The sequence below is a fragment of the Schistocerca gregaria genome, chromosome 2, assembly GCF_023897955.1.
Source record: "Schistocerca gregaria isolate iqSchGreg1 chromosome 2, iqSchGreg1.2, whole genome shotgun sequence".
Classification (NCBI taxonomy): Eukaryota; Metazoa; Arthropoda; class Insecta; order Orthoptera; family Acrididae; genus Schistocerca; species Schistocerca gregaria.
The window spans coordinates 99,832,234-99,899,817 of NC_064921.1; the positions used below are offsets into that span (position 1 = coordinate 99,832,234).

At 40.4% G+C, this 67,584-nt stretch overlaps 1 protein-coding gene across 3 annotated transcripts; it reads right to left on the bottom strand.

The window, feature by feature from the left end:
* Positions 1-26,119: 26,119 nt before the first annotated feature.
* On the bottom strand, positions 26,120-57,493 carry LOC126336424 (oocyte zinc finger protein XlCOF15-like). Of its 3 annotated transcripts, none has more exons than XM_050000117.1 (3): positions 57,366-57,493; positions 52,289-52,338; positions 26,120-27,264 (listed from the first exon to the last, which is right to left on the bottom strand). In XM_050000117.1, the coding sequence occupies exons 1-3, from the start codon at positions 57,420-57,422 to the stop codon at positions 26,490-26,492; spliced, it is 882 nt and encodes a 293-aa protein (XP_049856074.1). In that variant the 5' UTR covers positions 57,423-57,493; the 3' UTR covers positions 26,120-26,489. The 3 variants fall into 3 exon arrangements, with proteins under 3 accessions (XP_049856074.1, XP_049856073.1, XP_049856075.1); XM_050000116.1 differs by having other exon boundaries at positions 26,120-27,270; XM_050000118.1 differs by lacking the exon at positions 52,289-52,338 and having other exon boundaries at positions 26,120-27,270.
* Between the last annotated feature and the right edge of the window lie 10,091 nt (positions 57,494-67,584).

The following is a 67,584-nucleotide window of genomic DNA, read 5'->3' on the forward strand; positions in this document are numbered from 1 at the left end:
AATTGATGAAATGTATGATGAGATAAAAGAAATTATTCAGGTAGTGAAGGGAGATGAAAATTTAATAGTCATGGGTGACTGGAATTTGTCAGTAGGAAAAGGGAGAGAAGGAAACATAGTAGGTGATTATGGATTGGGGCTAAGAAATGAAAGAGGAAGCCATCTGGCAGAATTTTGCACAGAGCATAACTTAATCATAGCTAACACTTGGTTCAAGAATCATAAAAGAAGGTTGTATACATGGAAGAATCCTGGAGATACTAAAAGGTATCAGATAGGTGATATAATGGTAAGACAGATATTTAGGAATCAGGTTTTAAATTGTAGGACATTTCCAGGGGCAGATGTGGACTCTGACCACAATCTATTGGTTATGACCTGTAGGTTAAAACTGAAGAAACTGCAAAAATGCGAGAAATTAAGGAGATGGGACCTGGATAAACTGAAAGAACCAGAGGTTGTACAGAGTTTCAGAGAGAGCATAAGGGAACAATTGACAGGAATAGGGGAAAGAAATACAGTAGAAGAAGAATGGGTAGCTTTGAGGGATGTAGTAGTGAAGGCAGCAGAGGATAAAGTAGGTACACAGACGAGGGCTGCTAGAAATCCTTGGGTAACAGAAGAAATATTGAATTTAATTGATGAAAGGAGAAAATATAAAAATGCAGTAAATGAAGCAGGCAAAAAGGAATACAAACGTCTCAAAAATGAGATCGACAGGAAGTGCAAAATGGCTAAACAGGGATGGCTAGAGGACAAATGTAAGGATGTAGAAGCTTATCTCACTAGGGGTAAGATAGATACTGCCTACAGGAAAATTAAAGAGACCTTTGGAGAGAAGAGAACCACGTGTATGAATATCAAGAGCTCAGATGGCAGCCCAGTTCTAAGCAAAGAAGGGAAGGCAGAAAGGTGGAAGGAGTATATAGAAGGCTTATACAAGGGCGATGTACTTGAGGACAATATTATGGAAATAGAAGAGGATGTAGATGAAGACGAAATGGGTGATGTGATACTGCGTGAAGAGTTTGACAGAGCACTGAAAGACCCGAGTCGAAACAAGGCGCCCGGAGTAGACAACATTCCATTAGAACTACTAATGGCCTTGGGAGAGCCAGTCATGAGCCAATCCCAAAGAAAGCAGGTGCTGACAGATGTGAAAATTACTGAACTATCAGTTTAATAAGTCACAGCTGCAAAATACTAATGCCAATTCTTTACAGACGAATGGAAAAACTGGTAGACATGGACCTCGGGGAGGATCAGTTTGGATTCCGTAGAAATGTTGTAACACGTGAGGCAATACTGACCTTACGACTTACCTTAGAAGAAAGATTAAGAAAAGCAAACCTACGTTTCTAGCATTTGTAGACTTGGAGAAAGCTTTTGACAATGTTGACTGGAATACTCTCTTTCAAATTCTGAAAGTGGCAGGGGTAAAATACAGGGAGCGAAAGGCTATTTACAATTTGTACAGAAACCAGATGGCAGTTATTAGAGTCGAGGGGAATGAAAGGGAAGCACAGGTTGGGAAAGGAGTGAGATAGGGTTGTAGCCTCTCCCCGATGTTATTCAATCTGTATATTGAGCAAGCAGTAAAGGAAACAAAAGAAAAATTTGGAGTACGTATTAAAATTCATGGAGAAGAAGTAAAAACTTTGAGGTTCGCCGATGACATTGTAATTCTGTCAGAGACGGCAAAAGTCTTGGAAGAGCAGTTGAACGGAATGGACAGTGTCTTGAAAGGAGGATATAAGATGAACAACAACAAAAGAAAAACGAGGATAATGGAATGTAGTCAAATTAAATCAGGTGATGCTGAGTTAATTAGATTAGGAAATGAGACACTTAAAGTAGTAAATGAGTTTTGCTATTTAGGAAGTAAAATAACTGATGATTGTCGAAGTAGAGAGGATATAAAATGTAGACTGGCAATGGCCAGGAAAGCATTTCTGAAGAAGAGAAATTTGTTAACATCGAATATTAATTTATGTATCAGGAAGTCGTTTCTGAAAGTATTTGTATGGAGTGTAGCCATGTATGGAAGTGAAACATGGATGATAGCTAGTTTGGACAAGAAGAGAATAGAAGCTTTCGAAATGTGGTGCTACTGAAGAATGCTGAAGATAAGGCGGATAGATCACGTAACTAATGAGGAGGTATTGAATAGGATTGGGGAGAAGAGAAGTTTGTGGCACAACTTGACTAGAAGAAGGGATCAGTTAGTAAGACATGTTTTGAGGCATCAAGGGATCACAAGTTTAGCATTGGAGGGCAGTGTGGATGGTAAAAATCGTAGAGGGAGACCATGAGATGAATACACTGAGCAGATTCAGAAAGATGTAGGTTGCAGTAGGTACTGGGAGATGAAGAAGCTTGCACAGGATAGAGTAGCATGGAGAGCTGCATCAAACCAGTCTCAGGACTGAAAACAACAACAACGACAACAACAACAACAACAACAACATACATTCAACTAAGTGATAATGATGTTAATTTGTAGACCAATGTGTGTTGAACTAAATGCATTTTATCAGAAAGGCTTAGGAAACTCCACTACTGAATAACTGTAAAAAGTGTAGAGGTTTGCTAATATGAAAAAACGCATGCGGTCTGAAACAAATATGGCCACCATTTCAAAATAATAAACAATACTTTTTTTTAAATATTTTTGTGACTACTAAACATTGGGGAATTCACCCAGCAAATATAGAATTTTTTTGAGAGGGTCAAGCAACCAATTATTTTTTTCTTAGACCATTTGGTATCGATTGACCCATGTAACGTGTTGCTACCATTCGCCAAGATGAGTTCCACCTTCAAAACTGCTACTTGACTGGTCTGCTATACCTGTAGGCAGTCATCAACATCCCTGACCTTCCTTGGTGGAAAGGTTATGCTCTTGTTCATATTCACATTGTGCAGAGCTGCTGAGAGATAACCTGAGCACATACCTTCATAGTCCACAAATGTGCTCTGATAACATGCAGGCATTTTCAAAAAGATTTCGGGCTTGCAGCCGATCATAGTAAACTTCATTGCACGATATTTCCGTTGGACAACTGCCAGTCATCTTCAGGTGAGCCGAACGAGGACTGATGAAGTTCTCCGCTCCATCTTATATAGTGCGCTGATAGCACTGCCACGCACGCGTTGTAGTCACGGAGACATAAGGGCCACACCACCCAGCGACAGCACCCTCGCTGGTGGAACTGCGATACTCAGCTGCAGTTGGTATTGTCACTGGCTGCAGCTATCAAAGTCTTCTGGGGCATCTTTGTCTTGAGCAAATTTCGGATATGATGCGATTCCATGCGTTATTCAATTGGTAAGTGCTGTCATGGTTCTTTAGATTTCCCTCAATGTGTATTTCAACGGATTATTTGACAATGGAGTCCCAAAAAGTTGTTGCTGTGGCCAAAATCGAAATTTTGTCATACTCCACTGAATGTCCATTAGAAATACAATGTTCCGCAACTGCATACTTACTGGGTTGCAGTAGGAGAGTGCAATGTTGATGTTCTGTACAACACTCTTCCACTGTACACATTGTCTCTCCTATACAGGCCATACCGCATTGACACATTATTTTGTAAATTCCCGCCTTCCACAGTAACAAATCATCCTTCACCGATCCCAGCAAACCTGAAATCTTAAAAACCACTTTCACATGAAAATTATTAAGAATCCTCGCTATCTTGAAGGAGATATTTCTAACGACGGGAAGAAAAGCTAGGGACTTGGCTGGCGTGTTCTCCTCTGTATCAACTTTCCAGTTCCTCACTCTAGTTGAGAGGGCCCTGTTAATTTTCTGTTTCGAGTATCCATGTCTCTGAACACCGTCCTCAAATGTGCAAGTTCCTTAGGCAAATTCTTTGCATCTGACACCATATATGCCCTGTGCACAAGGGTTTTAAGTACACTCATGGTCTGTGATGGGTGACTGCAGCTTGAAGAATGCAAATACAAATCAGTTTGAGCGGGATTATGATATACAAATTGTCCCACCATGCTGTCCTTCCGCTTAACCAAAACATCGAGGAATGGAAGACAGCCATCTCTCTCTGGTTCCACAGTAAATTGGATATTCTGGTGGATGGAGTTAAGATGACGAAAAAACTCCATTAACTTTTCTTCTCCATGAGGCCACACTATGAAAGTATCATCAACGTATCTCCAAAAAACAGTTGGTTTACAAACCGCTGATTCAAGTGCTCTCTCCTCAAAATCCTCCATAAAAAGGTTAGCCACCAGAGGAGACAGAGGGCTGCCCATGGCGACACCATCAGACTGTTCATAATATTCCCTTCTGTCTCTGCAACTGCAACGCATGTGCAGCAGTACTATCAGCGCAAGACAGAGCGGAGAACATCTTCGTCAGTCCTCGTTCGGCTCACCTGCAGAAGGCTGGCAATCGTATAGCCAAAATATCGTGCAATGAAGTTTACGACAACCGGCTGCAAGCCAGAAATCTTTTTGAACAGTTGATTTGCTGGGAAAATTTCAAATTTTACAGCATGTAGGCACTTTCCTGGATGGTGACACTCGCTGTACAGGTTATGGCGGCCACTAGCAAGATCTGTCACCCACCTGATACCGTATATATGTGAGTACCAGATGCCACTGGGGCTACATCCTCTGAATATTTCTGAGACAGAGTCGGCACATCACAAGACAACGCGCAGCATTGTCACTGGCCTGGACACTGCCATAGAGAAGAGTAAACAATTGTAAACTTTATAAAGTAATACAATTCTTGCTTCACTAATGTTGTATCATTAGTGCCCAGCATGGTGACCAGCCTGCTCCACACTCCATGCTTCATTATCTTGACAACAGTACAGGTATCTATCCAGGGTCCTCAGGAGCTTGAAATGTCATATCTGAGAATAAAAGCCAGTCACAGAGAACCAGTGCAATTGATCCACCAATAACAGAGGCAAGGAACTGGGAAGACCATGCTTAGCACAGACAGTCAGAAGGAAGGGGGGGGGGGGGGGGTTCCATTAAGATACGAGTGGTTGTCAGGAAGGCTGCACAGCCATAATGTGGGGGTGGCTCAACATGTAAAATAAAATTACGGTCAGTTTGCTATGAGCCTTGATTAGTTAAGTCTGTAAATGGCCTGGAGACAGCTTAATGAATATCTACAGCTTAAAATGATATCAAGAGAGTGACGTTTAATGAAACAGAGGGCTATGTTAATGGCCATCAGATCCTCCTCAAAACACTATATGTTCCTGGCAATGAAGGGTGTTCCCAACTGGCAGGAGAGACACTTTCTAAACAGGATAGACAGAGGTGGTTGCACAGGGCTGCAAATCTCACATGCAGGTGGGTGTCAGGGGGTCAATGCCTCTTGCATGCAGAAAGAATAGGATATGTTGGATGATCAGGAAACCGACAAATGGCAATTGCATAGATAAGCAAGATTTGGTACTGTCGAAACTGATAAGGGAAGATCCCCACTTTGGCAAGAGACAGTCTACGGGACTAGCCTGGAGGCAACGCCAGTCGAATTCCAGAACAATGGACTGTTTAACAATTTCAAAGCTAAAGGTGGTGCTGAGCCATCAATCTGCCAACCAAAATCCAAACGGGATTGGACCAGAACCCAACAGATACAAAGGAGAGTAGCTCAACTGGCACAAAGAGCATGGGCATGGAGCAGAAAGTGTTAAAATTTCACATGCAACTAGTCCATAGTTGATGAACATGAGAGCACCCACGTCAGATTTTTGTCAAAAGGAACCCCAATATTCGGGACTGTGCTACAATATCCAAGTGCTGGGTACCCAGGTAGAGTCAGGAAGGACTGTGGTACAATGACAAAAATGCACAACCTGCATGTCACATGCTTAATGTAGGTAAAAAAAGACTGCAATAAGGTGTTAGGTGTTCAGAAAAAAAGACTGTTAGATCTCTGTTTCCAACCTAACCATAAGGTCAGTTGTGGATCGTCCCTTCCAGAAACCACACAGACAGTGGGACAAAAAGCTCCAACATTTGAAAACCCAGCATAATTGATGGGCAACCACCCTTTCAGCCAGCTTGCAGAGCACATTGGTGAGGCCAATCAGCTTGTAACTGTCGATGGACATTGGATTCTGACCAGTTCAGGCATTGGAATGATAACCACTGCAAAGGAAGACACAGTTGAGCCAAATACAGTTGGAGACTCTGAGGAGATAGGGTCATGGAGTACCAGTCATATGTTGTATCATCTGATTGTGAATGGAATCAGGATCCACGGTTATATTGTTAGGTGAGGCAAGAGCCTGAAGTTATTCACAGTCAGTGAAAGGTTCATTATATAATACAGCATGCCGAAGTGAAGGAGAGGGCAATGCCTTCAATTCATCATGTACGCGTAGAGAAGGCAGTCACGTAGGAAGAATATGTCACTGCCATCACAAGGTGTTCAGCAAGAGCCAACACTTCACTACAGAGAACATCCAGAAGAAAGAGACTGGGTATAATTGTGGATCTTTAGTGGCCCAGAAGATTATGGAGCTTGGACCACACCTTGGATAAAGAGGCATACATTTCCAGGGAGGAGATTCATTCCTTCTTACTGTATTTAATTAGATAACAAGCCTTAGCATGAAGTCGCTTGAAAGTGATAAGGCTGGTTTACAAAAGAAGTCATTTGAAACATTCTTTGGCAAACCTGAACAACTATTGCTGTATCTTTGGTCCATCCTGGTGCTGGCTGCGAAGGGGACCTGTAGGAAGGGGTACTGTAGTTCCACCAGCATGGGTGTTTGTGATGGATACGTCTTGTGCACTCCTGTTAATAATATGATAGAGAGGGGAGGTAACAGCACAGGCATACAACTACCAGCTGGCTCTTCAAAACACCCTGTCTGGTAGCTGGTCTGCCTGGTAGTCACAATGAAATGACAGGATCACATGAAAGCACTCACTGTCACAAACATTGTCAAGTAGTGACCGATGCAGTGAAACCAATGGACTGGGGGAAGAGATCATTAGATTGATAGCTGAGAAGGTATGAAAGGCAGCACTGGAGTGTGTAGGAGCACCATCACTGAGGAGATGCAGATCATCTTTCAGAGAAAAGTGGCACTTCTCATACAAAGTGGTGCACACTGAAATCTACAAATAGAAGAGGAGGACAAACTTATTGGATTAAGGTGGTCAACTAAAGATACGTAAGTGGGCTGCCAAGAGTGTGTGAAACTTCCTGGCAGATTAAAACTGTGTTCCGGACCGAGACTTGAACTCAGGACCTTTGCCATTCATTGGCAAGTGCTCTACTGGTGGAATTAAAGCTGTGAGGATGGGTTGTAAGTCATGCTTGAGTAGCTCAGTGGATCCTGGTACCCATGGCTGTTCCCTTTAATTGTTGGTATGTCTGGTCTTCGAAAGTGAAGAAGTTGTGGGTCAGGACGAAGCTGCCTAAAGTAATGAGGAAAGAGGTTTTAGGTAGGGTGGCAAGTGATCGGCGTGAAAGGTTTCTGGGGGTAACAGATTGGGTAACGATTCCAGGCGTTCGAGAAAGTGGTTGGTGTCTTTGATAAAGGATGGAGGACTGCATGTAATGGGTTGAAGGTGTTGATCTACGTAGGCAGAGATATGTTCTGTGGGGGCTTGGTAAACAGCTACAATGGGGCGCCCGGGACGATTAGGTTTGTGAATTTTAAGAAGAAGATAGAAGGTGGGGATGCGGGGTGTCGGTGGGGTCAGGAGGTTGATGGAGTCAGGTTAAAGGTTTTGTAGGGGGGCTAAGGTTCTGAGGATTCCTTTAAGCTCCACCTGGACATCAGGAATGGAATTACCTTGGCAAACTTTGTATGTAGTGTTGTCTGAAAGCTGACACAGTCCCTCAGCCACATACTCCCAATGATCAAGTACCACGGTCGTGGAACCCTTGTCCGCCGGCAGAATGACGATGGATCGGTAGGCCTTCCGATCACGGATCGCCTGGGCTTCAGCAGTGGTGATGTTGGGAGTAGGATTAAGGTTTTTAAAGAAGGATTGAGAGGCAAGGCTGGAAGTCATAAATTCGTGGAAGGTTTGGAGAGGGTGATTTTGAGGAAGAGGAGGTGGGTCCCGCTGTGACGGAGGACAGAACTGTTCCAGGCAGGGTTCAATTTGGATGGTGTCTTGGGGAATTGGATCATTAGGAGTAGGATTAGGATCATTTTTCTTCGTGGCAAAGTGATATTTCCAACAGAGAGTACAAGTGTAGGACAGTAAATCTTTGACGAGGGCTGTCTGGTTGAATCTGGGAGTGAGGCTGAAGGTGAGGCCTTTGGATAGGACAGAGGTTTCAGATTGGGAGAGAGTTTTGGAGGAAAGGTTAACTACTGAATTAGGGTGAAGAAGTTGTGGGTCAGGATGAAGCTGGCTAAGGTAATGAGGAAAGGGCAAGGGTCCCATGACCGTGGTACTTGATCGTCGGGAGTATGTGGCTGAGGGACTGCGTCAGCTTTCAGACAACATTACACACAAAGTTTGCCAAGGTAATCCCATTCCTGATGTCCAGACGGAGCTTCAAGGAATCCTCAGAACCTTAGGCCACCTACAAAACCTTTCACCTGACTCCATCAACCTCCTGATCCCACCGACACCCCGCATCCCTACCTTCTATCTTCTTTCTAAAGTTCACAAACCAAATCATCCTGGCCGCCCCATTGTAGCTGGTTACCAAGCCCCCACAGAACGTATCTCTGCCTACGTAGATCAACACCTTCAAAACATTACATGCAGTCTCCCATCCTTCATCAAAGACACCAAGCACTTTCTCAAACGCCTGAAATCCTTAACCAATCTGTTACCCCCGGAAACCATCCTTGTAACCATTGATGCCATTTCCTTACACACAAATATTCCACACGTCCAGGACCTCGCTGTGATGAAGCACTTCCTTTCACGCCGATCACCTGCCACCCTACCTAAAACCTCTTTCCTCATTACCTTAGGCAGCTTCATCCTGACCCACAACTTCTTCACTTTCAAAGGCCAGACAGACCAACCTATTTACACCAACCTATTTATGGGTTGCTAAGAAGAAGCCTTCTTGGTTACCCAGACCTGCCAACCCAAAGTTTGGTACAGATTTATTGATGACATCTTCATGATATGGACTCACAGTGAAGAAGAACTCCAGAATTTCCTCTCCAACCTCAACTCCTTTGGTTCCATCAGACTCACCTGGTCCTACTCCAAACCCCATGCCAATTTCCTTGACGTTGATCTCCATCTGTCCAATGGCCAGCTTCACATGTCCGTCCACATCAAACCAACCAACAAACAACAGTACCTCCATTATGACAGGTGCCACCGACTCCGCATCAAACGGTCCCTTCCCTACAGCCTAGGTCTTCATGGCAAACGAATCTGATCCAGTCCAGAATCCCTGAACCATTACACCATCAACCTGAAAACAGCTTTCACATCCCGCAACCACCCTCCCGACCTGGTACAGGAGCAAATAACCAGAGCCACTTCCTCATCCCCTCAAACCCAGATCCTCCCACAGAAGAACCCCAACAGTGTCCCACTTGTGACAGGATACTTCCCGGGACTGGATCAGACTCTGAATGTGGCTCTCCAGCTGGGATACGACTTCCTCAAATCCTGCCCTGAAATGAGATCCATCCTTCATGAAATCCTCCTCTCTCCACCAAGAGTGTCTTTCCGCCGTCCACCAAACCTTCGTAACCTCTTAGTACATCCCTATGAAATCCCCAAACCACCTTCCGTACCCTCTGGCTCCTACCCCTGTAACCACCCCTGGTGTTAAACCTGTCCCAAGCACCCTCCCACCACTACCTACTCCAGTCCTGTAACCTGGAAGGTGTACACGATCAAAGGTAGAGCCACGTGTGAAAGCACCCATGTGATTTACCAACTGACCTGCCTACACTGTGAAGCTTTCTGTGTGGGAATGACCAGCAACAAACTGTCCATTCACATGAATGGACAAAGGCAGACAGTGTTTGTTGGTAATGAGGATCACCATGTGGCTAAAGATGCCTTGGTGCATGGCCAGCACATCCTGGCACAGTGTTACACCGTCCGGGTTATCTGGATACTTCCCACTAACACCAACCTGTCAGAACTCCAGAGATGGGAACTTGCCCTTCAGTATATCCTCTCTTCTCATTACCTGCCAGGCCTCAACCTCCGCTAATTTCAAGTTGCCGCCGCTCATACCTCACCTGTCATTCAACAACATCTTTGCCTTTGTACTTCCTCCTCGACTGCCATATCTGCCCAAACTCTTGGCCTTTAAATATGTCCGCTTGTGTCTGAGTATGTGTGGATGGATATGTGTGTGTATGCGAGTGTATACCTGTCCTTTTTTGTCCCCCCCCCCCCCCCCCCCCCTCCAAGGTAAGTCTTTCCGCTCCCGGGATTGGAATGACTCCTTACCCTCTCCCTTAAAACCCATATCCTTTCGTCTTTCCCTCTCCTTCCCTCTTTCCTGATGAAGCAACCGTTGGTTGTGAAAGCTTGAATTTTGTGTGTATGTTTGTGTGTCTATCAACCTGCCAGCGCTTTCGTTTGGTAAGTCACATCATCTTTGTTTTGAGATATACTTCAATATGTAGCTCAGACAAAGACAGTGATAACAGACACACAGAATTGCACAAACTAATGCCTCCTAAATAAACCAAAAATTCTCAGTTGCAGTTGCATTCTTCGCTTCAAGTATATGACTCAAACGAAAACTGATACCACGCATGCCTCAGGGAAACAAGTAAATTAATTGAAAAAAAAAAAAAATACCATAAATTTCTCCACAATAAACAGAAAGAAAATAACACAAAAAACAGAAATTCCAGCACAAACAATAATTATCAATTAAATAAGCATACAGAAAAAAGTAACCAATATACATCAAAGACCCAATCTCACTTAATTGAATCATTATTACAAATCACAAAAAAAAAACTCCACCACAAGAGTGACTCACCACTAATAATTTGATATATACTAGAACAATTGATTTAATATACATAACCCCACGAACCTTGCTGTTGACCCAAAACTTGTTTCTATCTGATTTTCTTGCTCAGTTTTTATATACAGGGTGGTTATAACGAAAGTCTCACTACTTGAGAGGGCCACCTTGAAAAACTAGTGATTATAGAAGAGTGAAACTTGTGAAAACACTTGTAAGGCTATGAACAACAGAAATAATGAATAAACCATTGAAAGAGACACATTTTAATTTCCACATCAGAGGGTAACATACCACGTTTACATTCCAGTTTACAAACATTGTTCAATATGAACACCTTCTGCTCCGTGACAGCCTGGAGCAGCTCTAGTGATACCATTTCACAGTTGTGAGCAGCACTTTTTGAACAGTGGACCTTGGAATGTTTGGCTGTTGTGACACAATTCATGTGCCACTTGAAGATCGCAAATTGTGTCCAGCATTCTCAGTAGTATAACAGGAAGAGTCTGTGGCGGATACAGAAAAACGTCAAGGAGAGTGTGCTAAAGACATCTGGAGCTACCTTTACTTTTCCCGTAATAAAGAATAATCAAATCACATGCAATACTTAAGAAAGTTTTATTTAAACTGATCATAGACGTATATAAGACAATGCTGTCTTATGATATAAAAAAGTTACAATTGTGGTCCTCTTCCTTAAATGCTGAATTCTATGCAACTACTCTTCCTGGAAAACTGGTTAATTACATCGTCAATGGGATGATCAATGTCAAGGTGAGTGTTCAACAGAGCTAAGCCATTAAGTTGATCTACCTTCACTGTCGACCTCAGCAATTTTGTGCACTGCAATCTTGAAAAATTTCTTTCTACTGTAGCAATAGATGCAAGTAGACAAGCAAACACTCCAGGACAGAGAGACAATGCTTACATAACAGAATCATGATCATTAAGGCCATTTATGCTCATATTGAAGAATCTCTCTCATTACTCTCTTTTTTAATCACAAAGGGTGATTCTTCTTCAGATAATGGTAGTTCAGTTAAACACTGATTCAGTTTATGTGCCAGATCATTGCCATCATGTTTCAGTAGTTTGTGAGGGCAAAAGTATTTTGAATTTTAAACACTAAATATTTTCTTCAACAAAATGTTCTCTCGTCAGTAGTAACATGATACAGTATTGGAATAAAAACAGATCTTTACCAATATGTCATAGCATCATCATTATGATCGTAGATTTCCCCCTCTCTTTGTTTGCCTGTAAGACGAGGAACACTCATCTCCACGTCTAACTCTTCAATTACTGCCTTCGCCTCTTCAACAATACGGGCAAAGTGGCTATCAGCATTAGCTCTCATGCTGTTGTACACCTTGAGCATTGAATCTAATTTTGCTTTTGCCATCCTGACGTCCAAGCTAGGGTCTTGTAAGATTTTGCTGACTGGATATGTTATGCTCATGTCACTCACTGTAAACACAATGATAAACTCACAATTAGAGAGAGCTCAAAGGATTATCTTGGCTTCGGCTGCTGTTGTTCTATCCCTCCAACACTATATTTCTTTAAGAACTTTGCAAACTGTTCTGAGGCCAGATGCTAATTGAATAACAGCATCATGTCGCTCAAATCATCTCTTTTGATAATGTTACTGCAGTGAGTGTTTTAGGGGACTCTTCCATGTTGCAAACCACTTGCTAGACACTGGAAAGAATGGTACTACTACTACAATATTACCAAGTATGTTTCTCACACTTGTAACTTTGCAACTGCAAGAGACAGTGAGGTTGAGCTGATGACTTTGACACAGTGCTACTTGGGCATTGATAGCTTTCTTTTTTATTGTAGCCACAGCTCCTTAAAATTCTGACATATTAACTGAGAAGCACCACAGCCTATACCCACACAGTTCTCCAGTGACAGAGAAAGGCTTTCCATTCTCTATGTAATTGTAGTACCCAATGCTTCACCAGTAATGCTACACTTTTGAACTTGACTCTCTTGAGGTTCACTGTCAATGTTTCCAATGCAATCATTGTCTTCATGTATGTCAACGAAACCCAAAAATCTTTCGTGTAATTTGCCATCACAATCAACATAACTTGCAGCTAAACTCAGATGGGCGATGTCCATAGTCTCATTGACGATTATGCTATAATAACGAGAATCTTTGATTTCCTGCACTATTCTCATAACATCACTGTTCCACAGCATGAAATAAGTTTGTTACACATTGTTTTATTTAAGTAAGTGGTGTTCGCTTTAGTGGTCTTTATTTTTTATGTTTGTTTATGAACATAACGCTCCATCTTGTCATCGCTGTCTTGAAGAAAATGACCAGCCTGTTAGTAAATGTTATCTGCGGTTGTTTCAGTAACCAACGTGAACGACCATCTTTGTGTGCAGTATGACATTAACTGGTCAAAAACGACAGGTGAAATTGGACCTTAATGTATTTCCTTTATGAGCCTAATATTAATCTGATGAGGGAGCATGTGTTTTTGACTGTAATGTCACGAGAAATAATAAATGTAGAAAACTTTTCCATTATGTGGAATTATGCAAAGATTCTTCATGATACCGGCTGTATGGACATTAGGCTATGGTCTGATTCATGTTTCTGTGTCTCACTAAATCAGTATATTATCAAAATTAAACAAGCCCAGCTACCAATGAAGTATTTATAGTCTCTGAGGCTGCCTCCAGCACTGAATGACGAAACATTAGGCACAGAGAGATGATGCAGGTTACAACTTAATGCTTATATAATTAAAAGCACAAAGAAATTAAATATTAGTTATAAAAGGCTGCAAAGATTGTTGACATCATCAAAGTAGACAACGAAAGTTGTTTCCTGTTAGTGGGTAGATGGTTGCTTGGCACTGAAACCTTTTGCAAATGTGTGACCAATATACTAAAATTTAAGTCAAGTCTGGAATCCATTAATTTGGCCTAAACATATTCAGACTTGACAGCCATGCCAGGCTCCATCATGAAAAAAGGCTGAGGGTACTAGGATTGTATGTATTTCTTCATAGCCCTGCTCTAGACTTCATATAAAGGATCAGCTACAAATATTAGCACATTTCTCAGGCATTTGTGTGAAACATTTCTTGCATTACATTACTGTATTCATCTTTTCACTCATTTCTTTCATCTTTGTAAATGATTTATACATGTGAAATGTGCGAAGTTGCACCACAGTTAGCTGAATAAATTAAACTGTAGGTCTTTCTGTAACTAATTGGCTCTGTCATTCCAAAAGGTCAGAGAAAGGCAGGGGCATACCTGGTACCCAATACTGTCATGCCAGCTACAGCAGTGTGGTGCTCAAACCAACCACTGAGTTCAGGACTTCCTTGACTTTACATTCACAGAGGATCCTATGAGTGACCATTACCCTGTAGTGAAAAGAGTGTATCAGATGTGATTCGAGGCTCATGGGAGGATGATTTAGTAATGTAAGAAGTATTATGAATGTCATCGAATGTGACTCAAATATGAGGTTGTATTTAAAGTTGTGAGAAGCATTTGGTGTGGACAGAGGAAGCACATAGGAGATTCTCGGATGTGGGTGAGTTGCTCAGGAGACTTGCAAGTTGAATATTACATATTTAAAGGGCTTCAGATAGACAAAGGTAATTCTCATCCCATAAAAGCAAGTAGTTCAAATGAGTTTATGATAGGCTGTGGGCATGGGAGGCAAATGGTTGGAAATGGCGTATCCTGGTATAGCTTGGAATTTGCATCTAATTATGAAACATGTTGTACATAGGAATGTGGAAAGCCAGGCAGCCATATAACTAGGGTAACTGGCAGCCAATACAAACTGACTTTATCCCTCTACCCTGCCTAAATCATCCAAATTTTGGCTTAGTCCTCATCCCACCTCCCCTCTACCCATCCTAGTTAGTTTGCTAAATCACAGTTTGTCAATAAACCAAAGCAAACTGTACATTCTCTTTGTTAATCATTGAGCAGTTTAGCACTAGTAATTTTAAGACTAATTCTTTACCTTTTTTGAGAAAATTTCAACAGATTTCTAATTTCAAATCAACCAAACCCTATAAACTTTTTAACATGTTACAAAAATGTAATGACAAATGGTTAAGTAATCCAGAATAATTGAAGATAATGGTGTGACTAATTCAAAGAATTAATTAGTTACCAAGATCTCATACATGTAACCCTAAAATGAAGGAAAGAAAACACAGTAAAATTCAGTTTTTAAAATCAGTCTTCCTAAGAAAAACACAACACCCTGAAAAATCAAACTTTTACACAAAATCCTTCCTGTGATATAGTAACTGTGTGTTTTTAGTGTAAAAGCTTGTGAAATCTTGCTGAATTTTATCTATGTTTGTACACTACTAAGCAAAAAAAACTTGCAACTAGAATCAAAATGAAACTCATTTTGTTTATGCGACACACACACACACACACACACACACACACACACACACACACACACACACACACACAGAGAGAGAGAGAGAGAGAGAGAGAGAGAGACTGCACTTTTTCCACAGCAAATTGAATTACACTTGTTTTAACAAGAATAAAATAAAAATTATTCACACTTTAACTATTTTTCCATTTACAGATGAGTGGCCTGATTTTAAAAAAGTGCTTTCATGCATTCCCTGGTCCAAATTGCTCTTTCAGTCAGAATACTTTTTTTCCTCCTCTTTTTGACACTAAGCATAAACATACCATTCAGACTACTTTGTCAGATCTCAAAGAAACTCTGAAACGCAAAAGTACAATATTACATTTGCTAATAGATAAGTCATAGCTAGTGATAATGACAGCAACTGTCATCACAGCTTTGATGGCTCCCTGTAAGTTCTATAAGACATGTTTGTCACTGTATTTAACAATGAATTGCAAGAATTCTTCTGATCTTTATAGTTTTGTGAAATCACGCAGTCCAAAATTTCTGGTTACAACTGTTCACTATTCACACAACAGCTGTAAATGTTGCCATATCTGCAGGTCCTGGTCAGCATTGTAGCACAACCCTTTTAACACTTGGCGTAATGGCTCATCTAGCAGCTATAAACAAGGAACAAATGTATCGATTCTGGGAAAAAATAAGTATGGTGGAACTGTTGCCCAACAGTCCAGACCATACTGGCTAATTCCCTATTGTATATATCTGACCCTACCCACTTTGATGTCCTCTAAATCCTGTCCTACTTCTTAGCATACCCCACTGCCCTTTTCTTTTGCCTTTCCATTTTTTTTTTTCATCCATCTCAATACTGCATCCCCTCACAGAAATGGCAACCAGGGCACATGTCAGCTGCTTTGTACATGCAGTACGAATATTAGTTTGGAGGGCAAATTTTATAGTATGTTTGTAGCTACAGGCTTGGACTGTGTTTTAGCTGAAAGTGATTTTGTCAGTTTAAGTGGATATTTCTTCAATACGTTACATCCACGAGTAACTGCAATAAGTGAGAAAATGTATGAGTTTTATTACAGGGTTATTTGCATATGTATTTATTATTGCTGGCATTATGGCTAATTTAAGTATTTTACTAATAATGGATGAACTTTTACATGGTGTTTAGAATATTTTAAAGATGTTATAATTGAAAGAAATTGTAATATTTTTTCTTTGCACAAAGACTTCAACCTTACAGAATTGAGACAAGATTTTGAGAAATTGATTTATTATTATTGTCCATATTAACTTTAATGAATCAGTTTTGCAGTAGTGATGCCATAGTTTGCAACCATACTGCAGACAGTTTAAAAAGAAAAGTTTTTTTTTTCTTCTGCAGGCAACTACAAACATAATAGCAGTTGCCTGGATGTAAGATAAAGGTGGAGGATCTTGATAACTGATGATTGGAGTTTTTTAGTTGGTGTATACGAGGAAAGCAAGTTGATACTCAGTGTTGAATAGCTGCAGAATCAATGGAATTTTTGAGTGTATATTTGTGTATGAGACCCAGGAGCTCAGGTCATAGCAGTCTCTACTAGGTAGAATGATTTAAAGTTAATATTCCGGGATGACGATTCTGGTGGTCTACAGGAATAAGAATGGTGATGGGCTACATACAGGACAATAATCCATTCGATAAAGGTGTTTAGGGCTGTTGGTATTGTTGTTATAAGTATGTTTTGTTGTGGTTATAATAATAGTCTGTTTGTGCTTGTGCATATTACTGTACCCTACGAACTTTCCAGACACGAATGACTGCACATTAATGCTACACCAAAGTAAACCATTGGTTGTAGCGCATTATCAAACAATTTACTAATTAACACATAATAAATAACCAAATGTCTAATGCCGAAGATCCATGTTCTATTCTCTACAGTGTGAGAGATTTTTTTGTTGGCAGCAGACGTGATATGGTGTGCCATCAGCCTTGTAAGGCCAGTGGAGAATCTCCTTTAATCACAAATAGTTGCTCCAAGGTTCAAGAAGTTGTCAACTCCCATGAGAGCAATATGCTAACAACCCAATTCTCCATACTGTATCCACACACAATGGTAGACATTAGACTGTCCGCTGTGGCTGATCCATGGAGTATATATAAAAACAAAGATGATGTGACTTACCAAACAAAAGCACTGGCCGGTCGATAGACACACAAACAAACACAAACATACACACAAAATTCTAGCTTTCGCAACCAACGGTTGCTTCTTCAGGAAAGAGGGAAGGAGAGGGAAAGACGAAAGGATATGGGCCTTAAAACCCACGTGGAATGTTTCCCTCTATTATATATTTTACATACCATTTTGCCTCTTCCTGTTCTGATCAAGTGCTTCACTTAGTAAGTCTTATACAGTGTGAAATTTAATCAATTTTAGCATCACAGTCATGTAAGATATATGTGGGGAGGAGTGACATTTTACTTGACTTCTTGGAATGAGTCATTGGGGATTTTTAATAGCAAGTCTCTCTGCAATGCCCAGTTCCTATCTTATGACATCTGCAACGTTAATGGACAAAATCTTCATGATGCTATTACACTTCCCAAGTGAATCTATTACTAATACAAGCTCTTCTTGAATATTCCTATATTGATGCTGACAATGGTCCAAAACCAACAAATACTACGATAGAACTGGCAAATGAGTTTTCATTCATTGACTATTTATATATTCTTCAGATCCTTCCAACGAATATCTGCAATGCATTTGCCTTTCTTAGAACTACTTTTATACTGCTCCACCTTAAATAACTCTATACACAAAGATTATATGCATATTCTAGGAAGATTTTGAAAATTTGTTCAAAAAATCTCACTGCTCTTAAGAATGAGACATTACTGATATTGATCATTCATTGTCTTACTTAAAGATGATGTAAATAAAATAGAAAGAAACTTCCACATGAGAAAAATATATCAAAAACAAAGATTCCAAGACTTACCAAGCGGGAAAGCGCCTTTCGTCTTTCCCTCTCCTTCCCTCTTTCCTGAAGAATCAACCATCGGTTGCGAAAGCTAGTAATTCTGTGTGTGTGTTTGTGTGTTTTGTTCATTGTGCCTGTCTGCCGGCACTTTCCCGCTTGGTAAGTCTTGGAATCTTTGTTTTTAATATATTGTCTTACTTAATTAGACTAAAAACATCGTATTGTTATTGTTGTGGTCTTCAGTCAGAAGACCGGTTTGCTGCAGCTCTCCATGCTACTTTATCCTGTGAGAGCCTCTTCATCTTCAAATAACTACTGCAACCTACATCCTTCTTAATCTATTTACTGTATTCTTCTCTTGGTCTCCCTCTTCGATTTTTACCTCCCCACACACTTCCCTCCAAAACTAGACTGGTGATCCCTTCATGTCTCCTGTCAACTGATTCCTTCTTTTGGACAAGTTGTGCCACAAATTTCTTGTCTCTTCAATTCTGGTCAGTACCTACTCATTAGTTATGTGATATATCCATCTAACTTTCAGCATTCTTCTGTAGCACTAGTTTCAAAAGCTTTTATTCTCTCTTTGTCTACACTGTTTACTGTCCATGCTTCACTTCTATACATGGCTACACTCCATACACACATCTTCAGAAAAGACTCCCTAACACTTAAATCTAGATCTGAAGTTAACAAATTCCTTTTCTTCAGAAATACTTTCCTTGCCATTGCCAGTCTACATTTTACAATCTCTCTACTCTAGCCATCATCAGTAACTTTGCTGTCTAAATAACAATACTCATCTACTACTTTAGGTGTCTCATTGCCTAATCTAATTCTCTCAGCATCACCTGATTTAATTCAACTACATTCCATTTTCCTAGTTTTGCTTAATCTTATATCCTCCTTTCCAGATACTATCCAGGCCCTTAAACTGCCATTCCAAGTTCTATTTTTGACAGAATTACAAAGTCACTGGCAAACTTCAAATTTTTCATTTCTTCTCCCTGAATTTCAATTGCTACTCCTAATTTTTCTTTAGTTTCCTTTAGGGATGGTTACTGAAACAGACTGAATAACACTGGGGATAGGCTACAACCACGTCTCACTCCCTTTTTAACCACTGCTCTCCTTTCCTGTTCTTCAAAGCTTAACTACCATCTGGTTTCTGTAAAAGTTGTAAATAGCCTTTCACTCCTTGTATTTTACCCTTGCTACTGTCAGAATTTCAGACAGTATCCCGTCAACATTGTCAAAATCTTTCTCTAAGTTCACAAATGCGACAAACATAGGTCTGCCTTTCCTTAACCAATCTTCTAGGGTAAGCCATAGGGTCACCATTGCCTGACATGTTCCTACATTTCTCCAGAATCCAAACTGATCTTCCCCATTGTCTACTTCTACCAGTTTTTCCATTCTTCTATAAAGAATTTGTATTAGTATTTTGCAACCGTGACTTATTAATCTGATAGTTTAGTAATTTTCACAACTGTCAGCACCTTCTTTCCTTGGTATTATACTATTCTTGAAGTCTGAGGGTATTTTGCCTGTCTCACACATATTGCTCTCCAGATGGAAGACTTTTGTCAGGCTGGCTCTCCCAAGGCTATCAGTAGTTCTAATGGAATGTTATCTACATCCGGCACCTTGTTTTGACTTAGGTCTTTTGGTGTTCTGTTGAATTTTCCACACAGAATTGTAGCTCCCATCTCACCTTTATCTATGTCTTCTTTCATTTCCATAATATTGCCCTCAAGTACATCACCCTCGTACAGACCCTCTACATACTCCTTCCACCTTTCTGCTGTCCCTTCTTTGCTTAGGACTGGTGTTCCATCTGAGCTCTTGATACTCAGACAGGAGGTTCTCTTTTTCTCCAAAGGTCTCTCTAATTTCCCTGTAGCATCTACCTTACCTCTAGTGATATCTACGCTTCTACATCCTTACATTTGTCCTCTAGCCATTCCTGCTTAGCGATTTTGTGCTTCCTGTCAATCTCATTTCTGAGACATTTGTATTCCCTTTCACCTTTTAGACACTATCAGTTTCAAAATTTAAGAAGTTATTTACACTGAAATGAAAATACAGGTGCAGAGAACGAAAAGAAAGGTTAAGTAAAGGCAGGTCACATAAGAATTCACCAGACTGGAATATCAAACAGATCAAGATATCTTATATATGCTCTTCTTTTAATCAAAGGAGATGACAGCGGCTATGTAGATAAGGCCACTGACTTTCCCAGTTCCTAGCATTGTTTAGTGTGGGCTGTTGCTGGACTCACTACTGACTTCGTAGCCAGAATCAGTAATCCTTTTCCACATTAAATTGTAAGTACACTACATGCACCATTTCAGTCTCAGAAATTTGGGTTTACATTGGTTAAGGTGACAGGTTTTTTAATGGTGGTAGCAAAAAATACGGCAAATGCTGAAAGCTCAGTATGATAAAATTTCCTCAGCTTTCCACAGGGGCACTGCTTGTCACCTAAAGCTCCTCACTTTTTTTCATCTCAGTGTAAACATGGCAATGCCTATTCTACATTGGAAGACAATGTCATCTACAAACTTATGAGATATACACAGGACTCCTCTGTTACCATGTATTATGGATTCTCTTCCATCACCACAACTTTACCTCCACAAGAAATGGTTGTATCCTCATGTATTTGGCATTTGAAGCAGCCCATAGAGTTTGATGTAAAGTGGCTAAATTTCACACACAAGTAACATGTTAAAATGTTATCATATAAATTCAGTAACACACAGGTTACAAATACATAATTCCATAGGGCCAATGGAGGACTAGGTCTACTAATGAATAAGAAAACGAAAATGCAGGTAATCTATTATGAATAGCATGGAAATGTATTATTGTAGCCACAACAGACACGAAGCCAACAGTCACCACAATAGTGAAAGTTTTAAGCCTGCTAGCCTTGCAGATGAAGAGATTGAAAGAACATATGATGAGATAAAAGACATCATTTAGGTAGTTAAGGGAGAGGAAAGACTGGAATTTGGTAGTAAGAAAAGGAAATGAAGGAATCATAGAAAGAGAATAAGGATTGGAAGAAAGGAATAAATGGTGAACACAGCTGGTAATAATGATTAAATTATGCTCTGTGCAGAATTCTAACACCTGGTTTAAGAATCATTAAGAAGGTTGTATACATACAAAGGACCTGGAGTCATTGGAAAATTTTGGATTGATTATCCTGTATAATGGGAGGGGAGATTTCAAACTGTAAGGCTTTCATCGGACAATGCAGACTCTTGGCAGTCATTTGTTGGTTGTAAACTACAGATTAAAATTGCTGAAATTGCAAATAAGTAGGAAATTAATTATATGGGGTCCAAGTAAGTGGGAAAAAGCAGATTATTGAGAGTTTCAGAGAGAGCATTATGCAATGTTTGACAAATTGGGGCAGGGACCACAGTAGGAGAAGAATAAGTAGTCTTGAGAGATGAAATAGTGAAGGTAGCAGATGATCAAATTGGTAAAAAGACAAGGACTAATAAAAATTCTTGGAGAGCACAGGAGCTATTGAATTAAATTCACAAAAGTAATATATATATATAAGCAGCAAATGAAGCATACAAAGGGGAATACAACATCTATAAACTGCAACTGGTGGAAAGCACAAAATGGTAAAGATGGAAGGCCTAGAGGGCAAATACAAGATTGTAAAAGCATTCATAACTAGAGGAAAAATAGATACCACCTATAGGAAAATTCAACAGACCTCTCAAGCACTGAGAAGCATCTGTATGAAAATCAAGCACTGAGACGGCAAGCCAGTACCAAGCAAAGGAAGGAAAGCTGAAGGAACATATAGAGGTGATCCACAAGAGAAAAAGTTTAAGACAATATTATAGAATGAGAAGAGAAACTCTTCCCCCCATGAACCATGGACCCTGCCGTTGGTGGGGAGGCTTGCGTGCCTCAGCGATACAGATGGCCGTACCGTAGGTGCAACCACAACGGAGGGGTATCTGTTGAGAGGCAAGACAAACGTGTGGTTCCTGAAGAGGGGCAGCAACCTTTTCAGTAGTTGCAGGGGCAACAGTCTGGATGATTGACTGATCTGGCCTTGCAACATTAACCAAAACGGCCTTGCTGTGCTGGTACTGCGAACGGCTGAAAGCAAGGGGAAACTACAGCCGTAATTTTTCCCGAGGACATGCAGCTTTACTGTATGATTAAATGATGATGGCATCCTCTTGGGTAAAATATTCCGGAGGTAAAATAGTCCCCCATTCGGATCTCCGGGCGGGGACTACTCAGGAGGATGTCGTTATCAGGAGAAAGAAAACCGGCGTTCTACGGATCGGAGCGTGGAATGTCAGATCGCTTAATCGGGCAGGTAGGTTAGAAAATTTAAAAAGGGAAATGGATAGGTTAAAGTTAGATATAGTGGGAATTAGTGAAGTTCGGTGGCAGGAGGAACAAGACTTCTGGTCAGGTGATTACAGGGTTATAAACACAAAATCAAATAGGGGTAATGCAGGAGTAGGTTTAATAATGAATAGGAAAATAGGAATGCGGGTAAGCTACTACAAACAGCATAGTGAACGCATTATTGTGGCCAAGATAGATACTAAGCCCACACCTACTACAGTAGTACAAGTTTATATGCCAACTAGCTCTGCAGATGACGAAGAAATTGAAGAAATGTACGATGAAATAAAAGAAATTATTCAGATAGTGAAGGGAGACGAAAATTTAATAGTAATGGGTGACTGGAATTCGAGTGTAGGAAAAGGGAGAGAAGGAAACATAGTAGGTGAATATGGATTGGGGCTAAGAAATGAAAGAGGAAGCCGCCTAGTAGAATTTTGTACAGAGCACAACTTAGTCATAGGTAACACTTGGTTTAAGAATCATGAAAGAAGGTTGTATACGTGGAAGAACCCTGGAGGTACTAAAAGGTATCAGATAGATTATATAATGGTAAGACAGAGATTTAGGAACCAGGTTTTAAGTTGTAAGACATTTCCAGGGGCAGATGTGGACTCTGACCACAATCTATTGGTTATGACCTGTAGATTAAAACTGAAGAAACTGCAAAAATGTGGGAAATTAAGGAGATGGGACCTGGATAAACTGAAAGAACCAGAGGTTGTACAGAGTTTCAGGGAGAGCATAAGGGAACAATTGACAGGAATAGGGGAAAGAAATACAGTAGAAGAAGAATGGGTAGCTCTGAGGGATGAAGTAGTGAAGGCAGCAGAGGATAAAGTAGGTAAAAAGACGAGGGCTGCTAGAAATCCTTGGGTAACAGAAGAAATATTGAATTTAATTGATGAAAGGAGAAAATATAAAAATGCAGTAAATGAAGCAGGCAAAAAGGAATACAAACGTCTCAAAAATGAGATCGAGAGGAAGTGCAAAATGGCTAAACAGGGATGGCTAGAGGATAAATGTAAGGATGTAGAGGCTTATCTCACTAGGGGTAAGATAGATACTGCCTACAGGAAAATTAAAGAGACCTTTGGAGAGAAGAGAACCACGTGTATGAATATCAAGAGCTCAGATGGCAACCCAGTTCTAAGCAAAGAAGGGAAGGCAGAAAGGTGGAAGGAGTATATAGAAGGTTTATACAAGGGTGATGTACTTGAGGACAATATTATGGAAATGGAAGAGGATGTAGATGAAGACGAAATGGGTGATACGATATTGCGTGAAGAGTTTGACAGAGCACTGAAAGACCTGAGTCGGAACAAGGCCCCCGGAGTAGACAACATTCCATTAGAACTACTGACGGCCTTGGGAGAGCCAGTCATGACAAAACTCTACCAGCTGGTGAGCAAGATGTATGAGACAGGCCAAATACCCTCAGACTTCAAGAAGAATATAATAATTCCAATCCCAAAGAAAACAGGTGCTGACAGATGTGAAAATTACCGAACTATCAGTTTAATAAGTCACAGCTGCAAAATACTAACGCGAATTCTTTACAGACGAATGGAAAAATTGGTAGATGCGGACCTCGGGGAGGATCAGTTTGGATTCCGTCGAAATGTTGGAACACGTGAGGCAATACTGACCCTACGACTTATCTTAGAAGAAAGATTAAGAAAAGGCAAACCTACGTTTCTAGCATTTGTAGACTTAGAGAAAGCTTTTGACAATGTTGACTGGAATACTCTTTTTCAAATTCTAAAGGTGGCAGGGGTAAAATACAGGGAGCGAAAGGCTATTTACAATTTGTACAGAAACCAGATGGCAGTCATAAGAGTCGAGGGGCATGAAAGGGAAGCAGTGGTTGGGAAAGGAGTGAGACAGGGTTGTAGCCTCTCCCCGATGTTATTCAATCTGTATATTGAGCAAGCAGTAAAGGAAACAAAAGAAAAATTTGGAGTAGGTATTAAAATTCATGGAGACGAAGTAAAAACTTTGAGGTTCGCCGATGACATTGTAATTCTGTCAGAGACGGCAAAGGACTTGGAAGAGCAGTTGAACGGAATGGACAGTGTCTTGAAAGGAGGATATAAGATGAACATCAACAAAAGCAAAACGAGGATAATGGAATGTAGTCAAATTAAATCGGGTGATGCTGAGTTAATTAGATTAGGAAATGAGACACTTAAAGTAGTAAAGGAGTTTTGCTATTTAGGAAGTAAAATAACTGATGATGGTCGAAGTAGAGAGGATATAAAATGTAGACTGGCAATGGCAAGGAAAGCGTTTCTGAAGAAGAGAAATTTGTTAACATCGAATATAGATTTAAGTGTCAGGAAGTCATTTCTGAAAATATTTGTTTGGAGTGTAGCCATGTATGGAAGTGAAACATGGACGATAACTAGTTTGGACAAGAAGAGAATAGAAGCTTTCGAAATGTGGTGCTACAGAAGAATACTGAAGATAAGGTGGATAGATCACGTAACTAATGAGGAGGTATTGAATAGGATTGGGGAGAAGAGAAGTTTGTGGCACAACTTGACTAGAAGAAGGGATCGGTTGGTAGGACATGTTTTGAGGCATCAAGGGATCACAAATTTAGCATTGGAGGGCAGTGTGGAGGGTAAAAATCGTAGAGGGAGACCGAGAGATGAGTACACTAAGCAGATTCAGAAGGATGTAGGTTGTAGTAGGTACTGGGAGATGAAGAAGCTTGCACAGGATAGAGTAGCATGGAGAGCTGCATCAAACCAGTCTCAGGACTGAAGACCACAACAACAACAACAACAACAACAAGAGAAACTACAGTAAGATGAGATGAGAGATATGGTACTGTGAGAATAATTTGACACAGGACTGAAATAACACACTGGAAATGCCTAACTCAATAAATAATTACATGTTCACCAAACAGCGACTGTCACACAGAGCAGTGCATCACATCCTTCTCCTCTCAGTCTTTCGACCAACAAACCAAGCATGTTGGTGAATGGTGAATAAAACAATTACAGAAAGGTATTGAAGTTGTGATGATATTTGCAGTGGCACGTGATGTTCACTAATCCTTCCATCCTCAGATATATGCCAAACCAAGAACACCATACACATTTCTAATAAGGCTTCTAATGACACTGTGTATTTAACATGAAATATTATGGTTCATTTAACACATGAAGACATGTAAGTGGCTTATTGTGTAATACCATGAATAATTTCACTCTTACCATTCTTAACTCAGATGACAATAACCAGTGGGAGTAACTGAAAATGTACAGCCCTTGTAGTAGTGTAACCTTTTTGTCATCCAGGGTGGTCATTGGGCAACAGCATCCAATTTGTGTTAAATAGGTCATGTGGGCCTAGTTAAAATTATTTTAAGAGTTATGTTATTTATGGTCGAACAGAACACATAATGTATTGCATACAAGATCTTTATAGCTGCTTTATTTTCACATTCTAAGGCATTTTTGTTTGCAAATGAAAGTCATTTCAGCAGTTAAATAGGCAGTAAGTTTGATTTGACACTCATGTAATTACAAAACACTCATCTATTTAATTCTCCAAAAATGATAGAGCAAAACGCCAACAATTGTGCAGAGGTAGGCTTCTTCATACTGTTTCTGAATATCTTTCAGTGCCTCTAACACATACAAAAGTGTGTCAATAACAGAATTTCCAACAGGTAACTGCAATATGTATGTATACATAATGAATACCATTTTGAAAAAAATGCAAAGCACATGACATTTCAAGCTACAGGCATCCATCTGTATACATCACTGCTCACTCTAAATATTTTGCTGAAGACCTTGCAACTGAAGGGGCATTCACATAATGGACCCGCAAATGCTTCCTTAGACTACTACCATCTGTGAATGTCTTGCTACATACAGTGCAGCAGAAGGGTCGTTCACCCGTGTGGATACGTAAATGCGTTGTCAGATTGCTTTTCCATTTAAATGTCTTGTTGCATACAGTGCATGTGAAGGGGCATTCAGACGAGTGTATACGCAAGTGCTGGTTCAGAACACTACTACTAAAGAATGTCTTGCAGCATACAGTACATCTGAAGGGTTGTTCACCTGTATGTTTGCGTAAATGATTCTTCAGGTCACTTCTCTGTATGTAAGCTTTGCTACAAACAAAGCAGATGAATGGACGGTCACCTGCATGTATCCTCATGTGTACTTTCAGATAACTGGCTGTACTTAATGTTTTGCTGCACACAGTGCATCTGTGGGAATTTTCACCAGTGTGCACACTCAAATGATTCTTTAGTTTGTCACTCTTTTTGAACGTCTTGGAACAGAATGTGCAGCTGTAGTGGTGATTGCCACTGTGCGAAAGTGAGTGTTCCTTCAGACTGCCCTCACTGTAGTAGTTGATAGAATCACATTCTCCAAACACACAACTAACAGAATTCCTGTTCTCATCTGCATCTGAGACATCCTGCATGGTATTTTGTTGACTGCTGCTGCTACTGAAATGTTTTTCTTCATCTTCAAGGCCACTTGTTGTATGAAAGTCATCATTGCTGCTATCCAGGTGTTGTGGACAACTGTTGCTGAAAAGAAGAGATGCGTATCAAGAAAAATGTCATTATTCTACTGCATTTGAAATATTAAATACTGTACCTGGCTCCAGGTACACAAAACGGACTGAAAAATAAAAAAAAAGTAAGAAAGATTATTTGTGTCTAACATACCATTAACAAGATCATAAGACAGAGAATTCAGCTCAGTTATAAATCCATTGAAAGACTATGGATAATAATGATAGCAGTAAAAGTGGCATCCCTGACTAGCAATTTAAATGATTTTTCTGAAAATTTTACAACTGATTGCATAAATCTTAACTACACTTCAGCATAACTTAAGAATAACTCACTATATGCATTCCACAAAAGCTATATTAAGCTGACACTGGCAAAATATTATCTACGTATAACAACATTATATGACTTAATCACACATGAGGCACTGGAAATCCACTTTTACCATAGCTTTGGTAAGTGAGAAATAAAATTTAAGTACTGTGCTTTGTAAACTTGTTTTTTTCATAAGATTATCGTTTGTTCAGTAAGTACTATAGACTTCTTTCTCAAAGGTTTTGTGACAATGGATGAAGCATTGGTTCATCACTTTCAACTGGAATTCACAGCTCAGTTGAAACACCTCTCTTCACTCAGCCCCCAAGACGTTCAAAGCCAATCGTGTCAGCTGGCATGATGGTGTCACCTTTCTTTTGGGATTCGAGAGATGTTATCCTGGCTGAATACCTTTAGAAGATGAATGGAGCATATTATGCTGCTCAACAGATGCATTTGAGGGAGCCCACCAAAGTGAAATGCATCGGGATGTTGATAAAATGAGTGCTTTTCATCAGGACAAAATATCCCTGCACGCATTTGTCATTACAATGTCTACCAGCATGTCCTGGATTTTAACTGCTTTGGATCCACCTTATTCACTCAATTTGGTCCTCTCTGAGTCTCATCTCTTCCCTAAGCTGAAAGAAAATGTAGCTGTAACCCATTTTCGAGCAGATGTTGACGTCACAGCTGTGATGGACTTTTTTTCCATGTAGTATGAAACATTCTACAAGGAAGGTATAATGAATCTGCAGCACAGGTGGCAAACGTGTATCCTCTCTTAAAGGGGACCACATTAAAAAGTAGTTATACACATCTGGGCTACTGACTACTTTGTTAGTTGGACCAAGAACATCCACCCCTCATATACGGAAACAAAATTAGAGCCAAACGTGTAAATGAAAATGAGAAAATACCATTCATGAAAGCAAAGAGAAAAAAATAAATAATAATACTTCACATTAGAAAATTTCTCAAAAAATAATTAACATTTTATAATACTATTATTAGAATTAGCTTCTGCACAGAGAATAAACTAGGAATGAAGACAGTACACAGAAGAAGCAAAACTAAAAAATACAACCAATCAAGGATATATAAAATTAAATGCAATGACTGTAACATGTTCTACATTCAACAAACAGGACAAAAATTCACCACAAGATACAAAGAACACATAAACAAAAGGGGAAACAACATCTCCAATTTTGATATGCATCTTCCAGAAAACCCAAACTACAGTAGACATAAGCACCTATCTTTCCATTTTTCATAGAGCTACATAAGCATCTCTGAGGAAATACAAATTTATGATGATGTAAATAAAATAGAAAGAAACCATGATGAACAAAACACACACACAAACACACACACACAGAATTACTAGCTTTCGCAACCGATGGTTGCTGCTTCAGGAAGGAGAGGGAAAGACGAAAGGAAGTGGGTTTTAAGGGAGAGGGTAGGAGTGATTCCAATCCCGGGAGCGGAAAGACTTCCCTTAGGGGGAAGTGCTTGTGTCTGTGTATGTGCGGATGGATGTGTGTGTGTGTGTGTGTGTGTGTGTGTGTGTGTGTGTGTGTGTGTGTGTGTGTGTGTGTGTGTGTGTGTACACCTGTTCTTTTTTTCCCCTTAAGGGAAGTCTTTCCGCTCCCGGGATTGGAATGACTCCTACCCTCTCCCTTAAAACCCACATCCTTTCGTCTTTCCCTCTCCTTCCTGAAGAAGCAACCATCGGTTGCGAAAGCTAGTAATTCTGTGTGTGTGTTTGTGTGTTTTGTTCATTGTGCCTGTCTGCCGGCGCTTTCCCGCTTGGTAAGTCTTGGAATCTTTGTTTGAAATACAAATTTACACGTATTTGGTAAAAAATTCAAATCACATTGTAAATATACTGAGAACAACAACACAGTTCTTAAAAGTGACTAATTCAAGACAAAAGAAAATCCTAAATTTTACCTACAACACAAATCGATTATCACCAAAGATATAAAGTTAATACCCCTGACACACAAATCAATAATACACTGCCCAGTCAAATTAATGTGACCACCTGTCAAGAGCCTGAATAACTACCTTCCTTTTGCAGCGCTGACTACTGCGAGATGTGGGGTGAGTGTCAGCAAGGTTCTGGAAGGTACCGACAGGTGTGTTGAGCCCTGACACCTCTAATTATGTGGCCAGTTGCACTAGGGTGCGAACAGCCTGATTGTGTTGATTTCACAGATTCTTGATTTGGTTTAAATCCACGAAGTTTGGTGGCCAGGGGAATACGGTAAACTCATTTTAGTTCTCTTTGAACCACGCACATACACTGCATTCTGTGTGAAATGTTCCATTGTCCTGCTGGTAAGTGCCATAGTGCCAAGGAAAAACAAACTACATGTAGAAGTGGACATGGTCACCAAGGATAGATGCATTCTTGTGTTGATCCACTGTGTCTTCCAGAACGATGAGATCTCCAGTGAATGTTACGGAAACATTCTCATGGACCATAATGCTCCCTCCTCCAGCCTGGACCTCTCCAATGATTGTTGGACATTGTTTTTTATCAGACATTTCACACTGACACAGCATAAAACGTGGTACATTTGAAAATGTGCCACTCAGCAAATGTCCTGTTGTGGTATTTCTGTGCATATTCTAGCATTCATTGCTGATGAATAGCAGTCAGCAAGGATGCATGAACCAGGTACCTGGGGCAGAGGCCCATATGCAGCAACATTTGCTGAACGGTTGTTGAGACACTGTTGGTAGCACCTTTGTTCATCTGGGCAGTCAGTTGCTCAACAGTTGAACATTGCACATCTATTCACTCGTACACATCTCCGCAGCCATAGTTCCTACATGTCATCTATGGCCTGTGATGTACCATAGTTGCCTCGATGCTGGTTTTGAATAGAGCCATTTTCCCATGAATGGTAAACATGGCATGTGAACAGTTTACAAGCACGACCATTTCAGAAATGCTTTCACATTTGGCCCAAAAGCTAATGATTGTGCTCTTTTGGACGGCAGATAAATTGCTCCATTTCCACATTTTGATGATGACTGCACTGTTCTTTGCATCCCCCAACATGCTTCATATACACACTCCTCTGCTAGTGTTGCCACTTGCCATTTCTGAGTGGTTATTGCATGTTGACATTGAACAAAAGCATTGGTCACATTAATGGGACTGGACTGTGTATAACAACCATGCACAAATATAACAAAACAAAAGTAGATCATATTTGTAAAATAACATTTAAAACTTAATTGCATAAGTAAGCAATTGTAATACACCGAAATAGTATACAACCTGTGATAAGGATAAATGTGCTGATAATAGCTTGATTGCATCTAGGTACGAGTTGAGAATGAATCATCACTCAAAACCAGTAGTAGTAAATAAAACCAAGCGTCTTTCGTGGATCATTATTACAATAATAAGCATTTCATACAATCAAACACATGTTGTTGAAGTTTATAGGTACAATTACCATGAATTATTTCTTTTTCTTTGTTCACATGGGAATCCTTAAAATATCATTTACAGAACACTCCATGGCATACAGACTGAAATATACACTGATTTCCCAAGCAGGGAAATATTTATCCGAGGCATCCTGGAAGTGCTTCATCGATATGGTACATTGCTGCTGTCAGTAAAAGCAGAACCTAATTTATTATAAGAGCAACAAACAGAGGGGAGGAACGTGGAGCTTTTATGTGATTAATGTTAGCAGCAATGAAAGTGTGGCAGTCAATTTCATATCTGAAAGCTTCAAATACTATCATCATGGTGCTAATAATCTTTTATATGATTCAAAGGTAATGAAGGCCACATCATTTTTCCCTATAAAAATATCAAAGCTTTCTTAATGAAACAAAAATGGTCTCATAAACTAGTTCTTATTACAAATTTTAGGATATATTTCAATTTTCACGATAAGAAAACAAGCCACAATGAATATCTTGGATGTAGAAGGCCTACAAAACACATACAAAAAGTAATCATCGCAACTAAGCAGTTGCGTGGTGCATGTATTTGCAGGCTGAATGGTTTTTGGCCAGCCACACAGGGGAAAATGGACAGAATTAAAATAATTCTTGATATGGTACAAGGCAGTTACGCATATGGAGATCAATTTTGAATACTATAAAATTTAAATAAACATGGAAACAGCCTAGGTGGCGTTGTGAAATTCTTAGATTTAATTTATTTTATTATAAATCCAGCCATAGACCACAAATGTTAATCAAGTTATCAATTTCAGTCAACAATGACCATCATCAGACCTAAAATAAGCATATTGAGGTAACTTGATGTACAAATATTTCCAAGTTACGTAAATATAGAATTCGAAATCACTTTAAGCAAATATGACACGATTTTATGACCAGAGTAGATGCAGTTTACTACACGTCATGTCATTACATACCTAGAAGATAAAGTCACAATAACTAGCTGTACAAGCTACATCATGAAGTTTCAAATTTTGAATACCAGAACACCTTTGTGCTACAGATGTTGACACTTTCAGGAAACACGTTATATTGCCATGTAGTGTCTGCATTCTGGCATGTTAGATGTCACATCTACATTTCGGTTCATATAACTTCAAACATCTATTATTTTTAATTAAATGTACAAACTGCTTCCCACAGAATTTAGTGCAAATAAATACCAAAGCACACATGATTGTGCTTACATATTTCTACAACCAAGCGTAACAAGTAACAAGGCTTTCTTAAAAGCTCAATGGGTACATGGCACTGCCCAGGTATGTATTTATTCCAATCTTCAATTATCCCATCTCTCTCTCTCTCTCTCTGCACATCATCACACTCACCCCAAAAGGAAGCTGTTTGTTCTAACTCCCGTAGTACTTCTTTGCAGATCGTAACTAATATGTGTACCAAATGTGGTCGAAATCATTCCAGTGGCTTAGAATGAGTTTTTTCCCCATGGCTATGCCTGCATACACACATCAAATATATTTCACAAATGCTTAACATACTTCACACCTCCCCGTTGCCATACTTACCTTGTTGTGGTGGTGGGCCTTGTGTGATCAAATGGTTCCAACAGCTACAATGGTGATAGCTTTACTACTAGAAGGAACTCCCAATCCAGATAGCTCAAAGGTGATGATCCAGACTAAATGGAATGCTCTCATCCTCCAAAATTGGGGTTGGGTATGGGTGTCAACTCCCCCACACCATAAAAAGAGCTGTTGTTATGAAATGCCAAGAAATAGCCTTGGATTTGGTATTGAACAATATGGGAAATGACCCCAGAAAGTCTGGCATTAATGCTAGAACATCAAAGACTGAAATGTGGCACTTGGAATGTAAGATCACTCTACACTGGAGCGGTGAAAGTTCTGGATGAAGTACTGAATAGGTGCAGGCTATGCACAGAGTCATTGCAAGAGACAAGATAGCCTGGAGCAGGGATGCATAAAGATAAATTCTTCAGCTACTTCTGTAGTGGAAACAGAAAAGGAAAACATCAGCTTGGAGTTTGTTTTGCAATAGCCAACAGACTAAGAAGAAGTATCGTGGACTTCATGGCTGTCATTGAAAGAATATGCTGGATAAGAACAAAAGGAAAGTTTTACAACTTAACAATGGTCTCATATCATGCACCTACAGAAGATAAGGATGACAAAAAAAACAAACCAGTTTCTAAGACAACAAAGAATCAATATATGAACATGTGCTCTCATACGATGTGGAAATGTTCCTAGTTGATGCCAATGCCAAAGTACGAAAAGACTCCTTCTCAAGAACCTACAATGGCACCCACAATTTACACAATTCCTCCAACAACAAAAGAATGGGACCAGTTAATCTGGAAACTTCAGAAAACCTAAAATTATTGTGACGAAGCAAGCTGGGATCTCTTTACTTCCTCTCTTGTTTTGCCATCTGCCTCCTTAAATTCATTTTTTTCATTTTTGACTAATTACCATTAACACGCACTACTGGCCATTAAAATTGCTACATCACGAAGATGATGTGCTACAAACGCGAAATTTAACCGACAGGAAGAAGATACTGTGATATGCAAATGATTAGCTTATCAGAGCATTCACACAAGGTTGGCACCGGTGGCAACACCTACAACGTGCTGACATGAGGAAAGTTTCCAACCAATTTCTCATACACAAACAGCAGTAGACTGGCGTTGCCTGGTGAAACATTGTTGTGATGCCTCGTGTAAGAAGAAGAAATGCGTACCAACATGTTTCTGACTTTGATAAAGGTCGGATTGTAACCTATCACGACACTGCTGCTCACGTTGGTCGAGATTCAATGACTTAGCAGAATATGGAATCGGCGGGTTCAGGAGGGTAATACGGAATACCGTGCTGGATCCCAATGGCCTCGTATCGCTAGCAGTTGAGATGACAGGCATCTTATCCGCATGGCTGTAACGGATTGTGCAGCCACATCTCAATTCCTGAGTCGCCAGATGGGGACGTTTGTAAGACAACAACCATCTGCATGAACAGTTCGACGATGTGTGCAGCAGCATGGACTATCAGCTCAGCGACCATGTCTGTGGTTACGCTTGACACTGCATCACAGACAGGAGCACCTGCGATGGTGTACTCAACGACGAACCTGGGTGCACGAATGACAAGACATTTTTTCGAATGAATCCAGGTTCTCTTTATAGCATCATGATGGTCGCATCCGTGTTTGAGGACATCGCAGTAAACGCACATTGGAAGCATGTATTCGTCATTGCCATACTGGCTTATCACCTGGTGTGATGGTATGGGGTGCCACTGGTTACAAGTCTCGGTCACTGCTTGTTCGCATTGATGGCACTTTGAACACGGGCGTTACATTCCAGATGTGTTATGACCCATGGCTCTACTCTTCACTCGATCCCTGCAAAACCCTACATTTCAAAAGGATAATGCACAACTGCCTGTTGCAGGACGTTGCAGGTCCTGTACGGGCCTTTCTGGATGCAGAAAATGTTCGGCTGTTGCCCTGGCCAGCACATTCTCCAGATTCTCACCAACTGAAAACATCTGCTCAATGGTGGCCAAGCAACTGGCTCATCACAATACGCCAGTCACTACTCTTGATGAACTGTGGTATCGTGTTGAAGCTCCATGACCAGTGAGATGCAGCAACTACATCTACATCTATGCTCTTCAGACCACCATGAGGTGAATGGCAGAGGGTATGTCCCAATGTACCAGATATCAAGGTTCCTCCTGTTCCATTTGCATATGGAGTGCGGGAAGAATGAATGATTGAATTCCTTCGTATGAGCAGTAATTATTCTAATCCTATCTTCATGATCCCTATGTGAGTGATATGTAGGGAGTTGTTGTATATGAGTAATCATTTAAAGCTGGTCGTTGAAACATTGTTAATATACTCTCATGGAGTAGTTTACATCAAGAGTTTTCCAGTTCAGTTCCTTCAGTAACTCTGTGACACTCTGCCATGGATTTAACAAACCTATGACCATTTGTGCAGTCTTTATCTGCATATGTTTAATATCACCTATTAGTCCTCTCTGGTACAGGTTATACACACTTGAGCAATATTCTAGAATCAGTCACACACGTAATTTGTAAGCAACCTCCTTTGTAGATTGATTGCACTTCCCTAGTATACTACCAATAAACTGAAGTCTACCATCTTATTTACCCACAACTGAACCTATGTGATGATGATGTTTGGTTTGTGGGGCACTCAACTGTGCTGTCATCAGCAACCCGTACGAGGTCCCAATTTTTACACAGTCCAATTTTTTTCCATAGTCCAATCTAGCCACTGTCATGAATGATGATGATGATGAAATGACAAGGACAGCACAAACACCCAGTTCCTGGGCAGAGAAAACCTCAAACTGGCCAGTTGAACTTATGTGATCATTCCATTTCATATCCCTACAAAGTGTTACCCTCAGTACTCGCATAAGCTGGCTCGCTGATATTATAGTCACAGGATACTACTTTTTTCATTTTGTGAAGTGCACAATTTTATATTTCTGAACATTTAAGGCAAATTGCCAGTCTCTGCACATTCTTTCAGAGGGTACATCATTACACATAGTGGCATCATCTGCAAAAAGCCTGATTTTACTATTGATATTGTCTGCAAGGTCATTAATATACAAAATGAACAGCAAGTTCCCAACACACTTCCCTGGAGCACACATGAAATTACTTCTATGTCTGAAGATAACTCTCCATCCAAGGTAACATGCTGTGTCCTCTCTACCAAAAAGTCCTCAATCCAGTAACAAATTTCACTTGATACCCCATATAATCACACTTTTGATAATAAGCGTAGATGTGGTACTGAGTCAAAGGCTTTTCGGAAACCAAGCAATACAGCATCTACCTGACTGCCTTGATAGATCCAAAGCATTCAGTATCATATGCGAGAAAAGTGTGAGTTGGGTTTCACATGATCGATATTTTCAAAATCCATGCTGGTTGGCACTGTCATTCTATTCAACGTACCCACTACCACTGACACTAATACTAATTTCATTCATCTTTTCAGTGGTATTGGGATTAAATTGGGGTAACTCTCCTGGGTTTTCACTTGTAAAGGAACATTTGAAAGTGGAGTTAAGCTTTTCAAGTTTTGCTTTGCTACCCTCAACTTCAGTTCTTGTCACATTCACTAGGGACTGGACACTAACTTTGGATCTTTCTGCTTGTTTTAGTTGTCCTTTATACTTTGGTAATCATTGTTGCCAAAACCTTGTTGTGGTCACTGATACCAGTTTCAATGTGGACGTCCTCAAAGAGGTCAGGTCTATTTGTTCCATTAGATCCAACACATTTCCATCAACTATCTGTTCTAGATAGTTTTCAGAGACAGCATTTAGTAATGTTTTATAGGATGTCTTATCATGTTCACCACTAACAAAACTTTAATTTTCCCAGTTAACTGTTGCACGATTAAAATCTCTACCTGTGATTACAATATGATTGGGGAACTTACATACAAGTTAACTGATGTTTTCTCTAAAGTTTTCCATGACATCACAAGACGAGTCTGGTGGGCGATACAAGGATCCAAGTACTGAGCCTTGACCAAACAATTTCACCTGCATCTCCAACTTCCACCTCAGTGGATTTGAGTTTCTAGTCTACTGTGAAAAATACATCACCTCCATTTCTCATCTGCCTATCTTTCTGATATACAATTAAATGTTTTGCAAAAATCTCACTGCTATCAATTTCAGGTTTAAACCAGCTTTCTGTACCTAGTATTATGTGAGCTTCACTGCTTTTCGTGAGTGCTTAAAACCATGGCAATTTGTTGTGAATGTTTTGGCAGTTTACCATTAGGATTTTAATACCCTCAATTGTGGGAGGCATTTCTTTTAATCTTACACTGATATTTCTCAGTTTCCTACAGCTATCATTATCAGGATTGGATGAAGAGTCACCTAATTTAAAAAACCCTTGTGTGCATCCCACACACAGTCAGCTACCTGAGCAGCGGCCTCTGATGTGTAGTGCACACCAAACCCATTTCGAGGGATCGCACAGTTCTCAACCATATAACACAAGTCTAGGAAGTTGCAGCCTAGGTAGTCACAGAAGTTTTGAAGTCTCTGGTTCAGTCCTTCCACTTGACTCACAGTTCTGGGGACAATGTTGCAAAAGGTGAGCTTCATTAAAACTCCATGCACAAGGCTGATCTTCTCATCCTTCTCTGCCAGTTGCTGGAAAGATCCAAGAATGACCACAGAGCCCAGACGACAGGCATCACTTGATCCAATGTGTGCCACAATATGCAGCTGGTTGCATCCTGTTCCCTCAGAGGCTCATAGAATAGCCTCTTAACATGTTAAATGAGGCCTCCAGGCGCATACACACTGAATGCACCTTGGGTCTTATCCTGTCTATTCCTTAAGGGGTACCATCATTTGCCATATCTTGATTAATAGACCACTACTCTTTTGCGTTTGTCTCCTCCTGACACTGGAAAAAAAGACAGGTGAAGTGAATCCCGTTGGCTCAGTTTCAGTGAAAGATGGCACATCAAACTTGTTGGTTAGGGGGAAAAGTGCAATACCCAGAGTCCTCCCTGGTCCCCGTCCATCCTGTACAGCCTGCTTAGATCTACCATTGACATGCCACTTACAGACAAGTGAGTGAGTAATGACAGTTCTGTACATTCTGCAGAGGAGACAGGCTCCATTGGACAGGACAGTACTTGAGGCACCTCTGGTACAAGTATCTCAGGTACATGACTCTTGGGAGCTCTTCCAACGCACTGATTCACAGCAGATGTAAATCGTTCGACAGTAGTCAGGGCGATTTCCACCTCCTGACAAATGTCAACCAACTTATCCCCCATTCGAGAGCACCATTCACAATGGGCCGCATTTTGGCTGATACAATGTATTATAAGGCAGTGAAAAACTAACTTTAATTGAGCCTTCTGATTATCTTTTAAGGTGTTGAGCTAAAAAGTTGCTAATTCCCTATAAGTATCGAAGCAAGTACACGAAATGAAATTTCTATCAAGGCAACACAAAAATATGTGGTAAAAACTACTAGTTTCCTAAAAGGTTTTAAGTTTAATTACAGTTGTTAGCAAAATCAAAAAGTGAGTTAATTTATGCTAAACAAGTAAATTGAAGACAATACGTAGAGCTACTCCTCTTTATGGGAGAAGTAGATGTAACACATTATGTTAGTTAGAAAATCTGCGACAGTAACTAAATCACAAATGCCGATTTGCTACAATTTGCTCTTACATAATGCAAAGGGCAATGGTAGCTTCTGAAAATTCTCAAAAATGCACATTTATTTAAACTTCCAAAAAGCGTACGGTAGTGTGAATATGCAAGCAATATGGCAAGAACTGGGAAGTGCACAAGCTCTTAGAAAACTAATAAATATAACACAAGCATTTATACAAGAGACAACATGCATGGTAAAAGTGAAAGAAAAGGTGTCAGAAAAGTTCAAGGTGAAAACTGGAGTGCGACAGAAACACTGCCTCTCCTCTCCTTCTGTTTAATCTGGTTCTGGAAAGAGCACTGACAAAAGTAACAAGCCTGGAGACAGGAATACAGCTGGGTAGACGACTCAACACTCTGGCTTATGCAAATGATGTAGTTTTATTAGCACAGAATAAGCAAGATCTGGTTCAAATGGCAAGAGTGTTAATGGAAGAGACACTAAGAAAAGGCCTGAAGATATGTATGGATAAGACCAAATACCTTGTGAGCAGAAAGAATGAAAACAGACCTTTAGATGTAGATGGTAAAATCTTTGAAAAAGTAAAATAGTTCAAATATCTTGGGGTAGTACTCTGTGAAAGGAATGAGACAGACCAGGAAAAAACGGCAAGAGTCCAGGCTGGAAACAGGTCAAGGTTTGCTCTTGGAAAGCTGTTGAAGTCCCAGGTTCTATCAAGATCCACAATGATTAGGAACTAGAGGACAGTAATACAAACTGTCATCCTATATGGAGCACAGAGACCTGGACTATGAAGCAAAAGAAAGAAAGAAAATTCCTGACACTTGAGAATGCTTTTTGGGCCAATGAAGGATGGAGACGAATTGAAAAAGGAAAACCCATGAATTGCTAGAGTTCTAGAAGTTGCTGGACATAGTGGCTGTGATTAGAGACAGGAGACTGAAGTGGTAAGGGAAAGAAATGTTGTGAAAAGGCCACATTACTGGGCAGGTGGTGGAAGGAGACATGAGAGGCAACAGACCAAGAGGAAGACCATGGATGAGATGTATTGATGGGATCAGAGAGGATATGTGTAAGATGGGGCTAACTGGAGAAGACTACATAGACAAAGGAAAATGGAGGTGGCTGATAGGTGAGGCCAAAAACTGGTTTCTGTAGCCAACCTAGTAAGTAGGTAAGTAAGTAGTATTTCACACTTAATTGCACACATATTTCACCTATATCTCTACTGAATTTCACCTTCTGTTTCATTTCCACACGGCTCAACATTTGTATCGTCATATCTCCCAAACTATGTTTTGTACAATGATAAAATTTTGCAGATACATCCAGTGGTATATGTGGCTACCATCTGCGAAATGTGTTGTGAACAGAGTTTGTAGTAAAGAAGTAATAAATTAAAATGTCATTCATAATGCCACAGTTTTTCACACCTCTCAGTATTTGACATCATATCGTCTGACCTATGTGTCATACAATGACAATTTTGCTGGTATATTCACTGGTATATGTGAACTGTCTGCAAAATGTGTTGTAAATACAGCTGGAAGTAAAGAAATAATGAACAAACATTTTATGCTCTATGTGGCACTTTTCCTGCACGAACTGCAAAAATGTAGTAAGCTATAAACTTTTTTACTTTGTGGGAGTCAATTAGAGAAAGTTTCATGAAGTTTTTAAATTAAGTGTAAAGTTTGTTGCAAGCCATTAAGTGTTCTCATTCTCAAATACTGACTAAAGTATGATTGTTCACACATGATCCACTACACTGCTTTTTCACCCCCATCCCTGTGATATGTGACCCCCACAGCAATTTTTTTCTAGACAGTAAGTGATAGTTGTATCAAATTTGGTTGAAATAAGTTCTGCTCACAAACCAGCTCACAGTAATATACAGAGCATCAACTCAGGTATAGAAATGGTCTCAAATTTGATTAAAATGATTTCTAACTCTGTATTTATTGACACACAGTCAGCACGGTTTCAGAAAATATCATTCTTGTGAAACACACCTAGCTCTTTATACTCATGAAGTAATAAGTACTATTGACAGGGGATGTCAAATTGATTCTATATTTTTAGATTTCCAGAAGGCTTTCAGCCCTGTTCCTCACAAGCATCTTCTAACCAAACTGCACGCCTACAGAGCATCCCCTCAGTTGTGCAACTGGATCCATGATTTCCTGTCAGAAAGGCCACAGTTCGTAGTAACAGATGGAAAGTCATCGAGTAAAACAGAAGTAATATCCGGTGTTCCTCAAGGAAGTGTTACAGACCCTCTATTGCTCCTGATCTATATTAACGACATGTGAGAAAATCTGAGTAGCCGCCTTAGATTGTTTGCAGATGATGCTGTAATTTACCATCTTGTAAAGTCATCAGATGATCAAAACTACTTGCAAAATGATTTACATAAGATATCTGTATGGTACAAAAAGTGGCAGTTGACCCTGAATAAGGAAAAGTGTGAAGTTACTCACATGAGTACTAAAAGAAATCAGCAAAATTTCGATTACGTGATAAGTCACACAAATCTGAAGGCTGTAAATTCAACTAAATACTTAGGGATTACAATTACAAATAACCTTAACTGGAACAATCACATAGATAAAATTGTGGGTAGAGCAAACCAAAGACTGCAATTCATTGGCAGAACACTTAGAAGGTGCAACAGGTGTACTAAAGAGACTGCTTACACCACACTTGTCCGCCCTATTCTGGAGTATCACTGTGCATTGTGGGATCTGCATCAGGTGGGACTGATGGACGACATGGTAATAGTACAAAGAAGGGCAGCTCGTTTTGTATTATCGTGAAATAGGGGAGATAGTGTCACAGACATGATACGTGAATTGGAGTGGCAATCAAAACAAAGGCATTTTTCGTTGCGACGGGATCTTCTCATGAAATTTCAATCATCAGTTTTCTCCTCTGATTGCAAAGACATACTGCTGGCACCCACCTACATAGGGAGAAATGATGATCACAATAAAATAAATCAGGGCCCGCACAGAAAAATTTAAGTGCTCATTTTTCCTGCATGCCATTCGAGAGTGGAACGGTAGAGACGGCTTGAAGGTGATTCATTGAAACCTCTGCCAGTCACTTTATTATGAATAGCAGAGTAATCACTTAGGTGTATTTGTTTAACTTTCATATAAAAAAAGGACACACACACACACACACACACACACACACACACACACACACACACACACACACACACACACACACACACACACACAGAGAGAGTGTGTCTGTCGTCTGTTGCTGACAAAGGCTGTAATGTCTGAAAGCTTTATTTGTGACAGTCTTTTTGTTGTGCCTATCTGTGACTCAGCATTTCCGCTATATGGTGAGTAGAAACTTTCCTTTTCATAATATTGTTACATTCCATCCTGCATTTTCCATTGTTTTATTTTAATATATGTATGTTAAGCACGCTCAGGATGCACAATTTTATGTCTGAAGGTGGTCATCACTGACAAATTAATAACTTGATTAATAAACATTTGTGGTCCGTGACTGGATTTATAGTAAAATAAATATTTCCTGGATCTCAGGAAAACCTTAGTGTGACTGCCGCATCTGATGAATCTTAAATGTAAGCCAAGTGATGATCCCAGATCCAGCAGTGTGTGTGTGTGTGTGTGTGTGTGTGTGTGTGTGTGTGTGTGAGAGAGAGAGAGAGAGAGAGAGAGAGAGAGAGAGAGAGAGAGAGAGAGAATACATCCACCATCCAAATGTGTAACAAATCAGACTGATTTATCATCAGCAAACTGTACATAGAAGTGTCACTGAAAGGTCGTTTATAATTATAAACATGAGTGCGCCCACTACAGATCCTTATAGCACTCCACAGGTAACATTCACGCATTATCATAAATATGTGCCGCATGCATCTTTCATTTCATCTCCGCTTCATCGCTTACACCACAACGGTGTTCCGTTCGTCTGGACGACGGAATGCGAAGGCGCCTTTCACCAGTTGAAATCGGCATTGCTTTCCAATATTTGCCTTATGCCATTCAATCCCCAGAAGCCCCTTTTGTTAATGGTGGATGCATCGGATTTCGGGATCGGTGCTGTGCTTGCGCACAAAGATGGATCGTACGATCGCCCTATTGCCTTTGCGTCCAAATTGCTCTCGTCTGCTCAAAGAAATTATTCACAGATCGAGAAAGAAGCACTGGCTCTCGTCTTTAGTGTTACAAAGTTTCATGATTTCTTGTATGGTCATCACTTTACCATAATCAGACTACAAACCTTTGACATCGCTTTTTCATCTGACCAAGCCTGTACCTCCACGTACAGCGCAGAAATTCATTCGCTGGTCTATTTTCCTCTCGCAGTACTGCTACGATATCTTGTATCAGTCCACTGCTGAGCACGGCAACGCCGATGCGTTGTCCCACTTGCCTGTTGCTGAGGATAGGGCATTCGATTCCTCCGAACTTGCTTGCAAGTTCATTAATGCGGAAACCGATGACGTGGTCGAATCGTTTCCGATTGATTTTCGTCGTGTAGCTACAGCCACAGCTGCCGACCCTGTCCTTGCTCCCATTCTGCGTTTTGTTGCTACGCAATGGCCCTTGTCAAAGTCCCGGATCGGGGACCCGTTGTTTCACCGATTGTTTGCTCACAAGGAGAGACTTTTTGTACGACTTCTTGTTTCTCTGTTGTGTTTTGATAACGATCAGTCCAGGGTTGTGGTACCACATTCGTTACAGTCCTCTGTCTTACAGCTTCTCCACCAAGGACATTGGGGTATAGCGAGAACAAAACAACTTGCTTGTCAGCACTGTACTTGGTTTGGAATCAATGCCACGATTACGAATATGTGCTCTTCTTGCATGGTGTGTGCTGAACAACAATCAGCACCACCGCGGAAATTCTTTGCATGGCCAAAAGCCACTTCCCCTTGGCAACACTTACACATCGATTTTGCTGGTCCATTCTGGAATGCTCGATGGTTGGTTGTGGTAGATTCATTCAGTAATTTTCCTTTTGTTGTCCGGATGTCTTCCACAATGTCATCTGCCACCGTCCAAGCGTTATCCGCTATCTTTTGTGTTGAAGGTCGTCCACAGACTATTGTATCCGACAATGGCCCACAATTCATGTCCACAGAATTTCAGTGATTCTGCAAGGCCAATAGTATTCAACATCTGACATCCGCGCCGTTTTTGTCACAGTCTAACGGTGCCACTGAAAGATTAGTCAGGACTTTCAAGTCACAGATGTTGAAGTTGAAAGAGTCGCATTCTCGGGAGGACGAGTTATTGCTCTTTTTGTCGTTGTATCGCTCTCAGCCCCAAGATGGTCGCTGGCTGGCAGAGTTGCTCCATGGTCGCCCTCATTGAACCTTGATGTCTTTGCTACATCCGCCGCATCAGGTTCCTTTGCAGCGGCAGACACCTGCTTTTGCTCCAGGCAACGTTGTCTACTATTGCCACTAACGAGGTTCACGGCGTTTGCTTGAAGGGTGCATTCTTCGCTGCCTCGGCAGTGCTATGTATCTGGTTTTGGGGGCCTCTGGTGAGGTGCGTCGGCATCTCAATCAGCTGCACCTCTGTCATCGCACGGGATCTGCTGCTCGCTGTCTGCTTTCAGCGACGGTGCCATCCGGTCAGGGCCCCGGGGACCCATCTACTGGCTCGCCTCAGCCCCAGGTGTTACCGACACTGCCTTCCATTTTGCCCCATGGCGACGCGCTGCCGCCACCTGTTCTCCCGCCGGCGACACCCGCAGTGGACGTGTCACTGCAACTGCCGGGTGCCTCCCTGGGTCACGAGCCACCGATCGCTTCCTGTGACCAGTTGTCCTCCGCCAAGGAACTCTTGCCCGCTCCGGACCATATGTCGTCTTCGCCCGTCGGGTGCCCCGGGCCGATGGAGGCCGACCCTTCGGCCCCTCCTGTCTCTCTACAGGTGCATACACTGCGTTTTGGCGTGCACCCTGGAGCAGGTTTACAGGCGTTTCCTAGCTCCCAGCGGTCCGAATGGCAGGGTGCTGGTGGCACAGCCTCGCCTGTTGTTAGGCTCCCCACCTCATCGCATACGTCAACATGGGGCCCTCCCCACGGCGGGCAGAAGCCTTATGCTACAACCGTATGCCAATTTGCGGGAGAGGAATGTGGTGTCACTGCCAGACACCACACTTGCTAGGTGGTAGCCCTTAAATCGGCCGCGGTCCAGTAGTATACGTCGGACCCGCGTGTCACCACTATCAGTGATTGCAGACCAAGCGCCGCCACATGGCAGGTCTAGAGAGACTTCCTAGCACTCGTCCCAGTTGTACAACCGACTTTGCTGGTGATGGTTCACTGACAAAATACGCTCTCATTTGCCGAGACGATAGTTAGCATAGCCTTCAGCTACGTTATTTGCTACGACCAAGCTAGGCGCCATTATCAGTTACTATTGATACTGTGAAATATGTACCATCAAGAGTGACATTCATCCTTACTGGATTAAAGTTAAGTATTCCACCAGCTACGTCCGTTGTTTCTAAATTCTAATTTCCTTGTCCTGTTCCAGACCTCACACCAGCCTGCGTGAGCTAAATCGCGTGCCTCTCAGCCTCGTCTAGTAACACGGTGTTGGCTCTCCTGCCAACCTGAACAGTCATTAAAGACATGCTACTACTTTGCTAAATAGAATTTTGTTACCCACACACTCTAAGACAGGCTGGTCCAGCTTGAGGGTCTGCCAGTGGGAAGCCAAGTGCTTAAGGCCAATCAAACAGGTGAAGTGCAGGCAGTCAGACATCCAGGTTGTAGTGTGAGTGTACTGCCGTGGGCTTGCACCTGTGGGCAGTGGTGGCCAAGTGATTTGCACATCTGCATGCAATCTGCTACATAGCAGATAATGACTACTAGCTGCGTAAGCCCCATGCGGCAGTACTGGAACAGCCTACTCCAAGGTTTAGACATGGTCACACAATATATCAACAGATGCTGAGTAGCAGATATGCACAATAAAAAGTCTCTCACAATTAAAGCTTTCCACCGTTAAGGCCTTCGTCAACAACAGACAAAACACACACACACACACACACACACACACACACACACACAACACAACACAACACAACACAACACAACACACAACACGAGCGCGCGCGCGCAAATGCAACTCTCACACGACTGCAGTCTCAGACATGGTGGAAATGGTGACTGCATGGGATTAGGGAGGACATTGGAGTGCGGAGGGGCTGGATGGGTGAGGACAGCGACTAACAAAGGTTGAGGCCAGGAGGGTTACAGGAATGTATGATGTATTGCAGGGAAAGTTCCCACCTGCACAATTCAGAAAAGCTGGTGTTGGTGGGAAGGATCCATATGGTACAGGCTGTGAATCAGTCACTGAAATGAAGAATATCATGTTTGGCAGTGTGTTCCGCAACAGGATGGTCCACTTGTTTCTTGGGCACAGTTTGTCGGTGGCCATTCATGCGAACCGACAGCTTGTTGGCTGTCATGCCTACATAGAATGCAGCACAGTGGTTGCAGCTTACGTTGTAGATTACCTGACTGGTTTCACAAGTAGCACTGCCTTTTATGGGGTAAATGGAGTTAGTGAACTGACTGGAGTAGATGGTGGTGGGAGGATATATGGGACAGGTCTTGCATCTAGGTCTATTACATGGGTATGAGCGATGAGGTAAGGTTGTGGGAGCAGGGATTGTGTAAGGATGGCCAAGTATACTGCGTAGTTTCGGTGGGCGGCAACTCAGCATCTCCGCTACACAATGAGTAGCAACTTTCCTTTTCATAATATCCTGGATTTTCCACTTCTTCAATAAATCAACAGAATAATTTTCCTTGTTTAGCTGTGCAAGAACTGTATTTGTGAGGTTTTTTAATGGCTTCCTCTGTGGAGAATCCTTTACAAAAACCAAATTGAGATGCAGTGAGAAGTTCTGATCAGTTAAAAGAGACACAATTCTTCCATAAGTTATTTTCTTAAACCCTTTCAAAAAGATTGGAAGAAGTGAACTAGGCTTGTAACTAGAGACAGTTTGTCTATCTCTAATTTTCTAGATGGATGTTTCTACACATATCAAAGTCTGCAAAGCAATATGCCATGTGTCATTGATTTATTACAAAGACAGCTAAGGGTAAATCATATTAAGTTGGTACAGGATTCTAATACTCTGACATAATCTGATGAATTATGGAATCTTCTTAGGGATTGTATTTTTGAAACTACTGTCTGCTTCTGGTACATGCAGTGTTTCCTCACATCAATACAATGCACCTGTACTTGACAGTTTATCACGAGATGCAGTGTTTGCTACCATTGTGAGGAAGTAATCACTGAATCAGTTTGTTCCACAGAAAATAATGGTCTGTCACTGCAGAGGTATACCTGCCAGTTTGAGTACACATAAAATACGGGATAAATTGTTTTGCTCCCAGATGTCTAGCTTGTCCCTCCTCTCATGGAGTACACAGGGTAGAGAAAAGCAATATGGTTACAGGCACCTGCACTATAATGTCTATAACTGTCTAATGAGATGGTTAAATAAAAACGGACACTATTTTGCTATAATTTGATATATTTTATGTGTAAAACATCTGCCCCGACACTATCTACTCTCATCAAGGGCTCTCACGGGCGCCACCTAGCCACGGCAAAGCCCACCTGGCATTATGGTCACATCCTGATGCCACAGGAAGGTAAGTATCAACTCCTTGGCATGCATGAGTAGCTAGTAGTTCAGACATCAGCAATGTGATCACTGCATTGTGAGGGGTCTCAACTGAAAGGGTGCGTAATAACCCCATCACATTGAATTGGTTACCACATTGGCTTTGAAGCATGTGGAAGAGTGTAGTGTCAGACGATCTTTAACACTGCCTGCACTATGTGCTCTTTAAGGTATTCTTCCCCATTCGGTTCATAGTACACAAAAAAAGTAAGAAAATCTAGGCCAAACCCAAAAGGGGACCAAAACTTATTTCAGAAAAACACAATGTAAAGAAAATTAATCGACACCAAAGATTGCCACCATGAGAAAGAGAGTAAGAGAAAGAAGACAAGGAACGAGAAATTGCAGCATAGGAAAGAAAGGAGGTACTGCAATATTTTGAGACCCCACACTCACCACATACAAATTCACAAGAGCCATGAGCCCCCTGACGAGTTGATCCACATATGGATTAATCTGTTTCTGGACATATCAGTTGGCATTAAAGGTGTGCTGAAAGAATAATTTTACAATGCAGACACCCGACATGGGCAGCAAACACTGATCTTCAGATTATGCCATGAATTAGCTAAATACAGGGTGAGGCATAAAGGATGAACAGTTTTCAAATGAACAATATATTGTTAGGATTGCTTCAAATTTTTTTTTAATTACAGAATAACATTCAAATAATGCAGGTATTTAACAAAATTAATGCTTGAAAACAACATCTCCCAGGTGATGGCCGTTTTCAGGTTTGCACTTCTGAAGGCGCTTGTAAGTTGGCTTCAACTCTCTGCAACATGCCTCTGTCTATTTGGACCATTTACACATAAACAGCTTCCTTCCATTCTTCAAGTGTACGCGATTTATGCACGTACACACGATTTGAGGTAATCCCATAAAAAGTAGTCACTCATGGATAAGTCCGAGGAACGAGGAGGCCAATGAATGTCCCTGAACTGGGGAAAAACTCTACCATGAAAAACAGTCTTAATTGCTTCCATAGTCAATCCTGCCATGTGAGCTGTAGCTCCATCCTGCTGAAACCACACTCCCCAGATAGGAATATATTTTCTTCTTAATTCAGGTAGAAAGAATTCGGTGATCGTCTCTCTATATCTTTCAGAGGTTACGGTTACAGTGTTCCCGTTCTCATCTTGGAAAAAGTATGGACCAATAACATCTGTACCTGTTACAGCACACCAAACCGTCACCTTGGGGCTATGTAATAGATTTTTCATGCAGTAGTTTTGGGTTTTAACTGGCCCAATAATGACAGTTCTGCTGATTTACCATTCCATGCTTCATCACTCATAAGCAAAATAATGTTGTCATTTTACTCAAATATGGCATCCATTTCTCGGGCAAAGTTTAGCTGCTATTCATAATCTCTTGGGTTTAATTTTTGCACAATGGCCATTTTTTACGGACGGAATTTTAGGTTAGTATGCAAAATATGCCTTACCGAGCGATTACTGAGGTGCAGGACAGCTGAGTGTCTTCTAGCACATTGACCGCCACTATGGAGTATCGCTTGATGAACTCGTCTACATCTACATCTACATCTACATGACTACTCTGCAATTCACATTTAAATGCTTGGCAGAGGGTTCATCGAACCACAATCATACTATCTCTCTACTATTCCACTCCCGAACAGCGAGCGGGAAAAACGAACACCTAAACCTTTCTGTTCGAGCTCTGATTTCTCTTATTTTATTTTGATGATCATTCCTACCTATGTAGGTTGGGCTCAACAAAATATTTTCGCATTCGGAAGAGAAAGTTGGTGACTGAAATTTCGTAAAAAGGTCTCGCCGCGACGAAAAACGTCTATGCTGTAATGACTTCCATCCCAACTCGTGTATCATATCTGCCACACTCTCTCCCCTATAACGCGATAATACAAAACGAGCTGCCCTTCTTTGCACCCTCTCGATGTCCTCCGTCAATCCCACCTGGTAAGGATCACACACCGCGCAGCAATATTCTAACAGAGGACGAACGAGTGTAGTGTAAGCTGTCTCTTTAGTGGACTTGTTGCATCTTCTAAGTGTCCTGACAATGAAACACAACCTTTGGCTCGCCTTCCCCACAATATGTAGTCTTTCCAACTGAAGTTGTTCGTAATTTTAACAGCCAGGTACTTAGTTGAATTGACAGCCTTGAGAATTGTACTATTTATCGAGTAATCGAATTCCAACGGATTTCTTTTGGAACTCATGTGGATCATCTCACACTTTTCGTTATTTAGCGTCAACTGCCACCTGACACACCATACAGCAATCTTTTCTAAATCGCTTTGCAACAGGAAATCACGAATCCAGTCGCACAACTGAGACGATACCCCATAGCTCCGCAGCTTGATTAGAAGTCGCTTGTGAGGAACGGTGTCAAAAGCTTTCCGGAAATCTAGAAATACGGAATCAACTTGAGATCCCCTGTCGATAGCGGCCATTACTTCGTGCGAATATAGAGCTAGCTGCGTTGCACAAGAGCGATGTTTTCTGAAGCCATGCTGATTACGTGTCAATAGATCGTTCCCTTCGAGGTGATTCATAATATTTGAATACAGTATATGCTCCAAAACCCTACTGCAAACCGACGTCAATGATATAGGTCTGTAGTTAAATGGATTACTCCTACTACCCTTCTTGAACACTGGTGTGCAATTTTCCAATCTGTAGGTACAGATCTATCGGTGAGCGAGCGGTTGTATACGAGTGCTAAGTAGCGAGCTATAGTATCAGCGTAATCTGAAAGGAACCTAATCGGTATACAATCTGGACCTGAAGACTTACCCGTATCAAGCGATTCGAGTTGCTTCGCAACCCCTAAGGTATCTGCTTCTCTTTCCACATTTTCTTGGGTCTGAACTGAGCAAGGAGCTCATGGTAGTTTTTTGTTCATAATTGTTCCTCGTGTTCGAAATGATTCTACCAAACGTAAAATGGTATTATGAGTAGGAACACTATCATGTCTAGCAAGACTGAAATGGCGATGAGACTCACCCTGCACTGCAACAATAGATTCACTATCGCACACAAAACTATTGTAGCTAAGCACACGATGTTGCACAGTCCACGGCTCCGTGACCTTGACTAAACAAAATGGCAGGAGCTACCGATCACGTTACCACATTACTCCCCCCCACTCCGACTGCATGAGCCTGAATAATAGCTGTTCTGAAAACGTCTGTCCTTTCTGCCTCACCCTGTACTGATGGGCTTTTCTAATGTATAGTGGTGCATGTTCTGAGAGTTCACATATACTGACAGGCTGAAACAGACTTCATCTGAAAGAGTGTAAACTTATGGTCCAAAAATCCTGATTCCAGTTCACTCAGAAACCAGTAGCATAATTCAACACACAAAAGTTCGACTGGATGCTTTAACTCACGCGCAACAAAAAATTAATGTAAATTCCTGGTTGGAGCAATACCTAAAGCAAGGGAAAGGCAACCATTCACCTTTGGTGATCAATGGACAGAGCAAAGGAATAGCATTCACACTAGCTCTCAAGCAAGAGTTCTTTTCTAGCAATAGTACATACACACACACAAAACGTATAGACACCCATACGCACACTTTTGTGGCCATGGCATGCCATGTAGAATGTGTGTGTGTGTGTGTGTGTGTGTGTGTGTGTGTGTGTGAATCTGTCTCGCGTGTGTGAGAGAGAGAGAGAGAGAGAGAGAGAGAGAGAGAGAGAGAGAGAGAGAGAGAGCGCAATTTAGCAATTTAGAAACAGACAATAAAAGTCAGGCATAGCCATCATCAATGCAAATTTTCTCTGTCATTCCGTGATTTTTAGGGTGGCAGGTACCCAGTAAAAAGTGTATCTTGGACTCAGGGAACAACTACAAATGTTTATTTTTGCAAAACAGTCAGTTGAAGAGATGGTTAAGTTTTTTTTGTAGTTCACAGTGACAAGTGTCTTATATTGTTGACTGCAATGAAGAAAGTTTGTATGAAGAATTCAGCATCAAGACACAATAACAGAAAAAATGGGCACTTATGCAGTTTAGGGCGTACACGCACTGATCACAAGAAAAGCACCTATTTTTTAAGAAAACACATATTTCTGAAGGTATAAGCATATATATGCACAGAACACCAAAAAAGTACTTATTTTCAAGATCATACAGTGCGGGAGCAATTGGTCTTTGGTGGTTATTACATTGAGACAAAGCAAAGCTTTATGGTTGCTGTGCCATGACGTGATGCTACCCATTTGCTGCCAATTTTGCAACAATATGTTTTGCCTGGAACCACAGTAGTTTCTGATTTGTGGCAAGCTTACAACACCGTAGGTAACTTGGGCTACAATCATCTGACTGTTAATCATTCGCTTTATTTTGTCGATCCCTTTACAAAAGCAAACCACAAATCACGTGGAGTCAGTCTGGCAAAAAGCTAAAGAAAACAAATAAAAGGCATTTCGGAACTCACCATGCTATGCTGAATAACTATCTGGCGGAATTTCTCTGGCGTCACCATTTTGGGGAAAATCCATTCCACAATTTCATTAAGCATGTTCGAAAAATCTATCCTAATGCTGCAAATTAACTTGAGGTAGCTGTTTTTATCTAATCTGTGATGCGAGCTTTATTGAATATCTGTGCAAAATAAACAAATATGATTTTTTGAGAAAATTTTGTTATTAATTCCATCTTTTTCACACAAAAAAACGTTTTTGAAATTTTGTGCATACATATGCAATAGAGCCTACATTATTTTTGATAAAAAGAATTTTTTGAGGGTAACTGTAACACACAATTTTTGAAACAAAAATTTTTTTGGCATCCCGTGCATATATATGCTTATATCTTCAGAAATACGTGATTCATTCAAAAATAGGTACTTTTCTCGTGCTTAGCGCATGTACCCCCTAAACTGCATAAGTGCTGAAAAATGTACTATCAATGTATAAACCAACAGCCCTACTTGCAGTAAGAGTAGTCAAGTAAGCAGCAGTGACGGTCATTCACACAAAGGTGCTCCTCCCTTTAGCCATCTTGTGGCACACCTTGCAGACTATGTTCAATTTTATTTTAATAATCAAGGAAATATGAACTCCAAAAGAACATTATTTTCATACTGTTCAGTTATTTCAGAATTATTACAGCATAATAAACACAATCAAATTAAGAATTATTATGTGATGAGACCTTGACAAGGCTTTGTTAAGAGAATGTGAATGTGTGTGTGTGTGTGTGTGTGTGTGTGTGTGTGTGTGTGTGTGTGTGTGTGTCAGAGAGAGAGAGAGAGAGAGAGAGAGAGAGAGAGAGAGAGAGAGAGAGAGAGAATCAGATACTTATACTATACCTCCGCAGTGTGATATCATTTGAAGTCCTCTTCCTTTTCCTTGCAAGCTTCTGAGAAGGAGAAAAGGAGGTATCAATATGGGACATTTTTAATAACAATACCACAACCAATAAATCATGGAAATATAACTACAAATATAGTTATTACATGGGCACAAAAAAATACACAAAACACAAGTATCCTAAAAGTATGTAGAATGGTGAAAGTTGTGTGCAGAGAGAGAGAGAGAGAGAGAGAGAGAGAGAGAGAGAGAGAGAGAGAGAGAGTGATTAATTAGGTCAACACCTCAGTAAGATTTCTCCAAAATTTTTAGTATCAAAATATATAATGAGGGATTCTCTGATACAAAATGAAATTCCAGCGTGCTGTAAAATCTGAATTCCAACCAGAGAGGGCAAGACACAAATGAACCATGCATGGTTACAGACATAACATTTGTACAATTTACACCAAAGTATTAACATGAAAATAAAAAACAGAATGGAATATGGCACTAAATACAGAAAAGGGTTGATGTGAGCTATGTTAATCTGCCAGTAAACAATGGAAATAAAGTATTACGGGTGTAACAAAACCTTCACTTTTCTCATGGAAAGATGCAAATATGGATTGTGTCTAATCTTGCTGGAGACTAGATATTGCAACAGTCTCAGTAAAACATACCACATAATACATTTCTAAGTGATAAATATCTAACAGCAGGTCTATAGTGTATACTTTTACAATTAAATCCATATGTCTAGGCCTGACCTCCAACAAAAAGAAGGAAAAGCTGTTGCTATTGGAGACTGGGTCACGATAAGACCATAATCATAGTCAGTTCTGGTTCAGGCACCATTGCCTATCCCAAATTTTCTACCTTGTCTTGGGATACCCAACATTTCTCTTCCCTCGAGGAGAATATCTGTATATTAATTTTGGTAGGCTATTCATTCATCGGAATGTGTTTATGTCATTTCTCTCTGTACTTTATTTTCTGAAGTATACATTTGATGCCCAGTTCATTTCTATTTTCACTATTCTTTATCAAATCTATGAGTTTGTAATCAGATAGTGGTATTGAGTGGCTTAAGAAAATAAGGTAAATTTAGTTTTCATTTGCACAGATTAATTAATTTCAAAATGCAGAACAAAACATATTTATGTTGACATCACTAAAAGCATGATACCTTAATTGTATATTTTATTGTTACTATAGGCTGAGCAACTATCCTCCACCTGTCGCCAAGTTCCTGCACTCATAGTTCCACCTGTGATTTGTGTGTCTGCATTTTATGTCATACAATCTTAAATTAGAATAGCTCCACTAAGAAAGATTAAGAAAATACAGTGTAGAAAGCCAGCCATACAGAAGACACTTGCAACCATGTTGAAAACAATAGTAAACTGCAACCAACAATTCAGTCTAGTCACCTTTTTTTGGTTTATGTTCCATTTCCTTACACCCCCCCCCCCCCCCCATAGAAAACAGAGCAAAGAAGAGTAACACAAGATAAACAGGGTCAGAACTTTATGTGACGTGAGTGGTTAATCAGAAATGACTAAAATCAGTAGCTACAGTAAGCAAATTAAATCACACCTTTTGCCATTTCATATAATGTATCATAATGTTCAGTCTCTGAGTAACAAATTGCAAGAACTAGAAATAATACTGTGTTCCAACCTAAATGTTGATGTTATCTGCCTAACAGAATACTGGCTAGACGAACTGCAAATAGAAACACAAGAGATCCCTGGTTTTTCCCTAGTCATTTCATTTTGCAGGTCTTATTATAAACTTGGAGGGATAGCTATCTTTGCAAAGCAGAATTTAAGGTATAAAGCAATCTAGACATATCCTGAACTGAATAAAGAAACAGTCTTTGTAACGGCAGCTATTGAACTTACTCACATTCAACTAGTTATTACAACTATATACAGATACGCTGATGCTGACAGAAGAATTCCTGCGTATATGGTGTTAAATATTGCATAAGCGAAGAAAAAGAAAATAATTTGTGGAGACTTCAACATAGACTTTTCGAAACCCTGAAACTACAAAGATGAATTACTATATATGACAAAGAGTTTAAACATAATCCCCACAGTAAATACACCAACAATAATCACTAGGCATATTAAAACTGCACCAGACTAAATTTTTATTCAAGAAACCTTCTCTCCATATATTAGTGAAGCAGTTAAGATGGGATACAGTGATAATGAGACTGTGTTGTTATCACTGGAATTATGTTCAGAGAAAATATCTCCCATTAAAATAACTGAGTGCACGGATTTCAGTGACGGCAATATAGCAAACTTTTGCAACATATTAAGCCAAGAACCATGGGATGAAGTTTTCACTGAAACACATGTAAATAGAATGTTTGATAACTTTCATGGATCATATAATTACTAATTTGACATGGTCTTCCCACTAAAACAATGCAAATTAAAACCAACCAGAAACAAAAGTTGGATTACTAAGGGCATAAAAATCTCTAGTGCAAGGAAAATATTTCTACATTCGTATAAGAAATAAAATAATATATCATTAGAAATGCAAAATTATATCAAAGAATATAGTAAGATCTACCACAAAGTTATTAAAGAGGCAAAGAAAAGGGGAAACGATGAATATATAAGCAAATAAGAAAACAAAACACAGGCAGCATGGATCATCATCAGATCTGAAACACACACAAAACCAGCTTGGCAAAAAATATTAACTTAAAGCTGGAAAACAAACAATATCTGATATTACCTCTGTAGATAATATCTTCAATGAGTACTTTGGCAAAGCTGCAAATGATCTTAGCCAAAGCAACTTTCAGAATACTAATATGCACTACATTGAGAACTGTAAACCTCCCATGGGGGTCTATGTTTCTCCAGCAGGTCATACAGAGTGAGCTCATACTGTCAGTGATCTCATTACATAAACTTTCATGTGGTTTTTATGAGATTCCAGATTGCATTATAAACCAAACAAGATATATTGTAGAACCTCTGAAGCATATTGTTAAACACTCCTTTTCCACACGTACCTTTCCAAATGTTCTAAAGATTGCAAAAGTAAGCCCTTTGCACAAAAAGGGAGCCACAGACAATGTTAACAATTACAGCTTAGTGGCTTCTCAAAGATCTTTGAGGAGCTCTTTTATAATAGGTTGCTAGAGTTTGTTAACAAAAACTCATTGCTGTCAAATCATCAGCATGGCTTCAGATAATCTAGATCCACAACCACAGCAGTCTTGTGAATATATGCACTCCATTCTAAAAGCTGTAGATGAAAAGGAAATAGCTACTGGAATATTCTTGGACCTATCCAAAGCATTTGACATTTTAGATCATGATATCCTACTACGTAAGTTGAAAAGAAAGGGAATTAGAGTTAATCCAAATGAATGGATTAGATCATATCTTACTAGCCAGCAACAAAAAGTTGTTCTCAAACAAGACACAATAATTGAAAACATTTCAAGAACAACAACATACACATTAGATAAAACTACCATCAAATATGGTGGGCCACACAGATCAACATTAGGCCCTATCCTCTTTCTTTTGTATATTGATGACCTGAATGACACTGTCCATGCAAAACAGAAAACCTTATTTGCAGATGCTACCAGTATTTTGATGACAGGGTCAGACCAAAAAGAGCTTCAATTAACTACAGAAGCATCATCGCTCGAACTAACACATTGGTTTGAAAAAAATAAACTTATAATTAACACTGGTAAAACAGTGGCCATGAACTTTCATATATCCCACAATAAGCAACAAAATTAACATGAATGGAAAATAAACAACAAAATTGTAAAATTGGCGTAGTCGATGATGTTAAGTTCCTACGAATATATCTGCCTAGTGATCTCAAGTGGAACACACACATTAAAGCTCTTACAATCAAGCTATCATCAATCTGTTACATGCTATGGAAACTAAGCACAAGCTGTAAGAGAGAAATAGTAATACAGGCATATCATGCACATTTCCAGTCAGCAATCTGATATGGAATATTATTTTGGGGGAATGCACCTTTTAGTTAATCTGTTTTCAAAACCTAGAAACAAGCTATCAGAGTCATCTGCAGCATAAAGAGGCAAGGATCATGTGGCTCTCTTTTTCCTACTTTAAAGATACTGAACCTACCATTTCTATACATATTTGAAACAATAGTCTTTGTAAGAGAATATTTAAGAAAATCCAATGCCTATCAGCTGAACAGCTCTGTGCACAATTACAAAACAATAAATGGCAATAACATTCATGTGTCATATGCCAGAACATCAGCCTACTGGAAGAGTGTTCTTCATAGAGGCACACAATTGTATTACCGCCTTCCTAACATCAAGTTGGTAAGACAGCTTGTAAAAAAAATAGCTGAAGTCAATACTGATGGACCATAGTTTCTACTCTGTAAATGAATACCTATCAGAATGAAACAGAACTTTACAATTTTAAATTAATAAACAATTTATGGCACTTATTTGTTTATTAAAATGTACTAGTTGTACATGTAACTTTGTATTAATGTAGATATTTGCAGTCCACAGCATTGTATTGATTTACGTGTGTGTGTGTTTTCTACGTCTGGATTAGGTTGGAAGGGGAGTACTTGGCAGTGAATTTGCGAAGCAACGAAAATGCCTTTTGGGCTAGACTAATCGTCTTGCTTCGCTGTTTGCATACTTCACTCCATAGGCCTATAATAAAACAGGTCACTACGACGTGGGAACTCTTGCATTTGCTATCTATTCTATTTTCAGAAAACCGCCATTGCCAATATTCACTCTATATTTCATTTACTTTTCTTTATGGACGTGTAGATTATGAAAAACGGTGTGTGGTAACTGAGAACACTCCCGAGTACCGAGATGAATAATGTGTATATACGTAAAAATACTACGAGAATTACACATAGTAACTTAATAACAGCAGCTGTATTAACCAAAAACTGCATATTCAGAGATTGAACTACATCAATTAGTTGTAGTTTATGACAGTAGGATTCGTTGACTGAAAAGGATAAAACGAAGATATATGCGGAAATAGCATCTATAATACACTGACAGTACAAATTTCTGTCTACCTCTGAAAAATGCGACTTTTCATGGTTAACAGGCTCACAATGTCGTTTTTTCTTCATATTTGCCTGTTCTCAATTCTGCATGCCTTCCCGCATACTTGTTTATATTAACTCTAAAGAGTCTACTGTCTAAATTCACAACAGTGTGTAGCAGTGCTGCCAAGTTTGAAACACAATTTACCCTATATACGAAATAAAATCCCATAAATAGTTTTTCAAACTAAATGCCTATAATACTAAATTTCTATTTGTTTGTGTGTATGTGTGTGGGGGGGAGATATGTTCTGAACCATTTAAATAACTTGTTATATTTTATATGGCGGAACTGTGAACCGCAGTTCTTTCAGAAAAAGACACTTTCTGCCTCAGCGTTTAAATCTTTTCAAAGGACTTGCAGGCGCACTACGTTCTCTCTTAAGCAATTTACAATGTTTATTACCATCTTCCACAATGTTTGAGTTGTGTTTTAGATAAACATCAAATAGAAGAAGCAAAATTCCACTCGCAAATTTTGAAGTTCCCAGTATTAAACCGTCGTGCTTTTTCTGCGGGAAGTATGGAATTTAACGCAATTGAGTAGAACATACATTCGCTCCGACGACATGGAATAATACCTGATAGCATCCAAAGCGCAATTTCTATCTCATTAGCTCTCTAAGAGTATGTACATGTTAGAGCTCTAACAAGCGATACTCTGATAACGACATTAGTTGTGCGTAAATTTCAGTAAAGAATTATAATATATTAGACTGTGCTGAACATATCAAGAGAACTGAGTGGCTGCATTCTTTCCGAGAAATCTGAGGTGCTTTAGAATATTGCTTGCACTATTCCAAGAGTACGTAGCAAAATCCGGTCATGCATTATTCATTCAACAGCGATTTAATATTTTAAACTTCTTACTTAGCATTTTCTCTTTACTTAGCTCACAAAGGAAGTTGGTAGTCTCTAGAAGTCTCCGAGGTCTTGCAGAACTACTTCTTCTTTGTATACCGTAATTCTGTTTGTGGTCATACATGGATATGTTGAACTTATTCTGAATTTTTTAGGACGGTTCAGGACAGAATATGTTTTACCATTTTAAATTATCCTAGGTAGTTGGCAAAGTATTTACTAACAATTTGCAGAATCTATTTCCGAGTTTATTTTTTATGAGAAAAATATTGAAAATGTACATTCAACTGTAACATTTCATATGGGCAGTGTTAGTAACCCAGCTACAAAGCTGGTAATGTTCCAAAATCGGGCATTGCCAGTTGATCTTACAAACCCTCTGTCCAGAATCTACAGCATATAAAATGTTTTCCCACTGTTTATTTGGCAGGGCGTTCCATTATGAAATGTCATCTGTTTTATCAGTTATATTTGTTCTTCTAAAGCTGGAGACAAATGGATGAGTATCTGGTATCAGCTGGGAAGGTGCAGTGGAAGGGTGAAGTCTAATTACATCTTACAAAACTGCCACATTTTTTAGCAATCGCTTTTGAAACCCCCTATGACATTCTAGTAGAAACAACTTGCCTCTTATGGATATTGGAATGCTTTTCTGCCTTAAGAACTTGTTGCAACATGAAAATTTGTGAGTTTGTCATCCTTTAATTTTTCTAACAGTGGTAACAACAAACAGAGATGTCTTTCAAGACTTCCTCATCCTATATGCTCTCACTTTGAACTAGCATATTAATTGTGCATATGTATTTTAATTCATATCTGAGAAACATTAATAGGATTTTGTATGCTAAGCAATCCATTATCTTGTAAAATTGTTCAGAAATGTAGCGTTTATCGTTGCTTTTAAGAAGATAAAATAAGAACCTCAATTCGCCCCACTGGGAGTTCCCGAATTTTTCGTTGGATTGCAATTATCATTCACAGTTTTATACAACTGTTTGTACTAGTCCAATGTCTTAGGACTGTAGGAAAACCAACTGTATGTTTCGTTGACAAAATATCCCAATTGTCATGGGAAGTCAGCTGCATCCTTTTCTGCACAAAGATGAAGAGAGTAACTAACGCACTACACATTAATTACATCATGAACGGTTTCTTTCAGAAGAGCAGTTGCATAGCTGTAGACTCCCCTCATTTCACTTACACCATCTACTCCAATTCCTGTTAAATTTTCCACTTATTTTAAATTGAAAAATTTGATGGGAATTGGAGTGGATGGTGCGAGTGAACTAAGAATGTTGTAAATGGTTTATCACAAGTAGCTAATTGCAGAATGCAATAAAATATAGTTATAATGGGGCAGTGACCTTGGCACAGTGGATACGCTGGTTCCTGTCAGATCGCCGGAGTTAAGCACTGACGGTCGTGGCTAGCACTTGGATGGTTGACCATATGGGCTGTCATGCACTGTTGCCATTTTTCAGGGTGCACTCAGCCCCGTGATGCCAATTGAGAAACTACTCGACCGAATACTAGCGGCTCCGGTCAAGCAAACCACCATAACGACTGGAAGAGCAATGTGCTGACCACATGTCTCTCCTATCCACATCCTCACTTGAGGATGACACGGCGGTCGGATGGTCCTGATAGGCCACTCGTGGCCTGGAGAAAGATGCTTAAGCAAAATACAAAGATTCTTTTAAGTCGTTACATCTGTGCTTTCACCAATAATGAAAGAATACAGATAATTTCCTATTACTAGGACTGAACATGAGGCTTGATTAAATTTTTAATTATCATAGTACATTTAGGGCGATGCAGTTTTAGACCCTGGAAAGCAGTGGAGAGTCCTAACATTGGCACCTGTTTGCTTTGATGATTTACAATATTACTGGAGGAATGTTGGGCAACATAAAAAGCAGCTCTTAATTTTGGCCCTTTAATATTGTTATTGATTTTCAGAAGCTTTATATTTTGGCATGATATTGCCATTTTTCCATTTTCCATTTCTCTTTGTTCTATTACTTTTTGTATGACTTAACAGTTTTAGGTGTAGAATACAAACATCTGCAAAAGGCTCTACGTTCTTGACCAGATGAGCCATTTCAACCAATCTAAAAAGCAGTTAGGGAGGGAATTACTAATTATGAATAACAATCCCTTTATATCATGCGTTAAACACACAAAGATCAGTAATTATTATTTATTTTTAACAATAAACCTTCCTTTAAAACTCTGGATGTAGAGCAATGATTTCATGAATTCATTCTGAAAGTACATTGCAGAAAAAGCTAATTTCTAATAAGCCACAGTTTAGTGATTAATAAAAAAAAAGGCAGTTATTTCTGCCTGACATACTGAGATGTGAACCCATACCCCTACATTTCCTCCTGAAGCACTTACGCCTCTAAATTATTCCCTCAGCTGATTCGCCCTAAATTTAGGGCGAAAACCCCTAAGTTTGCAACACTGATGCTTAGTTACCTTGAGAATAACACAATTCTAAATTATAAGAATAGGAAGGACCACGTTACGATACAGAAACAGAGAGTGAGGCAACACTCAAGTGCCATAACAACAAACCTAGGTTGCGTTGCCAGAAGCTACTAGTAATGACCAGTTAGTATTGCCACCATTGTGGGGCTTCGTTTCGATTCTCACCCAACAATTTTAAATTTTAACTCGTTAGTTTCACTTATCAAAACAAGAACAACCAATAGCATTTAACTGCATTATATCTTGAATGTTATGAGAGTATGCCGTTTCAAGGCAATGGTACATCGAAGACTTATCACGAATGTCACTCGTGGCAGGATTTATTACAGTTAAATGTCAGTTAACCACACATCAGAGGTAAAAAGCCCTTAGGAATTCCTCAGCTAATCAATCCAAGGGAAAGATCTGGATGTGAAATTCAGTCAGGGGCTGTTCACCCTTTGTAACTGAAGAATAGAGAACAAAGCCCAATGTCAAGGCGAAACAATACAGTCTACATTTACAGAATGTATTGGATCTTTCCAAGATTGCGAATCCGAATGTAACGGAAGCCGACAAAATATCACACTTGGTGAAAGGAGTCGAAGAAGACAAATAACAGGCTGTTCTGGTAAAGAATGTCACAATAACAGAATTCATTAAGCGGTGCCAACCAGTCGAAGAAGACATATTGTATATAGGGATGTTATGGTAAAGTATGCCATAACAACAGAAGAATTCATCAAATGCTGTCAGCCAGTCAAAGGAGATACATATCAGGCCATTCTATGTCCCATCAACAGAAGAATTCATCTTCATCGAGTGGTACCAGTGCATTGAGGTAAAGGAGAGAGAGATAGAGAGAGAGAGAGAGAGAGAGAGAGAGAGAGAGGGAGGGAGGGAGGGAGGGAGGGGGAGAGAGAGAGACAGACAGACAGGCGAAAGAGATATGATGAACTCCAGATTGTGGTTCCCACGGCAGTTGTGTAAGACCACCATGACCTCACCTGTCTCATACGAAAGAAGATATACAGCATTTCATGGTACCCAGAATTGTCAGATGGAGTCCACAAGACATAGCGGCCGTCCACGTAGACCCCATAAGTCAGGAAGTAATAAAGAATGTTGAAAAAGAGATGTATCGATCTTTGGTACCAGTCTTCACCACTAGTCCAATGCTCCATGAAGAATGGCCTCGGTCCACTTGGACTTACACCGCCACTGCGGAACAACAACCAAGCATCCAATCAATGCAGATACACCAACTACTCTGCCAAGTATAACGCCCATTAGAAGCACAGATATCTGGAGGACGGAAGTCTACACACCAGTCTGCTTTCACTGTGGACGCCCTGGACACGTCTTACGCCGCTGCAGAGAAAGAATATGAGTGTTCGACGATTATTACGCCGCAAGGCATAAGTCATCACAGCAGTCCTATTCACGCCGATCAACTGCGGACGATTATTGTCGAACTTTGGCATGAAGCTAAATCACCATCCCCAACTTGCCGTATCTGTACCCCATGGATCTAAGAGGTACCAGCAGCTCGCCTACAGACGGAATTCAGAAGCACTAAGTAAGGCAACCATCTATGGAGGGACTGTGTGGACGATGTGACACGTTTCCCAGAAACATTTCTGCAGCTTAGTCGGAACAACCTTGGCAACATATGAGCAGAATCGGGAACTGCCGGAGAGACGGAACCCTTGATGAACAGAACTTGCTGATAACAATTGAGACGATAGAGGAAAAAGTGAAAATCAGTCATGGGTCAGTTTTCAACAACTTACACGACATTTTGGACATGATCAATGTCGCTGTCTGCTGAGTCACGCAATTGTTCATATCTATTCAAAAAGCTCGCGAACTGAAGAAACGGTAACGTTGTAGGTGTGTAGGTTAATTCACATGATGGCTTACGCCGTCTAGTCACCATAGAAGAGTGTTGGGGGTGTATCAATGCACTCCCGAGACAAAGGAGCAAAGAAATCACTCGAAACATTTCGTTTCTACGCCGCCGAAAAAGGCGAAGACCCCACAGATTATGTTAGTAAAACAGCTCTGGATCACACTACTAAAATCTCATGATGAGCTTGTGGGAAGAGGTCCAAACCAAGTGCCACGAAAAACTGCCCGAGTTGTTTTCCGTCCACTACAACGCCGCAGCTCAGTCTGAGCAGCACAGTCTCACTCAGTGCTTCTTTGGGCTTTCAAATAATGCTTTCCATCGGAAGAAGAAAACATTGTATAGAAGGCATTTTCAGAATGATGACTAGACGATTTTTGAGATGGAAATTTTCTTGAACGCCAAAGCGGAAAATTCTACAACCAGAACCTTCACCAAGTCTTCTATAGTTGTCAAAATTAGCACTGTAGCGTGACTAAAAGAAAGACTAACAGTACCACCAAAGTTTATGGCCGTACCTTGATTTTTCCTAGGTTATAATCATAACTTTATGACTCTGTTCTGTGCAGCTAGACATACTTCAGTCTATACAGAATAGGCAATGTCCTGACTCGCTGACTGGCTCAATCACGCACTGACTCATCATCGCCCAAACCCTAAGGACAGAAAGTTGAAATTTGCAGAGAGTGTTGATCTGATACTATAGGTGTCGTTTAAGAACGGATTTTTTGAAATTCCATCCCTAAGGGGCGAATTACGGGATGAAAAGTTTTTTGAAAATATGCGGTTAATAAGTCAATTTTGAGGCTAGTCCTAATGAGATTGGCATTTGATTTCTTGATCACAAATAAAGAAATACGTGTTTCAGCATTTTTGGAAATATTACTACTACGGTGGTGAAATAGTGTGTGAAAATTGTTTTTGAAAATAAATCATCATTAAACAAATGCCAAAGTATTTTAATGCTAAGTATTTGAAAATTGGTATTTGGATTCTCGGTTAGAAATTTTAAAAAATACGTTATTCATTGTTTTTGGAAATTAATCTCCTAAGAGCGCAAAATACAGTCATCGTTACCCAGCCCAAACTGCTAAGGGCAGAAACTTGAAATTTGGAGACATTGCTGATCTTATACTAGGCGTCGTTTAAAGAGGGACTGTAGGAAATTCAACTCCTAAGTGGGAGAAACAGGAGATGAAAAGTTTTATGAAATTATTTCATATCATTTTCAAAGCTAAATTCATGAGGATTTGTATATGGTTCCTCTTTAGAAATTAAAAAAAAAAACGTGTTTGACTGTTTTTGGAAATTCAGACCCCAAGGGGGTGAAATATAGGATTAAAATCCTGAAGAAAATATTTCATTATATTAATAAAAGGTATATCTATAAAAATTGGTATTTCACTTCTCGGTTGGATATAAAGAAATATGTGTTAGTTGATGGAAGTTTCTATGGAAACATCGCCACAATAATGCAAAAAGCACGGTTAACAGAAACCTTGGACTCCAGGTACCAGAATCGCTTTTAGATTCAGAAGTACATTCGGAAAAGATTATGCTTCTTCTATGGCCTTAATTAGCGTGAAAACTAAGAAGGTGTGCAATTTGTGAACAACATAAAAACTAGATTAAAGAAAAACAAAAAAGTCTGTGTGGACCATACAGCCTACGCGAGGGGAGCAGCGGGCGCTAAACCAGTATGTTATACACGGTGTTTCCGTAAGAGCATGCAAAAATGTAACAGGATGTAGAGAATGCCCCAGTGAACAATTTGAGGTACGGAAACTGGGGTCGGAAAAGCCAGCTTACGGAGACATGGAAGTAAACTTGTCTGCCGCTTTCTCTAATGTTACTGTTTTCCAGGTTATTTACAACTACCACGCAGACAAGTTTACACGCACTGTGCTGTTTATTTACGTTACATTCTTTATTTCCTGCAAGGAAACAAGGACGAGCCTGATTACTAGAAAGTCCTGATACAGGTTTTGTTTACTTGTTCGTATGGTGGCTGTGCTGTATCGTACTTACATCGTCCCATGACAGAACGTGCTATGAATTAACGACAAACCCACTCATTACTCAGAGCTGTTCGGAGACGTACAGTACAATACCATGGCGCAGTACCGCTACTGTTTCGCAGAACTCACTGACATGCACCTTGTATTTGGGGACGTACGTTTCAATGCTCTCGCTGCTGAAAGGTTGTACAGGTAACGATTTTTTTTAACAGGCATCATTCGTCACGACTGCTGTTTATTTCTCTCTGTCCACGAATGCGGCAGACTAGTTCACTGGAAAGAAGAAGCGCGGAACCTGAAAATATCAGGACCACTCGCATACCAGATTTTGAAAAGGACGCTCTGAAAAGTGTTGCAGCGGACCCCACTACTATTACTCATCGTACTGCGCGTGAAATGGCGCTGCTCGTACTGACGTGTGACCAGTACTCCACGAACGACAATTACATCCATATCACCCACAAGGAGTCCATACAATGCTTGTGATTGACTTTGCACTACGGATCGCATTTCGTCAGTGGTTGCCCCAACAGCGGGCTAATCGACCAGATTTTCTCCAAATCGTGCTGTTTACTGACGAGGCCTCATTTGGTCGTAATGATATTTCGAACAGCAGGAACAACCATGTGTGGGACGAGGAAAACCCGTACGCTGTAGTAGAGTCACATCATCACGAACGTTTTGCTGTGAATATCTGGGCCGGCATTGTAGGCGAAAATCTCCTTGAGCTATATCTCCTACCCGGCCGTCTGAATAGCCATCTGTACCTGAGGTTGGTGCATAGATTTCTACCTGAGTTATTGGACAACGTACCCTTGCCTGTTTATTATAAGGGGCAATCAAAAAGTTTCCGTCTGAGGGTATTGCTGCAGTGTGTATGCAAAGCAGCACGACTCGAATGTGGATATATAGCGCTGATATGTGGGCAAGGGGATCAGTGTAGCATTCGCGTCTTTCCTACGTGCATGTGGCAAATATTGAAACGTGAACTGCAGCGACATTATTATCAAATGCGTCCAAACAGATGATGCTGTTCTTTTCTAGGCTGCCCAAGGACAAACATCAATAACTTCCATCGGAGAATGAAGAATGTCTGTCGAAAACCACCATTGTGTAATGGTACACCAAGTTCCTTGCAAGGGGTGCTGCTGTTCCTTGATAATGCACGTACCCATATCGCAAATGTTGTAACGCAAAAGTTGCGCCAATCAAGTGAGAGATACCCGAACACCCGCCATATAGTCCAATCTCTCTCCATGCAATCATCGCTTCTCGGTCTCTTAAAATTGGTCTTGAATGGTCGACGATTCCTGTCGGACAAGAATGTGCAGCAAGCAATTATGGACTTCTTCATGCAGCAGGAGATAGGTGCATTAACAAACGTGTATCTTCAAACTGGTGCGTCGCTGGAATCGCTCGTGGCGATTTTGTCTGACTAGCATAACGATTCTGGATCGTACGGCCTTCCAGCAGAAACTTTTTGATTGCCCCTTTTAATTCGGCAACATACAACCGAAAGGGCCATGAGAAGATCTGTGAATGCAAACCTATAAGTGCAATGACTGACGAAACTGAAGTCGACAATAACACGGGTAAATCTTAAATTGCAAATACACTCGACATCAACAAAAAAGAAGAGCACTGCACGATAAAATTACCCGCATGGGACGGAAATCGGTAGATGTGATGTACAAACAGATGACTACAATTTCAGAGAAATTGGACGATTTATTCAAGACAAAGAGCTTCACAAACTGAGCAAATAGGCCTACATTTGACCCTCATGCAAGCCGCTATTTGAATTCTCACCGATTGACAGAGTTGTTGGATGTGTTCCTGTCGAACTGGGGCGTTTGATAGCAAAAACCAGTGCCCATTGGAGGGCTCTGCCCGTAATGCTGCAAACGTTCTCAATTGGGACCAGATCCGGTGAACTTGCTGGCCAAAGTAGGATTTCGCAAGCACCAAGACAAGAATTAGAAACTCTCGCCATATGCGGTCGGGCGTTATCTTGCTGGAATGTAAGCCAGGATGCCTTGCCATGAAGGGATACCACATGGTGCGTAGAATATCTCTGACGTAGCGAAGTGCTGCAAGAGTGCGGTGGATGATGACGAAGGGGTCCTGCTATGAAAGGGAATGGTACCCCAGACCATCACTCCTGGTTGTTGGGCCGTATGGCTGGTGACAGTCGGATTGGTAACCCACCGCTTTCCAGGATGTCTCCAGACACGTCTTCGGCCGGAAATATTATTGACTGGGGTAGTATTGTCTTCAGTGATGAGTTCACCTTCGAACTGACCCCCAATGACCAATGAAGACGTGTCTAGGGATGCCAACCTGACACCAGTGGGATACCAACCTGGATGTCGCCTGCCTTATGGCCTGACAACAGGAAGTGATGGTGTGGGGTGCCATTTCTTTTTATAGCGGACCCCTTTTATTCTCATCCCTGGCACCCATACAGCACAGCGGTTCGTCAACGATATTATACGTCCCGTTCTGTTTCCCTTTATTGCAAGCCATTCTGGGCTTACATTTCAGCATGATAATAGTGGTGTCTAGAAAGCCTCCATACTCGGTTCGCTAGACAAACATTCAAACAAATCGTATTAATGAGATTTATTGCAATAAGAAAATTACAGCAATTAACTTTTGCAGTTACACAGATGTGTCGCAAGCGAATGAAGATATACGAAATAATCAATCTTCTTAAGAATAAACTATTCCAAGTCTGTGCTACATAAAGAATACAAGAGAAGTAACCAGCATCGACACTACTATCCAAGTCACTGTCTTGAAGCTGCTATTGAACTAGGCCGTCACCAGTCGGTTGCGGCGCTTATGTCCTCTTCACATAGGGGTCGCTGCTGTCGCGTTGTCGTCCTGGACACGGGTCGGTCAGCGTGCAATTGGCTAACGTCTTCTC

Coding starts and splice junctions, on each gene's coding strand:
- LOC126336424 (XM_050000116.1), bottom strand. CDS start 57,422: ATGAAGAAAAAACGACATTGTGAGCCTGTTAACCATGAAAAGTCGCAT. Junction 52,339..57,365: donor AAAAGTCGCATTTTTCAGAG/GTAGACAGAAAT, acceptor TCTCCTTCTCAG/AAGCTTGCAAGGAAAAGGAA. Junction 27,271..52,288: donor AATGATATCACACTGCGGAG/GTATAGTATAAG, acceptor TCTTCTTTTCAG/CAACAGTTGTCCACAACACC.